Source organism: Lissotriton helveticus, chromosome 12, assembly GCF_964261635.1.
Source record: "Lissotriton helveticus chromosome 12, aLisHel1.1, whole genome shotgun sequence".
Taxonomy (NCBI): Eukaryota; Metazoa; Chordata; class Amphibia; order Caudata; family Salamandridae; genus Lissotriton; species Lissotriton helveticus.
In genome coordinates this window covers 242484022-242556110 of record NC_136073.1, presented here as the reverse complement: position 1 = coordinate 242556110, position 72089 = coordinate 242484022, and positions in this window count along the sequence as shown.

Below are 72089 nucleotides of genomic sequence, written 5' to 3'. Positions count from 1 at the left end.
AGACATCCCTGCTCTTTTCTCATACCCTACATCGGTAAGTCTATACTCTTGGATAATCCCTTTAAGTGCTGCAAATACCTTCTTCTTCCTACCCTTATATGGAGTACTACTATGAATATCAAATGTTTCTTCCAAATGTAGATTAAAATCTCCACAAAATATAATATTGGAGGGCCATTGTGCCAGTTCTACATTTAGAAGATCGAGCGCAGCAGAGTCATCCAGTATAGATGCATAGATTGAACATACAGTAATACTCAATCCTCCATATTTAAGTTCGGCAATCACCCAACGTCCAGATAAATCTTCTTTAACTCTTTTTACTTCCCCCGTTCCATGTCTCTTAAGAATTGCGACCCCTCTCGTTGTAGAATTCTGGCGAGAGCACCCTACCAGTTCCAAACCAAGATCTCTTAAGTTCCCTCTGCTAGACCAAGCGATATGGGTTTCCTGAATGCATACTACATCCACCCACATAGTTTTAAGCATCTGAGCCATTATGCCCCTTTTTCTTTTATCGTTCAACCCACATACATTGATAGAGTATATTGAAAATTTAGCCATTGTAAAGTGTTTTTAAATGAGCTTTTCCTAGACAGAAATATATGAGCAGCAATTGACAAAATTCGGTATCGACCATAAATAAGTCTTAAACAGAAAACAAATACATCTTCCAGCTGTATGTCCTTGCACCCCAAAGAAAAAAAAAAAACTTCTTCCCACCCACAACCCCCGCTCTTCCCTCCCTCCCACCCCTCCCTTCCCCCCGCACCCCCCCATCAGAAGCGTAAGGGCTGTTGCCCTCATTGATGGTAAGTGAGTAAGCACAGTGAGTTCCGCCCGGGTCTGACCAGCCTGACAAATAAAGAATATAATACACCTAGTGATATAAAGACAAAAGAAAAGTAGCATAAGACACTGCTAGGGGGTCAGCCCATTCAAACTAAATACATTATTATCGATAACCTCCATCCTATAAAGATTATTGCATAGTTTCTAAGTATTGTTGTGCTTTTATCTCTGACACAAAAAATAAGGTTCTTCCCTTATGAACCACTTTAAGCTTAGCTGGATTCAATAAGAAGGTTTGACCCCCCTTGGCTTGCATTGGTGCCATAAGCTGTTTGAGTCTCCAGCGTTGTTGAATCGTTGCAGCACAAAAATCTGGTCTAAAAAAGAATTCATGCCCCAAGCCTTTTCTAGGTTTAGATGGCCTTGCCAAGTCATATAAGATCTCTCGGAGAAGATAGTTCTGCACACAGATGAGGATAGCTCTTGGATATTTATTCCTCCCCTCCTGATCCGGTTTTTGCACAAATGGGAACCGATGGGCTCGTATAATTTCTTTATCCCAGTCCCATCGAGTAAGTTCTTGAAAGGCATCTGAAAACATCTCTACTACAAATCGGCGAATATCCTTCCCTTCTGATTTTTCCCCAACTCCCAAAATACGTAAATTGTTACGTCGTGCCCGATTTTCTAAATCGGTTAATTTCCAGTCTACATCTTGCCTAGTACTGTCCAAGTCCTTAATTGAGTTCTTTTGTAGCGTTAGCTCATCCTCTACCGCAGATATGCGTGTTTCAGTCTCTTGCACTCTCAAATTAGTATCTGTACCAGACTTGGCCAATCGTCGAACGACATTCTGGAGTTTGCGTATGGCTCCCTGAGTCCGAAGTCCCTCAGCCTTTGTTTCCTCTCTGTGAGTCATAATCATACGATACATTGAGGTCTGTAGCTTATATATAGATTTTAGTGTAACCTCTTCAGTTTCCTCTAATAGCTCTAGAGTTTCAGGATCAGTTTCATTATTTGCAGCTACCCCATCCCATTGAGGTTGATTCATGGCACTTATATTCTCATGAGATTTCTCCTCTATGACCTTGCGGACAGTATTTGATATTCCTTCATTTATTGAAAAATCCGAGCCGAGCATATCATCCTCTAAGATTTGATTACAATCATCCGCCCAGTCTTTTTCAAGAAAATGCCCCTCGGTTAGCATCACCTCTTCAAGATCTCCTTCCGATGTGGCTGATAAGTCAGACATTGAAAAAAATTGGCCCCCTGATTCTATAGATTCTGCATTTTGTTGTACTTGTTGCTCAATCAGCCTAGGTGAGACTCTAGCTCCCTCCACAGCGAGGCGGAGTTCAGATAATACGTCGTCATGATTCACTCCCCCGCTCATTCCAGCTCCTTCTCCCTCTAAGACTAAAACAGCAGAGGGTTCAGCTGGTTCGACTGGTTGGCTTACGTCATTTTTTTAGAGTTAGAACGTGCCAGAGCCTTAGAAGGAGTCGGTTCGGTTGTAGCATTTTTATTTAGGTTAGTTATAGCCTTTTTTTTAAACAAATCAGGTATAATAGGCTCTTTAGTAACACCATTATTTTGTAAGTTACGATTATCTGACTCTCCCACTGTAACTGTCATTGATTTCTCAACCAGCCCCGGGGTGGTATTTGCAGAATTTCCAGAATTTGCCAAATTAGTAGTGTTTTTTTTTGTTACTCTGCCTTTAGGAGCCATGTTTAGCCTCTCAAAACAGTATGTCTCGGGCTTATGTCTCGCGTAGTTTGAGATGTTTGCGCTACTTCGCACTACGTGAGTTGCACGTAGCACAGTGCAAACACGAGAAGCGTAATGTAGCGGTCATTTTTTGCTTGCTCGCGGTCCTCAACGTCAAGTTGGTGACCGCAAGCGAGCAAAATGACATCCCAGCGAGACTTTTTCCTCATTCGTGATCAGCAACATCAAGTTGCCAATCGCGAGCGTGGAAAATAAACCTCCCGGCGAGATTCTCAAGGCGGGGAGGTCAGGTTTCTCATTGCGAGTGGTCACGTATATCGCGACAGCTCACGATGAGAAACTACCAGTCCGCATTGAGAAAGTTGCAGCTCAAATAGAAATCTACTCGAGCTGCAGAAAACGACCGCTTGCACTGTGCAAGATGCGGTTTGCACTGATTGCACAGTGCAGACAAGCATCCGACACTGTGCAATCAGTGCGAACAGCATTTTGCACGGTGCACTATGCAGTTTGCGTAACTATGCACAGCTTGCGTAATGTGAAGTGCACTTCGCGTGGCTACGCGAAGCACTACTATGCGAACTACGCCCAGGTTTAAGCTGGATCCTGTAACTCAGGCATACAGGAGGAGAGCACCCCATCAATCTCCTCGTGTTATATGGGCACCACCTGGGGTCCCCCCCAAATCTGCACTGAGGCGTGATGGCAGTCCGCACTCGGGCCAGGTTGTAGCAGAGGGGGAGAATTCCAGAGAGAGGCCGCGTCAGGATGATGACTATATCCACTAGGCCTTAAAGCTGTTTGGTGTGCAAATTTCCCAAGGAAGCGCCAGCAAACTAAAAGGAGAGGCCCCTGAGGGAGGTTGGAGGTAGCTAGCAGGCCGCTAGTAGTGGGCACTCACCAGCCGGAGCTTGCACAGTGTATCACAGGTGCTTGGTAAGGCCCAATGGCGTCTCAGGCCTTGGCAGGAGCGTCTGGTCTGCATAGACCGACCCCAAAGCAGGTGATAAACAGTGTGGAGTAGAGTGAATGGGTGCCGGATCCGAGGTGGCAGGCAAGAGGAGGCCCTGCAACTCGAGAAATACGAGAGAAGAGTGCCCCAACAAACCTCTTTGTGTTGTATAGACAAGGCCCGCAGCCCCCCCCAGATCTGTGCTCAAGCACGATGGCAGGTCTAGGTTGCAGCAGGTGGGGGGGAAACCAGAGGGAAGCCAGGTCAGGATGTAGACTAAGCTCACCAAAGCTCAAAACTGTAGAGGGTGCCAATTGCCCACGTGAGCAGCAGTAAATGAAGGGGAACAGCCTCTGGGTGAGGTTGGAAGTAGCAGTCATGCCATTAACAATCAATCAGGGGTTTGTGTAGCATGCTATTCACCTGTGAGGGTCTCAAGGCAGGCACTCACCAGTTGAAGCTCATGAAGTGGATCAAGGCGCATGGTAGATCCTGACGGCCCAGAGGGAGAGCCTGGGTCGCATAAGCCAGACTGTATAGTTGTCCAACAGGGACTCACTGGCATCTTTGGATCACAGGCCCAGGTCACCAGAGCACTGCATCCGGCAGGCCCACGCCACGACCCATCCTCAGGCTCACCCGCAGTCCCTGTTGTCATGGGGTCCCTGAGGGCAGCATCAGGCCACGGCAGGCCAACGGTACAGCGTTGCTATCAGGAGGCCCCTGCATGTTTAATAACACATCTCAGCATAGGGGAAGCTTTCCACATATAGCTGTAGTGGTGATGTGGCATAGAGATGGCAGATGGTGGCTGAATCGCAGTGGAAGGGCATGATTCTCTGGAGGTTCAATGCCATGCTGCCATCTCGGTCGCCGACTTGGCCATGCCCCCCTGCACAACGCATCCTTGATGCAGAACCTTGAAATGCTCCGGAACCAGGATTTATAGTACTTTGTTCAGCTGCCCTAACTTGGCCCCATGTATCCAGCCCTTGCTCCATTGCAGTCGGCCTGAACTTGTGTCTTTTTCCCGGTACAGCATGACCAGATAACCACAGTTGCCATTTTGCACTTTTAAGCTGTATTTCTATCTAAAACTTGCATTTCTATTTCTGTTTATCAGAGTTTTATTATTTTGGTGTCAAATAATGTATTAAATGTAACTCTAGTTTTCTAAATTGGTGTGGGATTTTTCTTGTGTTGTGTTTTCACTTTGTCATTGTTTGTGAGCTGCATAAATAATTTACACATGCCTCTAAGTTAATGCTGACTGCTTTTGTGGCAAGCTACCATAGGGTTGAACACAGATTAGTTGGGGGTTTGCTTGTGTTTCAGCCTGACAAGAATTGTGGTTTCTGCTTGAGTAGGGTTTTCAAATCCCCACCCCCAACCAGTAACCCAATGAATTACAGCTTCTCAATGGAATTGACTTTGTACATTTGTTTTATTTAATTCTGTGTTGACTTCAACTCCATCGGAAAAAAGTTCAAATAGGTCAATGTTGATTTAGGCTCTCCTTCCATGTTTTTCAGTTCTCATATTTCCTGCAAATCTCTTTAATTATTTTGGCACAGAATGATGGGATTCTCTGTCTGTCTCTGAACTTCAAGTTCGGCATCATCAAAAAAGCCTAATTTCTGCTGCTGTCCTCCTCAATCCTACAGAATCTGTTTCCTCATCCTCTACTGACTTATTTAAGTGAGCTAGTTGTAACAAGGTCTCTAACTATTCTTGCTTAATTTTTGCTGACTAGAATGGAATTTAATGTGGGGTACTGGTACAAATCATATGCCAGGACCCCAAAGTCTTTCCATAATTTCTTTCCATTTTTAAGCTTCTGACACTCAGTAGTGGCTGCTACCGGACAGGGTGATAGGGCGGGGGGGCAGGGAGGGACGGAAAAATAGCGCTTACCTAGGAACAGCCGGCCACTGCCTCTCCTCCATCCTCTTCATCTTCCTTCTTCCTGTCTCCTGTACCGGCAGCTGGAAGCAGCAGGAAGCACCCGGACTCCCAGGCTCCCCTAAGCCAATCACAACACTGCCATGCAGCATTGTGATTGGTCTGGACACCATGGTTTGGCACTCAGATGGGGACTGGGAGGCTTTGCATGTTCCCCACTAGGCTGTGTATTACAGCCTGGTGGGGTAAATGCAAAGTGCGCATGACGGTTTGGCTCACCCAAGATGGCCGGCCAAACAGTCATGTGCACTTAGAGAGTGCCACCACTCCTCCCCCCTGCATTGGCCAGCCCTGCCCCAAATGAAGAAGAGCCACTGACTGCAACAGGAAAAATAAAATGATAATAACAATACATTATTATCATTTTGTTTTTTCTTTTGTGCAGTGGGGTGGCGCTCCTTCACCTTAGCAGAGGATCCGCCACTGCTGGCACTCTCCAATTGGCAAACATCTGTATCGTGATATCATACCATATACCAATTCTTTTTTTTCCTCAAGAACAGGGATATCACCTGAGAAAGACCTCAGTCTCAAATATTGATCATTTTGAGTAGGCAGCTATACAGGTTTATTGGACGCTCTGAGGTATCTCATTAAAGGTGTTAATTTAAACTTTAGAACAATTGATCCTTGCAGAAAGAAGTGTTAGCTTCCACAGAAGTATCAACGTTGTTGACTATCAGTGAATGGAGAAATATTTGTTGTAGTAGTTGAATACTTTACCTCTGCTTCAGGGGTGCTATTTTCATTTGCAGTCATTTTTGTGCATAAATAACTAGGGGTCTGGTATGCTATTTTTGGCTTTCATTTCGGACATGATTTTTGAGCAATATCTGTGATGCAGCCTGAGAATATCTTAGCACTTTGATGGAAGTGTTAATCAGTCACATCGCAAAAATTACAATCCCTAAGATTGTAGAATCCCTGCTTAATACATTTTTATTAGATATTTTTATCTTTATGAATCATGCTGAATTCCTGCAAATGCAGGAATAGTGGCATGCGCGTGACAGCAGTCCTTCATCTCTCAATTTGCAAAATCGAACATGCTACAATGGCTGCCCCTACATCTCAGGGGCTGCAATTTAAAAAACTTGCGTTACGTCAGTGGACATCTGGGGAGCGTGCAGCAACCCTTTGGACGAATGTCTGATTTCCCGATTCCAGCAGCTATCATTCACAAAGAGCTGTCCTTCATAGCCCACTTCTTGTTTGCAAAAGGTTGCCACTCACTTTGAGGTGTTAGTGTCCTGTCCTTGGATTTGTGACTGCAACAACGATTACAAACCATTCAGACAATTCATTGCAAATCCCTTTCGTACATTGCACATCTTTTTTGCATTTATGTCTATTTACCACTTTCTCTGGCGTACTTCGCTTTTGCTGTCAGTTTTTTCGCTCTCTTATCTTCTCTTTCACTGTGTCTCCAGTGCTTAGTTTGAGCAGGTGGTTTCCGGTGCTCAGCACCAGCACTTAATCATCAACACCGGCACTTTTCATGAGCACCAGTTAAGGACAAGTATATTTATATTAGGCACTGGGAGATTAAGTCATTTGCCCAGAGTCACAGGATGTTGAGCCAACGCTGATACTCGAAAATAGTTACCCTACTCTGAAGTCGGCAGCTCTGGCCATTCTACCACATTCTCTCCCCACTTTCATGGTTACTAGTTGGTTCTGATTTAGGCAGCTCTAACAGGAGAAATGGACTAGTGCAAGCTGCCTCCTGACGAGAGCCCCAGCTTTTATTTTTTTTACAAATTAACCGCTGTGTCTCACTACTCTCAACACCAGAGCGTAAAGAGAATTTCTTTTCAAATCGAAACTTCCCCTTAGAGCATCACTTATCTCTTGAATAATTTGCTAACTTTTCCAAAAGATTCAAGACCTGTGGTTGTTTATACAGAGCTTGAATATCTCTGAAAGAGACGACAGAAACAACCAAGCCCGGAAATCTCATCTAGAGAATTAATGGATAAGGTCAGGGACACTGGATTTAGGCAATTCTGTTGCTGTGGCTTTTTCTGTATCATTATAGATTTGCAGCATTTGCCACATTATCCATTATCTGCTGCATAACGTGCTAGAATTTAGTTTAAAAAATAATAATTTCAAGCTCAAACGGATCAAACGTTACTAAAAATAGCATCGTTTTTAAGCGCTTGGAGGGCCCTTTACAGAGGTTAACCGGTGATCTTGTATTTGTGTATTAATGTATTTCGTTGTGAAACTGGTATTGAGATGAAATATTTGCCCAGACAGACAGTATTGCATGTGTAAAAATACAAAATATTGAAGTAATAATATAAAAAATTTGCCGCATTATGCCATATAATTTACCTTTTTTTGAAACATAATTTAGTCAACCATGTCAAATAATTTGGTGTTGCCCTGCTCCATATATTTCCAATTGGTCCTGGATAAGATTAACCAGAAAGAAAGATTTTACCTGTTAACAGGTTGGATTGCAAACTAAAATAGCTGCTCTACAGAAAAGAGGGAAATTGTATTCTTCTTTTGAAAATCTGGTATTTTTCATTCCACTGCAAGATTCATCTCTTTAAATGGGTCTTTGATTATATCACCCCAATTTTAAGAAACTGTCCCTGCTACAGATTGAAGTCAGGCTAAAATTCAAATTCTGTCTCTTAACCTACAAAACGATTCATATAAATACATATCAAAATTGATCCAATTTATTCACCAGCACAGGCTGACAACGTGGGCTCAATGGTTAAAAGCTATTCTTGTTAGTATTCCCAACATATAAAACCTCCTGAGTGTCATATCTGTCATTCAATAATTCTGCAACAATCTATGGAGCGCCCAGTCAAATCCCATAACGACTAAGTCCTCTCTTTCTTTGAGGAACCCTCAGACGACTCATCTGTTCAGTCCCTTTTTAGAGTAAGATTGGAATATGTTCAACAACGTCCTACCTTTATACACTGATATTAAATGTCTATCTCACTGTTAAATGTGGATCCTACTGTTTTTTAAAGCACTTTATTACCAAGTTGGTGCAGTGAGGCATAAAAAAACATTAAAGACATAAATACATCTCACAAAAGCTGCAGAATGAATCCTTTAGGAACTACCTAGGGTTGCATTCATGATGATGTGTCCACCTCTTTGCAAGGGGCAGAATACACCTTCACAGTAGGTTCTGAAACATTTCACATTTTAAGAGCATGCTAGCCTCAATTTAGAATGGGTACACATGCTGGGAAAGGGCTACACCCAGGTATATGTGCTGCGCTCCCGGATTCTGATCAGTCTGCGGTGTATATTAGAGGAGCAGGTGCTTACTGCATCCTCTATTATGCATTGTTGGTCATCTACCACTTGGACACAGTAAGAGGGACCTTCACAGGTTAGGAGGCTTCCACCCTTTCCATAAATCACTCAAGTGAGCATAAATAACATTAACAGCCATTTCAAGGGCCATTTAGGTGTCATAGCATTGAATTGCATTTCAACCTCTCAATTAGGGGAGGTCAAAATAATATTTTGTTGTCTGCTGCTCATTGCTTACGTGAGATGCTGAGGTCAGGGTGGTTTAGGTGGAATTGGAACCCACACTAGGGGGTCAATTAGGATGGAAGACGGATTGCCCCCACCGGCCTGGCGGAGGCAATCCGTCCGCCATCCTCACAGAAAAGACCCCCGCCACATTAGGATGGCTGGGGGGTCCGCGGCGGATGGCAAGACCGTCCGCCGCTTTTCCGCCGGTCGCCTTCGCGACCGGCGGAAAAAGTGCTTACATATGGTGGCGGTGTCTGCGAGACACGGCCAACCATATTATGATGCCGGCGGTCATATGCCTTTCCATGGCGGCATTGCTCCCGTGGAAAGGCATGTGGTCTTTGCTATGGGGGCCCGTTGCAGGCCCCCAGGGTGATGGGGGGGGTGGGGGGTGCACATGGGGGGTACCTATGGTACCCCCCTGCGTTTCAAAGTACAACATGGCAGGCACCGCACGGTGCCTGTCATGTTGTGCTTTGAAACGCACAACATGCATTTTCAGCATTGCGGTGGCCGGTGCTTTCAGCACCGCCCGCCGCAATGTTAAAAATGCGGGATGCACCTGCCACTGTGGCGGGTGCATCCTAATTCGACACACTGGACCTCCGCCCCTGTGGCGGACGGTCCCTTCCTACAACAGGATGGCGGACAGACTTTGTCCGTCCGCCATCCTAATCGATCCCTAGGTTTGGATCTCCCTGCATTCTTTGTGAATAGTGGAAGGCGTTCTCGGATGGTGTAGGAAAGAGTGCACCAGTAGTGCGTATTCACTCAAATTCATTTAGAATTGCACATGTGCACAATTACATTTTTTCTCTTCTGAGCCTGATATGGATGTAAACCTGCTAATCTAGACTTTTAGAGATCATTTCTGATGTTCTAGAGAGGAAAGCACAATTAATGCTCAATTTGCACTTAGTTAAGTAGGACCCCAAATCACATCTCCTAGAATGACATTATTGCAGTCAGCAAGTGAACACTTGCATATCTAGCTATGAAGGTGGATTGAGATTTCAGCCAATTAGGGCTGAAACCAGGGCTAAAGTCAGGCCGGGCAGAGGGGCTATCCATTGAAGTAGGTTTGACGAGCACACAAAAGAGTTTAGTGCAGAGAAATGCCCACTTTCTAGAAGTGCCATTTCTAAGCTATGACAAATCCATCTTTACCACAAGAGAGAATGTGCCATTGTGACTTCAATGACAGTACAGAACATGAGGTTGCTCCACTGTAATCCACAAGTGCAGCTTAAAGCAACCTTAGTCATTTCCCCATGTTAACCTTTGGCGAGAGCAGACATCATAGGTAGTGAAAACACACATGGGGGCTCTTCACTACCTGGACAGGGAATACCCATGTGTGGCTACCCTGCCTTTCACCTATCACTTGCTCCGCCCCCCAGGGTTCACCCCAGGGGTGCTCTAGTGTTGGTGAAATGCATTGGCCAATCAGTTAAAAAAGCCAACCTAAGCATAAGTACAAATGTGCACACACAGGCTGTGAAGGCAGGCTTAAGACATGTTTGAAAACACCATGAGGCTACTCCCTGCTGAAAGCTAAAACTGTAGTTTAAAAGTCAATCAGTGGGAGGAGCTTCGCGCGCATCCAAGATGGCCGCGTGAGCTTAGGGCTCCCGAGACCCTCGTAGCCCCCCGAATATATCCTGTCATTTATCCTGACTACTGTGGAGTGCTTTTTGCACAGGAACCGAAGGAGACGAGAAAGCTGAAAACCGCGTCTCGAATGTTCCCCGGAAACTGGAGTTACAGGATCGCAAAGTTTGAGGCCTGTTCCCCTCAGACGAACGGTGATTTTGTTGGCACTGTGTCCGAGTGGTAATGCAACAACATCGGCTTTTGGCACCGGAAGTGACTGGCTTGGCTCCGCTTCTCCTCTTGGTTTCACTTTCAATTTCACCTGAGACGCACTTGGGTCCACTCTAGATCATCTTAGATCGTATCGGCGACAAATGTGCCTTGCCCTGACATAGCTGCAACAGACGGCTGCCCTCTGGATTGGCGTTTGAGGAGTTTTGGCTGATTACTGCGCCACACCGATTACTGAATATTACGTAGCCACGAGAGGCCAACTTCCATAAGATTTGACAACGAAGGGCGTGTTGCTGGTCTGAATATTGGGAGTTTCGATCGCTATTTCCCATGAGCTGGACAGTGAACGTTGAATTGTCTCACAATGGTGACCAAGCCGGAGGGAGAGAAGCGACAATCGAAAGCCGTCAGAGGGGGAAGGTATACCCAATCTAATAACATGGACCGATATGCTCAGTCGAAAGGGTCGCCGAGTGGACTGGGCAAATCTCAAGAAGGACTTAAAGACACCTCTGTCCTGGAACCGGAGCTGACGTTGCAAGATGTTATGACCGCCATTGATGGTGTCAAGTCCACTCTCGGACTAAAGCTGGAGACTCTTGCGCATAAGTTGGACACTGTATCTATTGAAGTGAATCTGATTCGGGCAGACCTCACGAAAAGTAGTGAGAGGGTGAAATCTCTGGACATAAAGACTGCCAGTCTTACGACTGATGTCACGGAATTGCAAAGAGAAGTCTGGAATTTGAGGGCCTCGAATGACCTGGCTCTCCGTAGACTGGAGGATTTCGAAGGGCGAGCCCGGAGGAACAATGTGCGTATTATTGATGTACCAGAAAAAGCAGAGGGGCAGTCTGCGGACCTATTTGTTGAAGTGCTGGTACTAAAGCATCTTCTGCCCAAGGGTCTTGGAATTTTTTTTTACTGTTGAAAGAGCGCATAGGATTCCCGACGGTAGGCCTCGTGTTGGTGGGCCGCCTCGACCTTTGATAGCGAGAATCTTTAATTTCAGGGACAGAGATGCGATCCTCCAGGCCTCTAGATCTAAAGGTCCTTTGCAATACGAAAACTCATCCATCAGTTTTTTTCCGGACTTCACACAAGCAGTCCAAAAGCAGAGAATGAGCTTCATGGGGGTTAAACGGAAGCTTCGCGACAATGGGCTCAAATACACAATGATGTACCCTGCCAAGTTGAGAATTGAACATGGCGAGAAGGTCTATTTTTTTGATAAGCCCGAAATCGCGGCGGACTGGTTGGACACGCTAGTTGCTCAAGAGGATCCTGGCAGACAGAGTGGAGATGAAGGAGGGGGTGCGCAGGAACAAGAATAAGTACTGTTGCCGTGAGAACTCTGAAACTTGGGGAACGGATTACGGTTCTACTCTTTATAATAGCATGTTCTGCCACAGTAATTTGGGAGGGTTAACGGGCTGTCCGGGGGTCACTTTCTTCCTCATATTTAGCTTTTTTGTAGTGTAGTTTAGATGTTGGGGCGACAGGCACACTGCGAGTTGGGGTGGCTCGATAGTCGTGAGCAGGGTTGCAGGGTGGGGGGTGGCATAACAGTTAGTTTACTGGGGGGGGTGGGGGTGAATGTTGTTTTTTTGTTTTGTTTTTGTGTTTTTTGTGTTTTTCCAAGGCATTGTATACCAGAATTGCATCATGACGATGCGAGGACTGGAGGAGGGTTGGGACTTTTTCATGTTTTTGATGGGGGGTAGAGGGATGAGAGTATTGAGTTGGAATGTGAATGGGCTGGGGGATCAAATTAAACGCAGTGTGGTTCTACAATTCCTCAAGAGACACTCTCCGGATGTAATTCTACTTCAGGAGACTCATTTGGTGGGAAATGCTTGTAATGAGATGCATAGAAAAGGCTACCGTCTGGTGGCACATGCCGGATTTACTTCGGGGTCAAGGGGAGTTGGGATCCTTCTTAGAAAATCTCTTCCGTTTGTAGTTGACTCCGTCACAGCAGATGATCGGGGTCGATATGTAGCAGTATCAGGACGGTGGGAGGGATACACTCTCTCCCTTGTTTCGATTTATATCCCCCCCGGGTTTACAAACCACTACCTATGCTGAACTGGGGAAACTTGTTTTAGATCTCCCAAGAGGGTTGCTGATTCTGGCTGGGGATTTTAATGCTGTAGTCTCTGGCACCATGGACAGATCCCCGGCCCGTGACACGGGATGGGCACATAGATGGCTTCCTGATTTTCCAGAGGCTTTGGGCTTGATAGATAGCTGGAGATTGTTCCATCCAAATCAGCAACAGTATACTTTCCACTCCGGTGCTCATGGTAGTCTCTCGCACATTGATTATAGTTTAGTACCGGCTGCCCAGGCATCGTATATTGTTGAGGTGAAACATCTTGCTAGAGGAATTTCGGATCACTCGCCGCTCTGGATCAGATTTGAAATGTCCCTGGGTACTAGTGGTAGGATCACCCCTATAAATCCCTGGTATTTGAATAATCCTAAGGTTCGCAAGGAACTTTTGAGAGCGTTGGAACACTATTTCCAAGATAATGAGGGTTCGGTTTCTTCGTCGGTCTCGTTGTGGGAGGCCTTCAAAACAGTGATTCGAGGTCAAGCCTTGTCCCTGATTTCGAGAGTTAAAAAACAGACAGAGGAAGAGGTGGTGGGGGTTGAATCGGACATAGCTAATATTGAATTGGAACTGGAGCAGGGGACTACCCGTGCTAAACTACATGCCTTGCAACTTAAACAGCTTGAGTACAGGGCGTTGGTCACTGATAGTGCGAAGGCCCTGAGTCGAGAACAACAGTGGCGTTTATATGATGTAGGTGATAAAGCTGGTAAGCGGATTGCTTGGCTGGACAGGAGGGATGGTGCAAATCGGGTGGTTCCTGAGATTGAGAATGCGGGAGGTGATCGTATAACTGATCCACAAGGGATAGTGGATGGTTTTGCGGATTACTTCAGTAATGTGTATACCTCTGTCTCGGATAGACCGGAGGCAGACTCGTGCCAGTTGCTTAGGGATATCCAGCTTCCCTGTTTGGCTGAGGAGGACCGCGATTTCATGGATAGTAAGCTTACGGTGGATGAGATTGCTTTGGCGGTGCGCTCCCTGAATTCTGGGAAAGCAATGGGTCCCAATTGTCTTCCGATCGAGTTATATAAGCTTCGGACGGACAGGATTGCCCCGTATCTGAGAGATATGTTTTTGGAAGCTCGAGAGCATGGGGTCCTACCCCTAGATCAGAGAGTGGCCTCGATAGTCGTTATACCCAAGGATGGGAAGCCAAAATCTTGTTGTGCCTTGTACAGGCCGATTTCGTTGCTGAATTCGGAACCTAAGATATTGGCTAAAGTGTTGTCCAATAGGTTGATCAAGGTTATTAGTGAACTGGTACATCCCGATCAGTCTGGCTTTATTCCTCATAGGAACACGGCTTTAAATCTACGCAGATTGCACAGATTTTTTGCTAGGGCGCATACCTTATGAGAACCCACCATACTAGCATCACTTGACGCTACGATGGCTTTTGATACGGTGGAGTGGCCATATTTGTGGGCTGTTTTAGCTAAATTCGGTTTTGGTCCTGAGTTCGTTAGCTGGGTGCGGCTCCTGTATACTGAACCTCTGGCCCAAGTTGTTGTGAACAATCGGGTCTCGGCGCCATTTTGTCTTGGGTGTGGCACTAGACAGGGATGTCCGCTATCCCCCCTTCTGTTCTCGCTGGCTCTAGAGCCCCTGGCGGCTTGGATCCGTTGGGAGCCCTCGATAAAGGGTATCCTTTGGTCCCCGCAGTTCGAAGATCGGATTTCTTTATATGCCGACGACATATTACTTTATCTGACTTCGCCCTAAAAGTCCCTTAATGTTGTCTGTGATGTTTTAACCTCCTATGGTAGGAACTCGGGATTGAAAATAAATTGGACGAAGTCCTATCTTTACGTGTTGTGAGGCGAGGTCCCCGTCCTGCCTCGTAATTGTCCTATACAGAGAGCTAGGGACGGATTTAAATATCTTGGGATATATATTTCACTCAATCCCGCAATTCAATATGATAAAAACCTTCTTCCTCTACTTGCCCGCTTGAAAAGCGACGTGGCAGGCTGGAAGAAACTCCCACTGTTGCTGTTAGGACGTGCGGCCCTGTTTAAAATGATGTCTTTGGCCCTGTTCCTCTATGCCCTTCAAAACACTCTGGATATGGTACCAGCTAGTTACTTTCGGGAGGTGGAGGGATTGCAGCGTAATTTGCTTTGGGACGGTCGATCACGTATAGCGCTGGCTAAGCTGATGCTCCCATGGTACGACGGGGGAATTGCCCTCCCCGATATTAAAAGATACTACTGGGCGTCTCAATTGGGAGCTATAAATCATGGAACCTATGGGTCCAATGCGGATCCGGGCTATGCAATGGATAGATGGCTGCTCCCTGGTGGTAATTACAACAGAGCGCTGTATACTAGATCTGTGGAGAAAAGTTTAACGGGCCCGACAAGAGTGGCAGTACGTATATGGCACGATGTTACCTGTTCATTGGGATGGAAAAACCGTTTGACTCTGGCTACCCCTTTATTTGGTTCGGATAGGCTGGGCCGGTTGTGGAACACGAAGGGTTTTGATAGATGGGACTTGATAGGGATTTCTACTGTGGGCGATGTTTGGGCGCAGGGAAGAATGAAGTCATTTGTGGAACTACAGACTGAATATGATTTGAATGAGACGGAATATTTTCGCTATGCGCAGGTGCGGCATGCACTGAAGTCGATATCCCCCGAGGGGGAGATTATACCAAAATCATCCCCGTTAGAAGACCGAATACTAGATGAGCATCTATCAGAAAGGACCATCTCACTCATTTATAAAAAATTGATAAATCACAGAGCTGATCTATTGGTGGAATTAAGGAACAAATGGACGCAGGAGGGTGTTGAAATAGACGATGAAGACTGGCAATCCGCGGTTTCTTCCCCTAAGGAAGTCGCGATCCCGGCGAGATTGAGACTCGTCCAATTAAAAATTTTGCATAGGGTCTATGTCACCGGTCCTCGACTGATTATAATGGGGTTCTCGGAAGATGGCTTGTGTAAGCGTGGATGTGGTCAGGTGGGAACGCTTTTCCATATACTGTGGGATTGTCGATATATGGTGCAGTACTGGAACAGGGTACATACTGTTATGCATGAAGTGACGGGTGTGCAGCTCTTACCAGAAGCTAGGAGATGTTTATTAAATATTTGGGAGCCCACAGACCTAAATGCTGCACAAATTCGATTGGTCACTCTTGGGGTCATGATTGCAAAGCGGAATATTGCACAGCTATGGGGGTCTGCTAGGCCACCTACGATGGACGGATGGAAAGAAAGTATGGATTGGTGTATGTTCCGTGAAAAAAACTGTCTACCTAGCTAGGGGTCGCCCTCGAAAGTGGAACAGTATTTTGGGGCCTTGGAACCAATATAGGGGACATATTTGTACACCACCTGCAATTGTTGAACTTGACGCTCCTCTTTCCCCATGATCCTTGACTATGAATCTACCTGTCATTTGTACCCCGTGCTCCCTTCCACCCCATCGCCAATATTTTTACACTATATATTGCATTTGTGAGCGAGCCTCTTCTATCATATGCACTGCTGTATTTTGTTGAAGCCTTGTTTTAATAAAAAGAAATATAAAACAAAATTCAATCAGCAATTCCCCCATGTTGACCGATGGGAAGAGCAGACCTCCTAGTTAGGGAGAACGCACATGGGGATTATTCACTATCTGGGCAGGGACCACATGTGTACCTCTCCTGCCTTTTCCCTGCTACTTGCCCAGCCCATCAAGGCTTCTCTAGGGGTGTCCTACTTGTAGTGAACGCCCCACTCAGCATTAGCTAATGGTTTAGAAATGCCAACCTGAGCTTAACTATATAGACAATACAAGGGAACCCAGGGTGCAGTAAGCTAGGGACCTTGGGTAGATACTAGTTAACAGAGACAATGGTCCCTAGACAGAAGTTGAATCAATACACAATAAATATAGACTAGATAGTGCTATATTTTCTTTGTCCAGCCGGACAGTTTAATTTCTAGTAATCAGAAGTATAAAAATTACGATACAATGTGGTACAAGTGGGACACCAGCCGATGTCCGACTTCCACACTAGGGAAACAAGAACAAAACAAGGTTGTAGGCAAAATAAGGTCATCTGGTTATCATAAATCATAAGCAGATAATCCAACAGAAACACATATGCATGCAAACAGTCATTATTACACTATGCATTTAGTGTTTTGGGTCGACGATGTTTCGAACCATGTCTAGTAAAGGTTCATCCTCAGGATATTAAATAGTTTGCCTAAAGAAAAACAATGCAGCTGTAGCCCACGAGTCAGGCAAGCAAGCTGCTTGAGCAGCGCGTAGCACAGCACGCAGTACTTGGACCCCCATTGTGGACCTGTACCTCGCCTAATTCTGATGGCACCAACAAGGACTTTTCAGCCTTGATTGCGTATCCACCTTTCCATACTAGATTTGACGACAGGGATTATCTATACCCGGATCGCCAGACTTGCGTTCTCATGCACTATCAGTAAAGAACGCCAGCTTGCTTGCCTGACTCGTGGGCTACAGCTGCATTGTTTTTCTTTAGGCAAACTATTTAATGTCCTGAGGAAGGGCATGCATGCTTTCACACTGCATTACAGTGGGAAAGTGCCCAGAGTCCTAAGGCCACGAAAAGAGAATCAGCAAAAACCAGGAGGAAAAAAGCTTAACGTTTTAGGGAAATACCCTAAGAAGGGCCTTGTCCAACACCAGGGGTTAAAGCTGCAGTCCCTAGCTTGCTCCTTGCAACCTCAGACACTGCCTTTGTAACCCCTGGCTTGAGAGATTCCCAAAGGCATGGCTCATAAGAGCTCTGTTTACCTTTTGTCGCTTGTCCAAAACTGGAGCGTTTAGATTCATTTGATCCTCATAGTCTTCAGAAGGGATTTTTAAGGGGCACACAAGGGGGTAAAAGATAAAACTGATGGGGTCACCTACAACATACAATACAAATATATATCTTATTTTTAGATGCATAAAATAATGCAAAAGGTATATAACGCAGGGTTAAAATGTAGATCTATGTTTATACCACACACACCCATCGTAGAAACCTGTTGCATCATTTTATCAATCTTGCATTTAGTGTTTAATCGTTCATTTATTGTTACTTCAGTTTTGCCATTATGTCAGAGGTCGTGGCAAAACCCTCTCTAACATCATCAGGGTGATGTCACTTCCTGTGATGTCATCAGTGGCTGTACATTTGCATGATGTGACTTCCGCTACACTTGACATTTTGGTGAACTAGCGCCAATGGTGGTTGGTTTCCTCTTTCGTCTTCACCCTTAAACTTATTGGGCCTCAATGAAGGATCCTGCTTCCCTTTACATGTGGAAGTCTGGGGACACCCATACAATATATTTTAAGTAAGCGACATGTAGGGAAACATGCACCCTCAAGCTCACCTAACCCTGAAAGACACAGATAGATTAAAACAGCTTGTTCAAGAACAGGACTTACCCATAATGCAGTGTACAGCCCTAGGAATGACCTAATAATAAAAAGGCACTATGCAGGAAACTTGAAAGGCGATCTGTATTCTAATTTATAATTGGAGAGATCACTCAATCGAATATTGCCTTCATTGCAAACATGTCTGTGTAACCCCTAGATTCAAATCCCAGAGAGGCCACCTAACCTCGCATCCTGAAAGTGGTAAAATTAACACACTTCATCAACTCCCAGAGACAATTCGATTTGTAGAGCATTCCAAATAAGTGTTCTAATCTCTAATTAATTATTAATCTTGGTCCCTTAGAGAGAATGCTTCAGTTCACTGTACAGGTCAGCTAAACACATTGCAAACTCCCCTTCTGAGATTGAATCACTTTACCATAGCAAATTTACATCAGGCTCTAAACTGGATGTTTCAAATTTGCAAACCCTGTTGGGTGAACGCTAACCTGGAGGGCACCTGCCAACCAGGGAAGGTGTCAGGGGGTACAGTGGTGAGATCCTCTGCGGGTTGTTTAACAAACATCTGCCAATTCCATTTTCAGGCGCATTTTGATGTATTTAACACTACTGGAGACATACACGGACACTCTTCTATCTCTCGTTGTCTTCATCTTGTCTTTGACCCTGTACAGCTCTCAGCTGCTGTTTGGCTACGTTTGCGCTGTAGAAATACCACATACATAGAAAAAGCACATACAGTGCTCTGGTATTTCAATGAGGCAGTACTGCAAGCAAGAAGTACTACACCACGTGCACTATTTGCTGAGCAGGGTATTTCCACAGCTGTGCGTGCTTTTCCCCTAGAAGTGAGGCAAAACATTCTGTATCAGCTTTGCACACCCAGTCATGGGAGAGGTGTGGAGCTCAGCTCGTCATGAGCCACGGTTCTCGTGTGCTCATGACGAGCTGAGCTCATCATGACCGTTAGAACACTCAGGTGCGGGGCTAATTCCCCTCCTGTGCTGGGCGTTCTAAAGATCGGGTGCCAGCTCGTCATGAGCACACGAGAAAGGTGGTGGGGCGCTGTGTGCGCCCCCTCCCCCCAGCAGAGCGTGGGGAATCGGCCCCGCAGCCAAGGGGTTAATCTTCCCGTCGGCCCCCAGCGCCTAGAGACCCTTATGGGTGATTGTTCGCGCTTTACAAATGTGGATTATTATTATTATTAGTTATCACATATTTTGCCTCTTTCCCACCGATTTTTGCAAACCTACGCGTGTACCCGAATCAACAACAGCAGAGGAATTGGATTTTGACCCATGGACTTTGTTTTAACTGATACATCTGGAATAGCAGCTCCTAGCCCCAGATACACCCGCCCCATTCAGGGCCACGCTCCGCCCTTTCCACTACAAGAACAATGAGGCAATCTCGATTGCTGGCCATGAGAGCAATTCAGAGATTGGAATTGTTAAATTAAGAGCAGCGAAATTACTCATGCTAAAAGATATCGAAAGGAAAAGCAGCAATCGTTCACTGGTTTGCTTCAGTAAACAAAATTGAGAGTTGTAGTCAGAGATTGTGTTTTATTTGCATCTTATTGTACTCTTGCAGCCACGACGCCATGCAGTATATGGATTTTTAGGGGGTAGCACGTGCCCCTTAAGTGGACCTAGGATATGGAATTATGGATGCCAGGTGCACACTGAAACCTTCAGAGTAATTGAGTTTGTGGTTACATCAATACACATTAGCAGACCATTTGCGCTCTCACAATCCAATTGTCTAGTTAACCTGGGGTCTGATTAATAGAGATACATTTATGACACTCCCATAAGAGGGGGGAACAGGGCGGCCACTAGTCAGTAAGGGTCGCAAGCTCTCCCATGCCGGTGGTGCGAATGATACTTCAGAAACAGTAGTTTGTGCCTACCGCTTGGATCCTGCGACGCGAATGTAGAGCGGGGGTGTTGCGGGGGTCGTGGGGCTTATTTTCTTTCCAGTTTTCGTGTTTTCTGCATTTGGTATTCCTGCTGCATTTCCTCGGCACCTCAGCGGCACAGTGAGGAGGAATTGCGGGTGAGACTCTGGGCATAGTGTAGGCGGAGGCAGCAGCACGGCTCAGCTGGAGCCGCCGCGCTGCCGAGAGGACTGGCTTTCTACGGCGAGGCACTGACAGGACTCGGATACATAGTGCCGTTCCGGATAATTCAAAAGAAAGGAGCTGCAGGAAGTGTATCCTGGAGACTGCCTAGAGGGAGCAGGGACATGCCGCCAGAACAACTCTTATGACCCCGGTAAGAAGACACGAGCGGGACTCACCAGACGACGGTGACTCTGGAAAGGGGGCTGAGAACTCTAGGTATAACACAACCACTACAGCAAATAAGTAAAACAAGGATAAAAGAGGGAGGGAAAACGCCACAGTAAGTAATGGCAATACAGTAAATAGGTATACATTAAGGAGCGGAGGGGTTTGGGGAAAGGAGGATCTGGTTACCCTAAGCACCGGGAATACTATACCTAGAATTCAGGTGGTTTCTCCACCCACGCAACTTGAAAGTCTTGCTGATAAATCACCTGTATCACACCTGAGCAAAGGGCTTGCAGGAAAATCAGGACATAATCAAAATAAACAAACGAAGAAGAGAAAGACCAGGAAAATTAAAATTACCCCCTCTTCGCTCTTATTTCAAGGTACAGGCGCAAAGGCCCCCTATCTTAGCAGAAGATCATCCCAGCTCATATCAACCCCTCAAGATTATACCACTTAGGCAAGGGGAAGAAAGTATGGCTACTGACACCAAGGAATCAACGGCAAACCAGATCTTAACAGAAAATCAATTTGACCCCTTAGCAGGCATGGAAGACTGTTCAGCCTCGATCTCAGATAATATAGGCCCCACTGCTAAACAGAGCACTACGGCCACAATGTCTTCTCCGGAGCATCAAACGCAGTTCATCCTGGGAGATCCAGTAATGGCGATTGCCCAACCTAGTACCCCCAGTTTAGAAACTACAATTTCGGCATTGCTATTTGAAATAAGGGAGAGATTTGCTACTTCTGAAACCAACCAACAAAAAATACAAGGGCACTGTGAATCTATGGAAGAAATAATCAATAGTTTGTTTGATAGAATTGGAGTTATTGAAACTGCATATAAAGAGGTTTCCATTAAGGTGGCTGATAACCAAGAAGAGATTTTGAAGTTAAAGAAAAGCAAACAAGAGTTAAGAGACATGTTAGAAGCCCTTGAAAATAATGCAAGGAGGAATAACATTAGAATTTTAAATCTTCCAGAGGGTCTGGAAGGTGGGGATATCAAGGCCTTTGTAATTTCTCTGCTAAAGGAGCATAATATGGATCTTGAACAAACCACATTAGAAGAGGACATACAAAGAGTTTGTCGAGACCCTTTAGTGCTCCGTGTAGGTAGGAAAACATCTAGAAGGATCCTTGTGAATTTCAAAACTTACTCATTAAAAGAAAGCATTCTCACTGGGGCATTAAAAGCTGGATCATACAGGAAAAATGACTGATCTTTTCGTATTAGGTCTGATAATTCTTGTACAACTCTCGATAGGCAGTGGGAGCTTGGTAAATGCATTCAGGAATTAAGAGATCTTGGTGCCACTGCAAATATCCGGTTCCGGGCATCCCTAAGGGTCAGGAGGAATAATAAGATGCATAATTTCCGAGTTCTAAATTAAATGAATTTTTTTTAGAGCAGATTAAAGCACAAACGATTTAACAGTTATATTAACTCTACCATCGGGACGTGGGAGAGTTCATAATGAGGTGTCTATAGTATACCTCTAATTGCTAGGGAGGGTTCCCCAGGGAGGGTGGGGAGGGTCACGGGCACAAAATGCAAGTATAGGAAATAAAAAAAAAAGATTCACAAAGGGTGGGGGAAAATTTTAAAAAGTCCTCTAATGTCATTTTTTTTTATTTTGCAGTTAGTTTTTTGTGTTATGGCTGCCTTTGCCTTATAATTGGCTGAGTTACCCAGAATATGGTAGGAAAGTAATCTCATTCATTGGTACGTCCAAATAATCCTTGATGTCTGAAAATCTTAACATGGAATGTTAACGGGCTCAGGGTGATGCCAAGAAGGAGAAGGATACTGGAGTATCTGAACTTCAGTGATTCAGATGTTATTTTTATTCAAGAATCCCATCTTTTAAAAGAAGAATGGTTGGACCAACCATGGATAGAGTATTGCATATGCACCACTCAAGCAGTCACAGTAAAAGGGATGGCAATCTTGTTTAAAAAATCTTTCCAATGTATTTTAAGTGAAACTTTGGTAGATTCATCATGTAAGGGTAATTACAAAGATAAAGGTCCAGGGAATTTGGCTTGCATTTGTTGGATATTATGGTCCAAACCTGGATGATTCCAGTCCCCTAAACACATTATTCTTACATTTAATTGAGTTAAACGAACCTATCATCATGGGGGGGAGGGATTTTAATGTAGTCCTTGTCCTAGCTCAGGACACATCTTCTAAGAGGGTGGCTGTTACTGTCCCTAAAATGAGAGCGGCCCTAAGGCATATAATCCAGCACTTGGGCCTTGTTGATATTTGGACGCTTAAGGGCGTAAAGACGGGGCAGAACCAGGTAAATACACTTTTTACAATAAATCAAGGATAGACTTTTTTTTGGTAGTGGCTGCCATCAGTAATCATATCAAGAGTGTCCCCCATATTCCGTAGCATCTATCTGACCATTCAATAGTTTTACTCCAATTTCTGGTTAAAGATAAGGCAGCTGAACGGCACTGGACTTTGAATCGATCTTTACTTCTAGATGCTTCAATAATTGATCAATTGAAAAACTCAATAAATGAGTTTTTCTTTTTTAATCTTGACTCAGCCCCCTTAAATAAGCGATGGGACACGTACAAAGCCTATCTTAGAGGCATATTAGTTAGTATTAATGCATCACATAATAAAATGGTCAAGAATTAGATGAAATCTTTAGAAGATTCAATTAAAACTATACAAGGAAATTTAGGGAGCACCTTAAAACCATCAAACAATTTAGGTCTAGAAACGGAGTTAGCAAAATCAAAAGCTAATTTAGCCGATTATTTGGAAATTAAAGTAAAACAAAAATGGAAAGCAAGAAAACTTGCTAATTACAAATACTGGGAAGGATGTGGCAAACTTTTTGCCTGGAAGGTTAAAGCTAACCAGGCAAGAAACGCTATTAAAGAACTTAAAATGTCAATCTACCGGCATTATATACAGATAATATAGACTATGAGTGGGCGGAAGTCGCGTAACCAATCTCCGTGCCTCTCCACATATTTCAGTTATGCGCCTCCCCCCGCCTCCCGCCCGCCGTATTAAATGATATTTAAAAGCCTAAAATTAAATATAAATAAAACTTACCTTATTGCAGGCGTATCCTTGCCTATCTCGCCTTCTTCTTGGAACTGCGCATGCGCGGGAGCCTGCACATTGCCATTCCTGGTGAGGAATGCGCATGCGCTGGCTCCCGTGCATACGCAGTTCCCAGATGAAGCCGCAATGGGCAAGGATACACCCGCAATAAGGTAAGTTTTATTTAAATTTAATTTTAGGCCTTTTTAATATGGCAGGCGGGAGGCGGGTGGCCAACTTCCGTTCCTCCCCCGAATGTGCGGAGATTTGCCTCGTTTCTCTGCCTTCTTTGCACAAGGCAGAAGGGGCAAATCTCCGCACAGTCTGTGTTCGGAAACTGAGAAGTCCGCCCACCCCTAACATAGACCCGGATACGGATCATATAACAGCTTTTTTCGGGATTTGGATATCCCATTCCTCAGTGATGAAGTTAGAGATGAATTATCTGCCCCCTTCATAATACACGAAGTCTATAGTGCAACAAAAAGCTTAAAAATAGGCAAGGCTGTAGGGCCTGATACCCTCCCAAATGAAATTTATTCACATTTGAAAGAAGAGCTGGCTCCTATCTTGCTTAATCTTTTTAACTCGGCCTATATATCAAAAGAAGAGCTTCATCCATCCTGGGACCTAGCTACAATTATTATCCTGCTTAAACCCAATAAATGTATTGTATAGGCCGATCTCCCTGCTTAACAGTGATTATAAATTGTATACACAGATAATTACTAAAAGTTTGGATCGGATGTCAGCCTTTTGATTCACAGTGACCAGAAGGGCTTTAAGAAGGGGAGGCACCTACATGACTTGACCCACAAACTAATTGGCACAATTGACCTAGCAATGGAAAGCACCAGTCCCCTAACTGTGATGACATGTGACGCTGCTATAGTGTTTGACAGGGTCAGCTGGCCCTTCCTCCAAGAGGTGATTCAGCGTTTTAATCTGGGCCATACTTTTGTTTCTGCAATCAAGGCTCTCTATAAAAACCCACCCGCTCGAGTCTTAGTGAATGGCAACTTATCTAAACAAGTTAAAATAGGTAGGGGCACCGGACAAGGTTGTTCCCTCTCTCCCCTAATATTTAACTTGTATATTGAGCCACTCGCCATTAAACTAAGGGCATGTAGGAATATTTTACCATTTTCCTGCAATGGGTTAGAAAAGAAAATCGGGCTTTATGCAGATGACCTGACGCTCTTTACCAGCCAGCTACATTTGTCAATTGCGCCCATATGGGAAATACTAGAGAGCTTTGGCAAACAATCTTGTTATGCTGTTAATCCAGTAAAGATAGAGATTATGCAATGCAATACAAACTTTAGGAGTGACTTAGTTAGACAAAATATCATGTACCTAGGGATTGAAGTGGTCCAGAAACTGGAGTCATTAGCAAAAGCAAATTTTGACAAGGTCACCTCTAAAGTTAAGAAACAATTACAACTGTGGGAATCTTTACCTTTATGTTTCCTAGGCAAGTCTAACTTTCTAAAAATGTCAATCCTTCCTAAATATACCTTCCTGTTTAACTCAATTCCCTTAGAGTTTTAGAAGGAGTGGATAACGAAAGTGCAAGGACTCTTTTCCAGTTTTATTTGGGGGAAATAAGACCTAGAACAGCCTAGCAAAAGTTCAGGGAAAAAAGGAAAATGGGGGCATAGCAAGCCCAGACCTCCTCCAATATCAGAGAGCCTTTCATCTAAAAATCTTCAGGCAACTGTTAAAAGATACCTCCGATCTTTCACCACTTTTCCAAGCACTCCCTTTCGGCCCTCTGGACCAATCCAGTGTTTTTCTTTTTAAATTCGGAGACCTGAAATTTAAAAAAAAGTGAGATTAAAAACTCTACAAGCGGCATGCAAAGTATGGTTGCAAATCAGGGATATACTACAAATCCCGTACTACAGCTACTACGCCCCAATCTGGAGATCACCTGGAACACCAGCCTGCCTACAAGACTCTCTTGCAGTTCCAATAAAAGAAAAAGGAATTCATACATGGGGCCAATTGTTAGAGGGTGTGGACCTAATTTCTTGGCACAAAATGCAGGAGATCTCAGAAGGTTCCGTCTCCAAATTTAAGTACTATCAACTGCTAAATTGGGTCAAAACTTTAAGAAAAAGTGGAAGGGGAAATACATTTTATGAATCGAAAATAGTCCTATGCCCACTGGGTCAAAAGGAAGTTTCAGTATGGTACTGGATGTTGATACAGCCTCAGGAAGAACCACAAGACTGGTTTAGAGTGACTTGGAGGAAGGAGCTGCCGGAATACTATCTTGATACATTATGGCAAGTATCTTTATCTTTCCTATGGTATAGTGTGAAGTCTGCACCTCTAAGAAAAAAACAGTATTTACCATCCATAAGGGATATTGGACCCCCGAAGGCTCTCAAAAATGGGTTTACAAGCTGTGAAGAAGTGCTTAAAATGTGGAGAAATAAATGCAGACGAAGCACACATGTTTTGGCGGTGTCCTTTCATTCAAGTCTTCTGGCAGAAAGTGGGCGCACCGCTGTCAGGTAGTGTGGGGCATGAAATTAAGGTGAGTTTATCACTGGTCATTTTTGGGGTGATTCCGGATGAAGACTCCACAAATATTTTATCTAAACAATATAAAACCCTTATTTTTATGTTAATTCCTCTGGTGCGTAGAGAGTTGTGCATTAAATGGATTTCACCTGTTTCTCCTCTTGAATGTGAGTGGCTCAAATCAATACATAGAATAGCAAAAATGGATAGGGCAACCTATAGAACAAAATTGTGAAGTTTGTGGGATAATTGGTGTAAGACTATACCTCCTTAACAGGAAACTTTTTTAGCATCCTATTTTAGTTTCTCATTTTTGTCTTTTCTTTCTTTTCGTTTACTATTTCCTTAAAGGCATATTATTTAGGTGTATAACTAGTCCTATTATTAAGACTCAGTATTACAGGTTGTGTGGGATTGCCCAGGAGTGGTCAAGATGGATTGGCAGTTATGGAAAGGTAAATCCGTAAGTATCTGTAGATTTGGAGTAAAAGGAAAGGTGGACCTGGCCAAGTGGGGGCCCGAGATGTAACACATCTCCTCCTTAAAGGAGTGATCGGACACCCCACAAATTGCATGCCTGAAAAAAAGCAGGAATCCCATTTTATCCCCAAACATGAACTGTTTTGACAAATCAGGACAAAAAAAACAGAGGTACATTTACACTTTTGTGTAATTTAAACTACAAGTTAGTAATATGTTTATGACTGCAGAGAATCTGCAGTTGGGGCGGGAAACTCAGCCTATAAAAAGATAGGACAGGCCTATCTTTTCATGTGTGGAGTTCTCCACCCCGCCTGTGGACTATCCACAATTGTAAACTTACTATTAGCTTGTGGATTCTTAATGCCCAAAAATACGTAAAAGTGACACAAAAGTGGTAGTTTGTCTTTGTGAATCAGGCCCTACATGTTTAGTTTTTACCAGGTACACAGCACAATTTCCTTTCAGATAGATCTTTGTTATACTAATACCACATACACAGAGGGTCACATTTACTTTAATGATTTTAGCATACCCACAATAAAATATGTTCCAAAACTATCACCGGTACATCTTTTTAACTGGAAGCATCTGTTTCTTCTCTGAGCCCTTGGCCAGTTCCCCTGAGCTGGGACTTGAAACAGAAACTGGCTGTAAGAGAATAGGTGAGAGCCCTGGTTTTTGATCACACCAAGTACAATTTCAAAGCACATCGCAGCTATGTACTTCTGCAGATCAGAATTACTGAGACAATCTGATTTATTTATGCTGACTCATCTTTATTTCCTCAGGCATAGTCCCCTGCCATTGAAGGGGGCACTGCAACATTGCTTAAAAGTCAAAAACAACAACAAATCACGTTCAAACAACATCACACAGCATACAGGACACCACATTTACATCAGAACTCACATAACTGCCAGGAAGAAAGACTGAAAATTAAAAAGAACCGCAAAGTCACCTGGCATGACCCCACAGAAGCTTCGTCTGTGGGCGCACCTCACCTCTATCCTAGTCCACAATAATACTGAAGTTTCAACATGAGCCTTCACATATATAAACTCTATAGTTTAGCCTTATAGCCTGCTGCTGAGGGCTGTACCGGATGTTAAAGGCCCTGATCCCGAATTTATATCGAGGAGGAGGGCCTTTAACGCTCAGTACAGCCCGAGGCAGAAGGGCTATAAGGCTATTAGAATATCTCACCCATTAAGGATAGAATGTTCAAAATGTAAAAGTAAAAATCATAAAGGCAAACATTGGAATATTGGAGCAAGAATCTTATACCAACCGTTATAAGCCCGGAGCTACTCAAGTGTCTTCAATGGAGCTCTCAACATTCAAATGTTCTAATATCGACTACAGTATGTCATCTAGGTAAGTAGATGTGGAGTTAAAATTAGTCTATACTTCCCTTTACATTTTTACAGTCATGATATGTTAATAGTTTATACTGTGAAATGGATGCAGGTTGATATTATTGACCTTGAGGTTGTGACACATAGCCACCTATATTCTGGCACCAGTCTAGTAAGGAGATATCTGTAGAACGTGGGTAAAGATAGTTCAAATAATTCGAGTTCCTGAACAGAAGGTATACTGTGTGTAATGGCCTATTAGGCATCGTACCACTGCCAGAGATAGGCTTGAAAGGACCAGTGCATGAGCCAAGTTGTTTTGGTCCTTTAGGCTGTGATGGTACCAAAACAGAAGGCCATTCACACTCGTCTTTTCAAGTAAGCTCACCTGGCAGTGCCAGAGTGCCCTAGAGGAGGGCTGTCCAACAAAAGTATTCCACTAGATTATGTACTAGGAAATATTGTGGGTCCAAAATATTGAGATTTAAATATCAGGAGCCAAAATATTGTGAGGTTAAAAATGTAGAGGTAAATATAGGTTTTCTATACTTAACTTCTTAAATATGCATCTTGACAATCTATCTATCTATCTATCTATCTATCTATCTATCTATCTATCTATCTATCTATCTATCTATCTATCTATCTATCTATCTATCTGTCTGTCTATCTATCTTTACGGTTATATATAAGTAAAGCCGATATGTTTCTGTGCAAGTAAATTAAGCTGCTTGGAGAATTTGCAATTTATTTTTGAGATGAGGGAAATAAAATTACAATGCAAAAGTAAAAATTAAAATAATTATTGGTGTGGACTGAAGAGGTTTGAAAAACATCCAGGAAAGCTAAGCTTTAAAACTGAAGCCTAACATATGTAATTACTGGTCATACAAGCACATATTAAGTATTTTCTTGGATGATTGGACTTCCTTCCAGGAAGCTTACCTTTTGTTAGAAATTGAGTTTCTGGTTGGCAGAGTTAAGCAACTTGTCCAAGCAGGTATCACAGTCCTTGTAAGGGTCATTCAGATAAACACCATAAATTAACCTGTGGTCACCCTCTCGGAGCTTGGCACAGAGCATACAGGCTTAATTTAAGAGGCAATATGTAAAGTATTTGTGCAACACTTCAAACAGTGACACAGTTAGGCCTGGGCGGTGAACTCAGTTTGCGGAGTTTTCTGCACTCCACGCCCCGCAGAGCTCATGGAGTGCAGAAAACTCCACTCCACATAGTACAGCAGAGTTTTTTCCCCTCTCGTGCACGTGAACGGTAAGTTGGCGAACGCGAGCTGCCACTTGGCACTGCACTCCGCCACTTGCGGAACACCACAGAGTTTTTTTGTCACTTCGTGGAGTTCCGCGTAGCGAAACTCCATGAACCACGCCCAGGCCTGGACACAGTAAAAACACACGTCAAAAGACTACACACCAAGTTGGTAAAATAGTTTGTATTTTTATAAACAAAACAAGGCCAAAATGACAAAAGTCCAATAAATACAACCGGAGTTATACATTTTGAAAGAATAAATGAAAATGTAGTGCTTGCAAGCATGTAGTACCAACCAGGGCTATCTGGTCGCGCTAGACCGGTTCAAATCTCAAAGTTCATGCTGACTGCAATGGAGTGCAGGTCAGATACAGGGATCAGCCCACTGAGTAAGGGCAATGTAGGGAACAGGGAAGGTGAAGTGTTGTCATCAAACCCCAATGATAGAGGCGATGCGTCCGTTATGAGCTGCAAAAATTTGAGAATGCATTGGGAATGGAGGAAATCCGGTGAGCAACTGATGAAGTGATGTACTTGACCTTTGCAGCTGAAAAGATGTATTATCATTGATGGAGATGCACCAGTTACAATCGTGCTACATCATCCATGCATGGGTTCTGGCAGTTGTAGCACTTCATATCCACTTCAAAGAGCCTAGGACTGGTTTGGCACTTCTTGGCAGGGCAGGACTTACCGCAAACAAAGTCCAGGAGCAGTTGCATATTGATGTCCCTGAAACTTAGAATATGGGGGCAGGCCTGCATGCCCTTAGAGTCACCCTGGTTTCAAGTGAGATGGGTCCACTGGGGTGGCAGAGTGGGCTAAAGAACGGTGATGGATTAAACCCAGATCTCTTGACTGGCTGTGAGTGTTTGATTGGTTCAGATGCTCCGTCCATTACCACCCCCTTTTGTACCGCTTTTGCCCGCCATAAGTGTGGCAGGGTATGCTCAGACATGAGTCCCTTGCTCACTTTGCCACTGGATTCAAGCTAGCTGGGGAGAAGACGGCTGTAATGACAGAAACCGGTCCTTGGAAGCTTGTTTCCGGTCCAGGGAAGGCATGGCTTGGCAGTTCGGGCTGGACTTTTCCCATGAGGCACAGGGTCAGACTGATTTGCATATAGCCATGTCTGAACTGGGGTGGCAGAGTGGGCTAAAGAACGGTGATGGATTAAACCCAGATATTTTGACTAGGTGTGAGAGTTTGATTGGTTCAGATGCTCTGTCCATTACCACCCCCTTTTGTAACGCTTTTGGCCGCCATAAGTGTGGCAGGGTATGCTCAGACGTGAGTCCCTTGCTCACTTTGCCACTGGATTCAAGCAAGCCGGGCGGAAGACGGCTGTAATGCCAGAAACCGGTCCTCGGAAGCTTGTTTCCGGTCCAGGGAAGGCATGGCTTGGAAGTTCGGGCTGGACTGTTCCCATGAGGCACAGGGTCAGACTGATTTGCATATAGCTATGTCTGAACTGGGGTGGCAGAGTGGGCTAAAGAAGGTTGACGGATTAAACCCAGATCTTTTGACTGGTTGTGAGTGTTTGATTGGTTCAGATGCTCCGTCCATTACCACCCCCTTTTGTACCGCTTTTGGCCGCCATAAGTGTGGCAGGGTATGCTCAGACGTGAGTCCCTTGCTCACTTTGCCACTGGATTCAAGCAAGCCGGGCTGAAGACGGCTGTAATGCCAGAAACCGGTCCTTAGAAGCTTGTTTCCGGTCCCGGGAAGGCATGGCTTGGCAGTTCGGGCTGGACTGTTCCCATGAGGCACAGGGTCAGACTGATTTGCATATAGCCATGTCTGAACTGGGGTGGCAGAGTGGGCTAAAGAACGGTGATGGATTAAACCCAGATCTCTTGACTGGGTGTGAGTGTTTGATTGGTTCAGATGCTCCGTCCATTACCACCCCCTTTTGTACCGCTTTTGGCCGCCATAAGTGTGGCAGGGTATGCTCAGACATGAGTCCCTTGCTCACTTTGCCACTTAATTCAAGCTAGCTGGGCAGAAGACGGCTGTAATGCCAGAAACCGGTCCTTGGAAGCTTGTTTCCGGTCCAGGGAAGGCATGGCTTGGCAGTTCGGGCTGGACTGTTCCCATGAGGCACATGGTCAGACTGATTTGCATATAGCCATATCTGAACTGGGGTGGCAGAGTGGGCTAAAGAACGGTGATGGATTAAACCCAGATCTTTTGACTGGGTGTGAGTGTTTGATTGGTTCAGATGCTCCGTCCATTGCCACCCCCTTTTGTACCGCTTTTGGCCGCCATAAGTGTGGCAGGGTTTGCTCAGACGTGAGTCCCTTGCTCACTTTGCCACTGGAATCAAGCAAGCCGGGCTGAAGATAGCTGTAATGCCAGAAACCGGTCCTCGGAAGCTTGTTTCTGGTCCAGGGAAGGCATGGCTTGGAATTTTGGGCTGGACTGTTCCCATGAGGCACAGGGTCAGACTGATTTGCATATAGCCATGTCTGAACTGGGGTGGCAGAGTGGGATAAAGAACGGTGATGGATTAAACCTAGATCTTTTGACTGGGTGTGAGTGTTTGATTGGTTCAGATGCTCTGTCCATTACCACCCTCTTTTGTACCGCTTTTGGCTGCCATAAGTGTGGCAGGGTATGCTCAGACGTGAGTCCCTTGCTCACTTTGACACTGGATTCAAGCAAGCCGGGCTGAAGACGGCTGTAATGCCAGAAACCGGTCCTCGGAACCTTGTTTCCGGTCCAGGGAAGGCATGGCTTGGCAGTTCGGGCTGGACTGTTCCCATGAGGCACAGGGCCAGACTGTTTTGCATATAGCCATGTCTGAACTGGGGTGGCAGAGTGGGCTAAAGAACGGTGATGGATTAAACCCAGATCTTTTGACTGGGTGTGAGTGTTTGATTGGTTCAGATGCTCCGTCCATTACCACCCCCTTTTGTACCGCTTTTGGCCGCCATAAGTGTGGCAGGGTATGCTCAGACGTGAGTCCCTTGCTCACTTTGCCACTGGATTCAAACAAGCCGGGCTGAAGACCGCTGTAATGCCAGAAACCGGTCCTCGGAAGCTTGTTTCCGGTCCAGGGAAGGCATGGCTTGGCAGTTCGGGCTGGACTGTTCCCATGAGGCACAGGGTCAGACTGATTTGCATATAGCCATGTCTTAACTGGGGTGGCAGAGTGGGCTAAAGAACGGTGATGGATTAAACCCAGATCTTTTGACTGGGCGTGAGTGTTTGATTGGTTCAGGTGCTCCGTCCAGTACCACCCCCTTTAGTACCGCTTTTGGCCGCCATAAGTGTGGCTGGGTATGCTCAGACGTGAGTCCCTTGCTCACTTTGCCACTGGATTCAATCAAGCCGGGCTGAAGACGGCTGTAATGCCGGAAACCGGTCCTCGGAACCTTGTTTCCGGTCCAGGGAAGGCATGGCTTGGCAGTTCGGGCTGGACTGTTCCCATGAGGCACAGGGTCAGACTGATTTGCATATAGCGATGTCTGAACTGGGGTGGCAGAGTGGGCTAATGAACGGTGATGGATTAAACCCAGATCTTTTGACTGAGTGTGAGTGTTTGATTGGTTCAGATGCTCCGTCCATTACCACCCCCTTTTGTACCGCTTTTGGCCACCATAAGTGTGTCAGGGTATGCTCAGAAGTGAGTCCCTTGCTCACTTTGCTACTGTATTCAAGCAAGCCGGGCTGAAGACGGCTGTAATGCCAGAAACCGGTCCTCGGAAGCTTGTTTTCGGTCCAGGGAAGGCATGGCTTGGCAGTTCGGGCTGGAATGTTCCCATGAGGCACAGGGCCAGACTGATTTGAATATAGCCATGTCTGAACTGGGGTGGCAGAGTGGGCTAAAGAACGGTGATGGATTAAACCCAGATCTCTTGACTGGCTGTGAGTGTTTGATTGGTTCAGATGCTCCGTCCATTACCACCCCCTTTTGTACCGCTTTTGGCCGCCATAAGTGTGGCAGGGTATGCTCAGACATGAGTCCCTTGCTCACTTTGCCACTGGATTCAAGCTAGCTGGGCAGAAGACGGCTGTAATGACAGAAACCGGTCCTTGGAAGCTTGTTTCCGGTCCAGGGAAGGCATGGCTTGGCAGTTCGGGCTGGACTTTTCCCATGAGGCACAGGGTCAGACTGATTTGCATATAGCCATGTCTGAACTGGGGTGGCAGAGTGGGCTAAAGAACGGTGATGGATTAAACCCAGATATTTTGACTAGGTGTGAGAGTTTGATTGGTTCAGATGCTCTGTCCATTACTACCCCCTTTTGTACCGCTTTTGGCCGCCATAAGTGTGGCAGGGTATGCTCAGACGTGAGTCCCTTGCTCACTTTGCAACTGGATTCAAGCAAGCCGGGCGGAAGACGGCTGAAATGCCAAAAACCGGTCCTCGAAAGCTTGTTTCCGGTCCAGGGAAGGCATGGCTTGGAAGTTCGGGCTGGACTGTTCCCATGAGGCACAGGGTCAGACTGATTTGCATATAGCTATGTCTGAACTGGGGTGACAGAGTGGGCTAAAGAAGGTTGATGGATTAAACCCAGATCTTTTGACTGGGTGTGAGTGTTTGATTGGTTCAGATGCTCCATCCATTACCACCCCCTTTTGTACCGCTTTTGGCCGCCATAAGTGTGGCAGGGTATGCTCAGACGTGATTCCCTTGCTCACTTTGCCACTGGATTCAAGCAAGCCGGGCTGAAGACGGCTGTAATGCCAGAAACCGGTCCTTGGAAGCTTGTTTCCGGTCCCGGGAAGGCATGGCTTGGCAGTTCGGGCTGGACTGTTCCCATGAGGCACAGGGTCAGACTGATTTGCATGTAGCCATGTCTGAACTGGGGTGGCAGAGTGGGCTAAAGAACGGTGATGGATTAAACCCAGATCTCTTGACTGGGTGTGAGTGTTTGATTGGTTCAGATGCTCCGTCCATTACCACCCCCTTTTGTACCGCTTTTGGCCGCCATAAGTGTGGCAGGGTATGCTCAGACATGAGTCCCTTGCTCACTTTGCCACTTAATTCAAGCTAGCTGGGCAGAAGACGGCTGTCATGCCAGAAACCGGTCCTTGGAAGCTTGTTTCCGGTCCAGGGAAGGCATGGCTTGGCAGTTCGGGCTGGACTGTTCCCATGAGGCACATGGTCAGACTGATTTGCATATAGCCATATCTGAACTGGGGTGGCAGAGTGGGCTAAAGAACGGTGATGGATTAAACCCAGATCTTTTGACTGGGTGTGAGTGTTTGATTGGTTCAGATGCTCCGTCCATTGCCACCCCCTTTTGTACCGCTTTTGACCGCCATAAGTGTGGCAGGGTTTGCTCAGACGTGAGTCCCTTGCTCACTTTGCCACTGGATTCAAGCAAGCCGGGCTGAAGATAGCTGTAATGCCAGAAACCGGTCCTCGGAAGCTTGTTTCCGGTCCAGGGAAGGCATGGCTTGGAATTTCGGGCTGGACTGTTCCCATGAGGCACAGGGTCAGACTGATTTGCATATAGCCATGTCTGAACTGGGGTGGCAGAGTGGGATAAAGAACCGAGATGGATTAAACCTAGATCTTTTGACTGGGTGTGAGTGTTTGATTGGTTCAGATGCTCTGTCCATTACCACCCCCTTTTGTACCGCTTTTGGCTGCCATAAGTGTGGCAGGGTATGCTCAGACGTGAGTCCCTTGCTCACTTTGACACTGGATTCAAGCAAGCCGGGCTGAAGACGGCTGTAATGCCAGAAACCGGTCCTCGGAACCTTGTTTCCGGTCCAGGGAAGGCATGGCTTGGCAGTTCGGGCTGGACTGTTCCCATGAGGCACAGGGCCAGACTGTTTTGCATATAGCCATGTCTGAACTGGGGTGGCAGAGTGGGCTAAAGAACGGTGATGGATTAAACCCAGATCTTTTGACTGGGTGTGAGTGTTTGATTGGTTCAGATGCTCCGTCCATTACCACCCCCTTTTGTACCGCTTTTGGCCGCCATAAGTGTGGCAGGGTATGCTCAGACGTGAGTCCCTTGCTCACTTTGCCACTGGATTCAAACAAGCCGGGCTGAAGACCGCTGTAATGCCAGAAACCGGTCCTCGGAAGCTTGTTTCCGGTCCAGGGAAGGCATGGCTTGGCAGTTCGGGCTGGACTGTTCCCATGAGGCACAGGGTCAGACTGATTTGCATATAGCCATGTCTTAACTGGGGTGGCAGAGTGGGCTAAAGAACGGTGATGGATTAAACCCAGATCTTTTGACTGGGCGTGAGTGTTTGATTGGTTCAGGTGCTCCGTCCAGTACCACCCCCTTTAGTACCGCTTTTGGCCGCCATAAGTGTGGCTGGGTATGCTCAGATGTAAGTCCCTTGCTCACTTTGCCACTGGATTCCAGCAAGCCGGGCTGAAGACGGCTGTAATGCCAGAAACCAGTCCTCGGAAGCTTGTTTCTGGTCCAGGGAAGGCATGGCTTGGCAGTTCGGGCTGGACTGTTCCCATGAGGCACAGGGTCAGACTGATTTGCATATAGCCATGTCTGAACTGGGGTGGCAGAGTGGGCTAAAGAACAGTGATGGATTAAACCCAGATCTTTTGACTGGGTGTGAGTGTTTGATTGGTTTAGATGCTCCGTCCATTACCACCCCCTTTTGTACCGCTTTTGGCCGCCATAAGTGTGGCAGGGTATGCTCAGACGTGAGTCCCTTGCTCACTTTGCCACTGGATTCAAGCAAGCCGGGCTGAAGACGGCTGTAATGCCAGAAACCGGTCCTCGGAAGCTTTTTTCCGGTCCAGGGAAGGCATGGCTTGGCAGTTCGGACTGGACTGTTCCCATGAGGCACAGGGTCAGACTGATTTGCATATAGCCATGTTTGAACTGGGCTGGCAGAGTGGGCTAAAGAACGGTGATGGATTAAACCCAGATCTTTTGACTGGGTGTGAGTGTTTGATTGGTACAGATGCTCCGTCCATTACCACCCCCTTTTGTACCGGTCTGTAGGAAAGAGCCAACCTTTGAATTTTTTGAAGGGGAGATGGCCATTTGTGGATTTTATATTTGCGGGAATGAATTCCATAGATTGTCTGCTTGAACAGAGAAATATGTTCCACCCATGTTTTTCATCTTGTATGCTGGGATTTTGAGGTGGAGGGACGGTTGTATGTATTTGGTAATTTTCTTCCTGATAGAAAATGGTCCTTTGCCATGTATTGCTTTGTGGGTGATATAAAGCAGCTTGAAGGTGGAGTTTGTGGCAGCAGGTAATCAATGTAGGGCCCTTCAAAGCAGAGCAGATGTGTGCTTGTGATTTTTCATGTAGGAGTAGCCTGGCAGCAGAGTTCTGAATTCTTTGTAGTTGTTTAATGGGTGATAAAGGTGATCCATGGTATAGGCCATATGTGTAATCAAGTGTAGATAGTACAAGAAAGATAGCGGCTTAGACCTTGTGTGGAAATCCAAGGTGGGGGAATATGAGTTGCAGACTTTTCATAGTAATACAGCTTGGTCTTGCCACCATATCCACTTAGGTATTCATTGACAGCATGGAGCCCTTGGTAATTCTGAGATTTTGTACCACCATGGATACTTTAGGTGGGGGTCTCAGATCATCAGGCCAGGAATGGGTCATACTTGTTCTAATTACCACGGATGAGTATTTCAGTTTTGGACACATTCAATATGAGGTAGCTACATATCATCCACTGATCAACAGCTTGGAGGCAAGTGAAGATTTTGGAGTTTACAATATCTTTCGGGCTTTCCACTTTAAAAGGTATTCATGTATCATCTGCATAGTTGTAGCAAGTGAACGTAAAATCAATAGATAGTTGCTGGTAATGACTTCATGTAGTTGTTAAAAACCATGGGTGACACAAGAGAGTTTTGAGGGACTCCTGCTTTTATGATGTAGGGTTTAGATTAGAATAGACTATGAATGACATTTTTCTATTTCGTAGGTAGGATGTGATCCAGTTGAGAGTGGTGCCCTCCATGCCAGCTTCATGCATTCTTTGGATTAGAGTGTCATGATCAACTGTGTCAATGGCAGCTGAAAGGTCCAAAAGAATTAGTGCAGCAACCTCATTGAGGTCTACTCTGTCGTTCAGATCATCCCAGATGGCAATTAGAGAAAATTCTGTGCCTCTTCCTGAGCCCTAAAATCAGTCCCAGGATGCTTGTTTCCGGTCTAGGGAGGACCTGGCTTGGCAGTTCGGGTTGCACTGGTCCCATGAGGAACAGGGCAAAGACTGATTTGCATATGGCTGGGTCTAAACTGGGATGGCATGGTGAGCAAAAGAATGATGGATTAAACCCAGATCTTTGTGACTTTTGTCACCCTAAGTGGGAAGGGTATGCCCAGAAATATATATAGCCATTATTAAAGAAATTAAATATATATGTATATATATATATAAATATATATATATAAATATATATATATAAAACCCCTCCTGTTACCGCCAATAAGTCCCACACAGTGGGTTTGGGGAGAGGTTTTTGGTGGCCTTGCCCCCGCATAGCAACCCCGCATTAGATTTTAGAAAACCCAGAGAAAGATGGCGGTCCTAGGGGATTCATGCAGATCCCCCGCATTACTTAAAATTAAAGCCATGGAGAGATGGCGGACCTTGGGGCTGAGGGGGTCTCCTTTGAAAAAATTGCGATAAGATTCGTCAAGCAGAGCCAAATCACTGCCATCTCCATGAGGAAGAAAATGCTTTGATATTATCCGAATTGGGCTTTTGCACTTCCTTCCTTTGCCCACTGCTGTGCTTTACCAGGTTTCTCCATTCCCGGCAGCAGTCGCCGGTCTACAGTGTTGGGGCCTCCTTCATGGAGTTTTGTTTTGTGGATATGTAATAAGGGCATGACCCGCTCACTTTCGTTCCAGAAAATGGATTTACAGTGGAAATAGGGATGACGGAGGTGAGATGAGGGAGGCATTCACCTGCCTTTGGAAATTCTGGACTCTCTGCGTATAATACGATATAGAGGAGCAGCAATAAGGAGTGTGAAAACATATACCACCACCATGTAGTGCACATGGCTATTTAACAATTTTCAAGGAATGAACTGTATTGAAAAATATGAACTTTCAATTGTGGTGTTGTGATGCTCCTCAGCTTTATTACAAATGTGCACCACAGTACAAAGTGCAAGGAACAACAATGATGCATTCTGTTATCCGTAGGAGTATGTCAAGCCATGTGACAACACCGATTTAAAGACAGGGGAGCATATTTGCAATAAGTGGCGCATCCCAGCATATCAGCAGGGATGCGCCACTTATTGTGCACCATGCCTCCGCCACCATGGATACGCCGCATTTACAATGCGGCCCACCATGGATGCGCCGCATTTACAATGCGGCGCACCATGGGGCAAAAACGGCACAGATGCGTGACGCATCTGTGCCGTAAAAGTGACGCATTGCTGGAGTTTCATCGCAAGCGCGACACAGCTCCAGCAATGCTCTGGGGGGCCCTATCTTGTTAATGCTGCGTCAATCCTTACGCCTGCTTCAAGCAGGCGAAGGGTTTTGACGCAGCATGGGCCCCAAAGTGACTGAGTGAAATCTTGTAGATTTCACTCAGCCACTTTTAGAAGGCGTTCCTGCGCCGGAACGCCCCTCCCTGCGCAGGAACGCCTCCTTCTGGCGCAGGGCTTTACAACGTGACGCATCTCCCAGATGAGTCACGTTGTAAATACCCCACACCATATCGCATCTTTTGCGCCGCCACTGCATCACAAAAGTGATGCAACGGCGGCGTAAAAGACACACAGGGGGCTTGTAAATCTGCCCCAGGGACTGAATGCAATCCAACTCACCTGTGAAAAAGACATTTCTGCCGAAACGCGCCAGAACTTCATATCGCTGCCATCTCCATGAGGAATAAAATGCTTTGATATTATCCGGAATTGGGCTTCTGCACTTCATTCCTTTGTGCACTGCTGTGCTTTAACTGGTCTCTCTATTCCCATCAGCAGAAGCCGCCCTGCTGGGAATGGGGGCCCCCTTCACGGAGTCTTGTCTTGTGGATATATATATATATATATATATATATATATATATATATATATATATTACCTACTGGCGGTCGCCAGTAGGTATATATAGTTAGGATTTTTTCCCTATGGGTTTTTTGAAAATTCTATGTCTAATAACTTTGGCGTTTGTGGACGGAATTGGCTGAAATTTTCAGGAAAATGGCACATTTTGTTTCTGAGCAGCCCCTGAAAATTTGGGGGGGTTTCGTCAAGGGGGGGCCGAGAAAAAAGGGGGGTCCCAAAACGTGTTTTTAACATTGATTTTTCCATAGGGCGGTTAGCCTCACTTTTAGCCCGAACGGCTGAATAGATTTGCACGAAACTTGGCAAAATTGTAGGGACTGGTAGCCCGATGTGCCTTTTGTAGGTCTCAATATATGTGCTCCAGTGGATTTTGAGAAATTAACGTTTAAAAAAAGATATATATCTGTAGCAGCGGACCGGGCAGCGCTCCAGGACGCGTACCTTTCGCGCAACGGAGCTTTGTGAAGCGAAGCTGATTGGTTCTCTGGCGTCTGTCAACATTCCAAAAAGTCCGTAGCTGCCGCCATCTTGTCTCTCGGTAGGATCGAGAGACAAGAGGAGGCCAAAACAAAGGGGCAAATAACCATAAGGGGGCATAGTAGATCCTCCCTGACCCCCTAGGTTTAATGTGGAGGCTTTAAAACGGCCCCGCGGGGCAAAAAAAAATAATTTTTTTTTTGTTTTTTTGCGTGGGTAGCGCCCGGTCCGGGAACCGGGAAGCTTTCTGGGCAGCGTACTGCAATGAAAAATGAATGATAGACTTTTATTTTTTAAGGATTGTTTATTGTGTTTAATAATGTATTAAACTTTCTAACGCGGCGCGTCATATGACGCATTACGCGACAACGCAGGTCCAGAATATAGTGAAAATGTCTCCACCAACCAGCGGACGGCACACAACCCCTTTCAGCAGGCTAAATAGTTCTGTTAAATGACAACAGAAGGGACAGGCAACAAGAACCATCAGTCAAAGAGGGGAGGGCAAGTTCTTCTCTACCGGGTCACGTTGGAGCGCTACCGGAACTGATCGAATTGGTAGTCTACAGTGTTTCTGGATGTTTCAGACTGAAGCTGGCGTTAGCATGAGAGCACCACCATTTCGTAGCTCCGTCGTGGCCATTCCACGAGCAATCATGCTAGGCGCTCCCCACCAGAAGCCTGCGGGAGTCGGGGGCCCCCCAAGACTTTTGTAGAATCTTCAAGGATGAGGGGACGCTTTCGAGAATGGAGCCCAAGCTCTAGCAGACAAGCGTCCGAGTTCCAAGGTGTCGCAGGCCCATTTTAGTGGACCACGCCCAAATCTGAAGAGATGGCCGCCATTTTGAGAGTCCTGTGGCAGCCGCCTATCGCTGCGCCGCAAGAGCGGGAGCAACTCAAGTACATGGTGAGCGAGACGCTGTAGTCGAAAGAGCGGGCGGTAAACAGCTGAATAGCGGAAGAGGCACAGTGTAGCAAAAGCGGGCTGAATGGCAAATGAAACGGAAAAGGGGTGCCCCACTACAGCGTGTCTTTAGGTGAAACGGTTTGTGGGACAAGGTGAAGAATGGAAGAGTCACCAAAAGGAAAAAAGTTCCGCTTGACCCCGGGAGCCGGCCACCTATGTCGGGGGCGATCTCAGGCCACACCAGGGCAACACGACTTGGGGAGGGGGCCGGAGCCAAGCGCCCCCTCCGAGTCCGCGACATGACACCGTCCCTCGGGGGCCTCCGTCAAGCGGTTCAGGGTGGCACCGCATCACAACAGCCCCCACTTACTTTAAGAATAGTGAAGATGAAGCAATTGCAAATAGGCTTCAGACAATGTTACAAGCACTCCTCAAAACTTTGAACTTTCAGAGTGCATGAGTTGGGACAGCGAGGGGTGATTTGGTTTCTCGGATTTGGTTTCTCGTACTGTTTTTCTGGTCTCTCACCACTGGCATAGTTTAACGTTTTCTTGTTTCTAGGACATTAATAGGTTTTATCATTACGTTATGTTATCGTTTCTTTGTTTGTTGTTTAATAAAAGTTCATGTTCATCAGTGGCCTACTGATTTTCGTTTTCCTATTTTTTTCTTTCCAGGTTGTTTCATGGTAAAGTTTCTGTTAACAGGATACAGTGATCACTTCGTTATTATTGCATATGTCCTTTTCACTAGGGGTGCTCTCTGGTCGGGCCAGATGACGTATCTCTAGTAAATGGTCCGGGTGAAAAAGGTGCATCAATCAGTGGGGAGTAGATAGGCATGACAGATTACAACGGGGGAGAAAGGTCCGCATTACGTACCCTTTCACTACTTGCAAAGATTTTCCTACGTTTATATGCAAACAGGGAATACCTCCAAAAATAACTAATTCCCAAACAGTCAATGTTCGGACAATCAATCAATCAATGAGGAATGAAATAGGTACGACGTGTTAAAGGCTTGCGTTACCTACCCTTCACTATCTGCAAAGGGAGAGAGAATATTCCTATTCTTCCTCGTTTGCAGGTAGAGAAGATCCTTAAGAGAATTAACTTCGAACAATTCAATGCTCGATTGAAACAATCAACAAGGGGTACTGTGAACACAAATGAACGCCGCTTATGTACATACGCATTGCTATTTTCAACAGGTTGTTCCTAATGTTTCTATTTTAGCGAGGTCAAAAAGAGATCCCATTAGTGGCCTACTGATTTTGCTCGATTCCTTTTGTTTTTTTACACGATTTTTCGCTATCTGCAAAGACTAAACAGAGTATTGCGACTCTGTGCTTGTTTGTAAATAGAGAATGAACCAAAGAGAACAATCAATCAAATGGAGAGAGAAGCAGGCACGACGTATTACAAAGGGGGCAAAGGGCTGCGTTAACTACCCTTCACTATCTGCAAAGAGAGAGTACTCCTAATAGAAATGAGGGGTGGGGGGCAGTATTCAAAGCAGATCAGTGTGCATAAACACGAAAATGTTTTTACTTACCACGTACTTGACATTCGACAGCTTATGATATTTGCTATTAAAAAACCATTGAAATTCACTGAAAAAACCATAGGTTATAGACTATATATAGTTAGGAATTAGCATTTACAAAACCTTGAAAATTCACTGAAAAAACCATAGGTTATACACCATATATAGTTAGGAATTAGCATTTAAAAAACCTTATTTTACTCACACAAAACCATTGAAATTCCATATATAGTTAGTTGCACTAACTATATATCGCGCACCCGCAATCCACTGCTGATCATGTCACATATTACATCATTCATGACATGGTCAGTGACATCACTGATGACATCACTGATGACATCTCAAATGACATCACTGATGACATCACTGATGACATCTCATTTGACATCATTCTTGTGCTAATACGATAAACCTCTTCAGACTCTAATATAACCTTAGATACACTCAGTGTAAACAGACACTCACACACTGCCACTCATCCATGGAGTTACTCACACACCCAGTCAGTCATGCAAAGAAACAATCTCACCTCCATTTCTTCAACTATACAGTTAAACACACCTTACTTATTGAAACATATACTAACACATATTTACTCTCTTATACAATCCCTGATACAAGTTCACAATGATCGATACAACCACTCACTCATTCAGTGGCTCTCATGCACAGTTATTTATATATGCCAACTCTCACATGTACTGTGTTTTACATATGTACTTACTATGACATGTAGCATTGAGATATCCATTCACTCATCAATACACTCATGCACACAGTCAACTGCCCATGTAGCTGTTTCCACATGCACTCTTGAACTCATACACCTAGTGAATAAACTGCTCACACATCTATGCATAGAGTCACACACCTTCCAGCCACCCCCACACAAACTCAATCTCCCATAGAAATACTTGGGCAACCAATTAATAACACATATAGCCTCTCGTATAGCTAATGATCAACACATGCAGCAGTTTACAGAACAACAGACATAATGATGCACAAATTAAGACAGTTTAGTCACTAACCCATGCATTCAGTGAGACACATTTAATCACTCACTCATACAGTCAGTCATGCACCTACTAAATCCTTCATCCAGACACTTATACATCCACTCAAGACATATTTTAACTTTACAGAAAAATACAGTCACTGCATGTTGTCATCAGTGATGTCATTTGAGATGTCATCAGTGATGTCATCAGTGATGTCACTGACCATGTCATGAATGATGTAATATGTGACATGATCAGCAGTGGATTGCGGGTGCGCGATATATAGTTAGTGCAACTAACTATATATGGAATTTCAATGGTTTTGTGTGAGTAAAATAAGGTTTTTTAAATGCTAATTCCTAACTATATATGGTGTATAACCTATGGTTTTTTCAGTGAATATATATATATATATATATATATATATATATATATATATATATATATATATATATATATATATATATATGGCTTTTTTAAGTCTTCTGGAAAAACTGCTGTTGTTAAGAAGTTATGGATACGTGTTCTGTCTAGGGAGGCAGCAGAGGTTGTTTAAAGGATGTTTTTGAGTATTTGTGGTAGGCATGGATCAGAGGGGCAGCTGGCTGACCAGTTTGCTTTACCATAATGCACAAATTAAATTTCTTATAGCTGCGTAAAGGAATGCAGACTTTGTATGATCTTACCCTTAGAAGGGATTGTTGGAAACGGGTTAGCGCAATTGGTTTTCTTTTTGTTTATATAGGAATCCAAAATGTCTGCTTTTGATGTGTAATGATTTGCCATTACATTGGTTTTTAGCTGTCACAAAAGGGTTTCGTAAAATTAGGAACCTGAAACCCTGTCCATGTAACAATTTCCCATAGTAAGATACTATGCACTTTATATATATATATTTTTAAATATTCTTTTTTATTAAACAAGTGTGACAGTACAGTGAGGTGGACGCGAGGCCACACAGCAATCAGATACAACAGAGGTACAGCATTTGTAGATTGCAGCTTAAAAATTGAACACATTTTCTTGCAGCATTAATTCCTGTTAAGATCAATATCCACTCTATTCTTACGCAATTCCTCTGTCGGGGAAACACATAATCCGCCTCTCGATACATTCCATTTAGCCCATTTCTGATCCCATTTCTTGGGACAGCCCCTGCGTTTAAATACATCCTTCTCCACGATCATCACACTGTCCATTTTGTTTGCCCATCTACGGTATGTGGGCAAGTCCCCAGACCCCAATGTCTGAGCTATGTTTCTCTTGGCAAAGGTGAATCCCAGTGAGGCCAATGTACATTGAGTCTGGGTTAGATCGGTGGCCTCCCATATGTTTAATAAGCAGAGTCGTGGGGAGTTAGGGATGTCCTTCCTGACCACCTTTTTAAGTGTAGAGAGAATTCTTTCCCAATATGAGCGGATGTTGGGACAATCCAAGAGCGTATGAAAAAAATGTACCTTCATCAGCGCACCTCCTAAGGCATCCAGAGACAGGTCTTCGCCCCATTTTAATCAGTGTGTGTGCAGAGAGATAGGTTCTGTGCAGGATTTTTAATTGGACTAATCTTAGCCTCATTGGAATAGTGACTTCTCTGGGGAAAGAAAGTGCCTCCTGCCAGTCGTCATCCCCAAGATACCCAATATCTGTTTCCCACAACTGCCGGAGACATATTAACAGGTCCAGCTTGTTGTTTATTAGTTTACGATAAGTAAGTGATATTGCTTTACATGACATGGGTTCCGTTAGAAGTCTATCCTCCTGGGGGGATGCTTCGGGCAAAGCTTCACCACTTGTTACAATGGTAAATATAGCATGGCGTATTTGTAAGTAGCGGAATGTCTCCGACACAGCCAGTTGATATTCTGCTTGTAAGTCTCTAAATGGAATTTTCCCGTTTCGCTCCCAAAGGTGACCAACTGTAGAAATACCAATTGCGTCCCATTTGTCGAAGCCCAGGCACTTACTCAGCCTGCCGAGATGCTCAGACTCCCATAGAGGAGTAGTCAGTGTTATTTTGTGTGCCAATTCAGTGTTTTGGTGGCCAGGTGCCAAATTGCTACTGTTTGGGCCGTAGGACCTGTAAGGCAGTGGCATTTGAGGCTAGAGTAAAGTGCTCTCCTATAGCCACCTGGGCTCATTATCCATTTGTCCGTACGATATGCCGGTTCGAACGGTGAGGCATAGACCCATTGATTAACAACTGCAAGCTGGGAGGCCCAATAATATTGTTTGAGGTTGGCCAATGCAATTCCTCCATTGTACCACCCTCTGGTCAGTTTGTATGTCACGATGCGTGGGTTTTTCCTGTCCTAACCTCGCTCTCAATGCTGGGGAAGTATGTAGCTGGGACTGTAAAAGGAGTGTTCTGCAATACGTATAAAAATCAGGGCAATGATAACATTTTATCATTGCGCAGCCCTGCCCAGGAGAGTCAAGGGTAGGGACCGCCAGTGGTGCACATCGTTATGGAGTCTAATCAGTCGGACCTTAAGATTGACTTCATAGAATTGAGTGGGTTGTGGGGTTATATATATATACCTAGGTATCGAAATCCCTCAGCTGCAACTGTAACGTTGGTATGTTTGGGCATTCACGGTAAGGGACCGTGAAGCATATATAGTACCATTGTTGTCCAATTGATAGTACACCCGGAGTGTGAGATAAAAATTGCGAAAATATGAAGGATCCTGTGCATCAAGGCTGATGGAGCCGCTATATACAATAGGACGCCATCGGCATAGAGAGAGATTCTGTCTTCAGTGTGGTTAGTCCAGTTCAGCCCCCTGATCATGGGGTCACTCCTGACCCAAGTCGCTAATGGTTCCAATAGCAGAGCAAATATGAGAGACGACAGGGGGCAACCTTGTCTAGTTCCCCTCTCTAATCGGAATTGTCCGGGATGTGTGTTGGTTGACGACTATTTGGGCAGTCGGTTCTGTATAAAGTAATTTTACCCATTTTATAAAACTGGGGCCAAAACCCATTCCCTCAAGGAGAGCAAAGAGATAAGACCATTCAATGATATTGAATGCCATTTTTGCATCTAATGACAGCAGGGCAGCAGCCTCTTGGATAGTGCTAAATCTCCCCATTATCCCATGCAGTCTCCTAGGGTTGAGGGCCGTATTCCGGCCAGGCATAAAGCCTGATTGACTCGGGTGTACAAGTGAGCAAATGACAGGGAATAACCGGTTGGCCAACACCTTGGCTAGTATTTTTGCTTTGGCTGTTAACAGTGAGATTGGGCAATAAGAGTCGCACCTCGTTGTTGGTTTACCTTGTTTCTGTATAATGACCATGGAGGCCAGCATCAAGTCACTAGGTAGGGACCCGGTCTGGTAGCTTTCTAGGTACATAGCAAGGAGAGTAGGCGTTATCTTAGAGGTCATGAGTTTAAACAGCTCTATAGGGAGCCCATTAGGTCCCATGGCTTTCCCCGATTTCATCCCACGTATGGCAAGTTCCTCATCTGTTAGATCACTCTCCAAAGATTCACGATCCTCCGGAGTGAGAGTAGTAACTGGAATGGTTGCCAGAAGGTCCCTGGAGTTAGTAAAGGTCGTGGTGGCGTTGGAGGAATATATGGAGGCAAAGTGAGATGCTATGGTCTCAGCGATTGTTGAGGGTCACTCAACAACTCTCCCCTTCCCCCTTCGATGAGAGGCACCCACCTCTGTGCGGCCGCCGGCCTCTCCAGCCATGCAAGCAATTTCCCTGTTTTATCGCACATCTCATATGTTTTGTGTGAAATGGCTTTCTGTTTTGATCTAGCTGCCTCCGTTGCGAGCAGCTGGTATTCTTGTCTTTTTATACTAAGAGTGTGTATAGCTAGGTCATCGTCTGTGGTTGCTACCATATCTTCTAGCTCCCAAATCTCATGTTCCAAGGCCTCTAGACTCGCTCTTAGCTCTTTCTTATGTCCTGCCATTAATGAGAGTGCCTGACCTTTAATGACTGCTCCAAAAGCCACCCTCAGGACCTCGGTGAAGCAGTGGTCCACCCCTTTTAGAATTTCACTCTTGACATGTGGAACCTTCAGACACCATGGATTTATGGTACGTCTATTCTCATGAGGCAGAGCTAACTGGGTGAGGACAGGAGAATGGTCAGAGATGCCACGCGTGAGGGACCTGGCTTCGGTGAAATTAGAAAGATCGTCGACATGTGTAAGTAGATGATCTATTCTAGACTGACTACCGTGGGCCCATGAGTGAAATGTAAAAGTTGCACGCTAGGGGAGTTAAAGTGGCGCCAGAGATCAACTAGACCGAAGGCTAAGAGGAAATCCTTCATTTGTGAGGTGTCATGTGGTTCTTGTCGAGGAGGTCATCGGCCAACCCAACCATCTACTGTCAGGTTAAAGTTGCCTTCCAGCACCGATGTGCCCACGGGGAGATTGAGGAAGAATTTGCCCAGATCTGCCAGTGTGTTTTTTTTCAGTGCAGAGGGAACAACAAATCGAGAGTATATTGAGAGGCCTCCCTTCCCATGTCCCGTACTTTATATTGTTTGTGTGATTTTTACAGGACATTAAGTCACCGTTTTATCATTCCCTTCGTAAGAGATAACCAATTTGCACAAGTAAAACCAGCTTCATCCCACATGGTCTGTTTAACCACATGAATGCTACAGCAATTCATCCTCTGTGCTGCAGATCCCAGAGTCCCATTGTTCATGACGAGCTCAGCTCGTCATGAGCACACAAGCAGTGTACTGCATGACGAGCTGAGCTCGTCATGAGCATGGAAGGGGTTAAGGATCCCAAAATTTCTCTCTGGTGCCCTTAGACTTAACAAACGTTTATTAGTTACTAGGGGGTCCCCACTTATTGAGCTGTTAAACATCTTGTTTTTAGTGATTGTACTTTTTAAAATATTTTTATGGATGTATTTTACCCTTTTATATATAGTTATCAATGTATATGGTTTTAATGGCTATGTCAACTTTAGATGGTTTTGAATCACTTAATAACGTATTAGTGCACTGATCTACCAGCTTGTCAGAAAATTATTACGAAACAAGATGGTTTCCTTCTGTGCATTTCCAATTTCTGTGAGAATTTTATACAATTCTTTATTTGCACATTTTGCTTTGACAATTTAGTTTGAATATTAGCTTTTTTTGATTGTTGACTTTTACATTCTGTATGTTTGTGTGGATGTAGTTTGTCTTGATGGTTGTTTGTTTTGAATCAGGCGCAATTGAATCAGGCACATTGAAGCTTTAAGATTTGTTGTTTTATTTTTTTTAGTTCAACATTCATCCAAGGGGCTTGTTTTCTTTTGTCACGGTTTGCTGTTTTCAGTGCTATTAAGATATCAAAAGCTTCTTGGAGTTACTCATAGAGTTTTTAAATGACTTTATTGTGTCCAAGTCTGTGTTGGATGTCAGTTGTGCTTCTAGGTCTTCAAAATTGAGTTTGTTCCAAGGTTGATATGTTGTTGCAGGTACGGTGGGCTTAGGTGTGGTGGTTGTGGTGTCTCGTGTTGGAAGGGTACCAGGTGGTGATCTGAGCATGTGACTGGAGTTATCCCTTGGAAGGTAACTAGGTCTGCTTTGGGAAAAATGACATTATGATCTGTTCAGCGATATGTGTGGATTTGAGGATGATCTGATGGAAGTTGAGTGTGTCTATGCCAGTGATGACAGTTCTGGGGTGGGGCATATTAGGTTTGTCAAACCATATGTTTAGGTCACCAACGATGCATAGGTTTCAACATGTAATGTAATGTAATGTAATGTAATTTTATTTTTGTAAAGCGCGACTTACACTCCACGGAGCATCTTGGCGCTGACCACTCATGTCTAGAGGTGTTTGACCAGGGAGCTAGTGGGGCACTGGTGGTACAATGTCTGGTGTCTCTGGGGATTAATTTTAGACTAGGGTTAAACAGGCTGTGTCTGTGAGTTTGAAAATCCATGTCTTTAGCGCCTTTCGGAAAAGGGTCTCTGACGGGATCTGACGCAATTGGAGTGGTAGTTTATTCCAGGCCCTGGCTCCCAGTACTCCAAGGGATTTTCCTCCTTTCGTAGCCAGTCTAAATTTGGGGATCACCAGCAAGTTCAGGTTGGAGGATCTGAGTGGGCGAGAGAGCACATATCTTCCAAACCTTTTAGACAGGTAGGTGGGGCCCAGCTGGTGGTAGGACCTAAAGGTGATTACTAAGATTTTGAATAGCACCCTTTTGTGAATGGGCAGCCAATGCAGGATGTTAAGTGCTGCTGATGCTGACGACTTCCTGGGCCATCTCAGCATGAGGCGGGCGGTGGCATTCTGGACCATCTGTAGTCTATGCAGAACTGCTTTACTGGAGCCTGCATATAGACTATTACAGTAGTCCAGACGTGATGTAATAAGAGCCACCGCCACCGTCTTTCTGGCTGTCAACGGGAGAAGGTTGAATAATCTTCTGAGGCCTTTGATTAAGCTAAAGCAGGACCCTGCTACAGCACCTGCTTGTTGCCTAAATGACAGGGCTTCGTCAAACCAAATCCCGAGGTTGCGGGCCGTAGTGATGGTGTTTGGAGGGGCTTCTGCATCCTGTGGCCACCATACTTTGGGGAAAAAAAGGTTTTGTTGTCCGAAAGGTAAAATCTCGGTCTTGCCCGAGTTACATTTAAGATGGTGATTTCTCATCCAGTCGAATGTGGCGGTAAGACAATCTCTCAGATTTTCCTCTGCCTTTGTTGTGTTGCTGTCTAGCACGAGGATAAGCTGAGTATCATCAGCATAAGATATAGTGCTGATGTGGAAGGATGTAATAAGCTCTATCAGGGGGGTCATGTACAGATTAAATAGTACTGGGCTCTGACTAGAGCCCTGTGGTACCCCTGTTTTTATTACTTTCTCCTCTGAGCGGTAATTCCCTAGCACCGTTACTTGCTTCCTATGGCTGAGAAAGTTTTCCAGCCATTCAAGGGCAATTCCTGCTATTCCTGATTCTGCTAGGCGGCCAATTAATACGGGGTGTGAGACCGTATCAAAGGCCGCCGATAAATCAAGCCGCACCAGAACAGCCTTTTTTCCTTGGTCCATGGCAGTCTTCAGGGTCTCCACAGTGTACAGTAGTGCTGACTCCGTGGAGTGTTTAGCCCTGAACCCCACCTGGTTGGGATGCAGGATGTCATTTTTCTCCAGATACTTAGTCAGTTGCTTATTCACTGCTGCTTCCGTAAGTTTGAGGAGAATTGGGAGCAGCGATATGGGACGGAGGTTTGAAAGCATGGTGGGATCTGCTAGGGGTTTCTTTTGCAGAGTTTTGACCGCGGTTAGTTTCCAGTCAGGTGGAATGACAGCAGTGGCCAAGGATGAATTTATGATGGCATTTATGCTCGGGTTTACTGTGTCCACTAAAGCATGTAGCAGCAAGGGAGGGCAGGGATCAAATGGGGAACCGGATTTGCTGGATAGAATGGCCTGGCGGGTTTCATCCAGACTAACCTGAGTGAATTTGGTAAACGGGGTTTTCTTAATGTCAAATCTTATGGACTCTACAATGGGGAGAACTGGTGGATCTGGGAAGTCTTTAGTGAGGTCAGATATTTTCTGTTCAAAGTAGTTAGCAATTGAATTACATAATGGAAGCGAAGGGGGGATCTCTTGTCTAAGGATCTTAGGATTCATGAAGTCGTTAACGATTTTAAAGATTTCTTTTTGTTTGTTATCGGAAGAGTTAATGTCTTCTAAAAAGTAGTTTTTTTGGCACTTTTAATCATTGCATGGTACTGTCTTCTAGAAGTTTTATAGATGATGAGTTCTTCGTTTCCGTATGCACGACGCCATTTCCTTTCCATGAGTCTAACCTCCTTTTGTTTTTCTTTTAGGGGGAGGGAAAACCAGGGAACGACCTTTTATTCCGCTTTTTGCTCACTTTGTTAGAATCCTCTGGCCCACAGAATCTTGTGACCCCTCTCTCTTGGCACTCCCCCTACTCCAGTTCCCACTGTTTGTACTTTAGGCCTCAAAGTCAGCAGTGACCTTTCCATTCATTCGCAAGTTAGTGCTGTCATCTCATCCTGTTTCTTATCCCTCCGCCTCATTCGTAAGATATCCCGATTCTTCTCCACTGATGCCCTCAAATCCATCATCTCAGCCCTCATTACCTCCCGTCTCGATTACGGGAATGCCCTCTACTCTGGCATCCCCGGCTACGAAATGCGCCGGCTTCAGGCCATACAGAACCAGGCCGCCCGGCTCATCTTTCAACTTCCCAAATTCTCTCACATCACGCCTGTCCTCAAGTCCCTTCACTGGCTCCCTGTACGCCTTCGTTCTTCCTTCAAATTAGCTTGCCTAGCTTTTCTGGCCTTCACCCACTCTGCCCCTTTGTTTATTGTTTCTTTGATCACTCCCTACACCCCTTCTCGCACTCTTCGTTCGTCCTCTCAACTTCTTCTTCAAGTCCCCCGCTTCTGTAAAGCTCGCATTGGCGGCACCCGTTTCTCGGTGCTGGCCCCCCAGTATTGGAATAGTCTTCCATTCTCTATCCGATCAATTCCCACCTACCCGGCTTTCCGAAAAGCACTAAAAACCTTTCTTTTTCTTCAGGCCTTCCCTGGTTAGTCCCATTGTTTGCAGTGTCGAACCCGTTCCCTCTTTCCCTTCTCCTCCCTCCCCTCCCCCCCTACCCTCCCTCCCCCTCCTTCCCCCTCTCCCCCTTACCCCCCAGCGCCAGGAAGCCGCTTGGCCACAGTGCGCTTAATTAAGTTTCTTTTTCATTTCATTTCATTTCATTTCATTTCATTTCATTTACAGAAGCTGTTATAATCGGTCTCCAGTCAGAGGAGGTTTACTATCCTTGGCGATTAGGTACAAGTTGGGAGTATACCTAATCTTTTTCCAGTCTTTCTTTGTGTAGACTTCAGGTTTCATATGGTCCGTTTTGACCCGTTTCTTTTCTACAATCAGTTTAAAGGGGACCAGCGAATGGTCAGTCCAGGTCTGGATGCGGGGGGAATCAACTATCATAGATTTAGTATTGGTACAGATACAGTCTAAGATATGGCCCGCTTTATGGGTGGGTTCTTCAGTCAGTATTGTGAGTCCCAAGACACTAGTTAGATCCCTCAGCCATACTGTGTTTGGGTCTTCTGCCTCATCAAGGTGGAGATTTAGGTCGCCTAATAAAGTAAAATTAGCAAATTTGAGAGTGAGGTTGCTGAGTGCATCCCCAAGACTTTCCAGGAAGTCGTTCTGTGATCCTGGTGGGCGATAAATTAAAGCTCCTGAAAAGGTAGTCTCCTCATTTATCTGGATGCAGAAGCCCATGCTTTCTGCCCCCTTAATGTCCGAGAGTTCAAACATGGTACATTTAATAGAATCCCGGTAAATGATGGCGAGACCACCCCCTCTCTGTTCCTGTCTATCCACCCTCTGAATAAGATAGCCTTGGTTACACCAGGCTTTAAGCCATGTTTCTGTCACGAAAAGCATATCAAGATGGGTTTCCGTGATTAAGTCGTGAATATGCGCCCCATTCTTGCACACAGATCTGGCATTGATCAGTCCTCCCTGAAGGAGGATGTGTTTTCCCGTGTTAGGTTGCCACGGCTCTGGGGTGAGATAAGTTCTACATTTGCAACAGCAGATTGGTCCTAGCCAGTTATCAACATTTATAAATTTGTGACAGTGTTTAGTCTGGTAATTTAGGGAGAGAATCTCTTCCCTGGTAAAAGTCAATATTTTTGCTGTGGTGGATGAGGTTTGGACAGCGTGGCTAGCCCTTGTCCCGGCTGAGGCACGGACGGGCACAGACGGGCTTGCCTTAGGCCCGCCTTCGGCGCGCAAACGGCGCGCCCGCTGCGCTCGTCCGCTGCGCGTCCGGAAAAGGCACATATTTATGGGGATAGATTAGCGCCTGGCGGTGGGCATGTCCTAAAAAAGGGGCGTGTCCGTGGTTCGCGCCGGTAATGGCGGAAATGAGTTTTGTTATTTGCGTTCCCGCGGCAGCGCTTATATCTGCTGCGCGGGTGATGAGAGGAGCGTGAGTGTGGGTAAGGAAGTCTCAGCTTTTAAAATTACACACAAGTAAAGTGACACTCAAATATTAAAAATGCGGCAAACAAGCTCCCGGCTTCCGCCTCAGGAGACACAAGGATCCTAAGTGTCGCTCGTATTCAGCGTCACTTAAGTAGAGAAGTGGCGGTGGGCGTGTCCTAAAAAAGGGGCGTGGCCGTGGTTCGCGCCGGTAATGGCGGAAATGAGTTTTGTTATTTGCGTTCCCGCGGCAGCGCTAATATCCGCTGCGCGGGTGATGAGAGGAGCGTGAGTGTGGGTAAGGAAGTCTCAGCTTTTAAAATTACACACAAGTAAAGTGACACTCAAATATAAAAAATGCGGCAAACAAACTCCCGGCTTCCGTCTCAGGAGACACAAAGATCATATTATAAGGAGGTTATAAACTCTGACAAAAAATATGACTGGAAATGTTCCATTGATAGGTGATGGTCTGTAAAGAAGGAGAGAGTTACAAGAGAAAGTTCATGTAGAGTTGCACCTGGCTAGGAGGGCCTTAAAGCCAAGTAAAGGAGCATAAAGAAACATACTCAGCTTTGGTGAAATGTGTTGTTTCCTTAAATATAACAGTTAGTCTACCTCGTCTTTTGCCTACACGAACATGTTTGATAGCTTTGAGGAACATCTTGATGTAATACTGGAGCAATGTCGTCCATCAACCATGATTTGTTTATGAAGAATAAGTCAGGTTGTGTTACTGTGAGTACGTCGAACATGTGGTGCTTGTTTTTATAAAGGGATGAAGCATTTATTAGTATGCAGTGTAAAGATTATCTTTTGGAGGTGGTGTGAATTTGTTTTCTGGAAGAGTGAGTAGTGCCCTTTGAACGTGCAGTAGACATACAGGTGAAGGTGTTTTCTGTGTTCAGGACAGCAATAGTGATGTTTTCCTATATAGGTATCCCCAACAACAGGCTTAGAAGGCGTTTTATTGGGTCTGTGTATGTAAGCAGTAGAGATACTGGTCAAGAGTGAGGTGGGTGGTGTGTGGAGGTTTTTTTGTACTGGAGTCTTGCTGTGTAATAGAAAAGGAATTGCGAGGTGGTGTGTTGTTTTTGTCTTTTGGGTATTTTGAGGGTGGAAGGTGTATGGGTGTAGCGGTGAAGCATGAGGGTCATGTTTTAATGTTCTATGTTGTGCAATGGAGGAAAGATAGTTGTATGAGTGTTGTGGTGTATTAGCAGAGTTCTTGTTTGGTGTTTGTATTGATTGAAAATTGTGTGGTAAAGTTGGTTAAGAATGTGTATTATTTGTGTTGGCATGAGGATCAGAGTGGGCGTGTGTTTGTATTTTGTGAGGGAATGTAGTAGTTGATTGTGAGTGAATGAGATTTATATGCGCTTCTTTGTTTTTGTATAGTAGTCATATTTGATAGTAATGTAGTGAGGTCAGGTGTAGGCTTCAAATGGAAAGAACTGGTGGGTAGTGGATCTTGAAGGGTCGAAGGGAGGTGATATGGGTTGGAGTAGAGTGTGTGTTGTGTGTGAGAGGGGGTGAGCAGGAGTTATGAATGTTGGTAGTAGACTCGGTAGGTAGAAGAGGTAGTCTTTGTGGTAAAGGTAAGTGCAGGGAGTATTTAGTTATGTGTTTTATCTAAACCAATAAGGGGGTGTTGTGGCTGGATGGTATGAGAGAGGGTTCAGTAAAGGGGTGATTTGGTTCTCTACAAGTGCCTTGCTTTAAATCACCGTAAGCCCTGACAATACCTTTAATTTGGACCATGGTTATGGCACTATACAGAAACCTGTAGACTTTTCAGTAATGGGTAACTGGATTTGACAGGGGAAAGTGCCAAGTGTGCAGGGAACTTGCTTTAAAAACTTGCAGGGTTTTAATCAAAATGAATGAAGATGGTATTTTAATGTGGTCTTTAGCACATTTGAAAGTACTTTGATACCAATAATCATACTCTAGAGCTTTCTATGATGCATCCTCCTGTTACACCACTTCCTGAGGGGCTACCTATGGCAACGTTTGTTGGCATAATAGTGCCCCTTCCCCATGGAAAAATGATACATTGGCCTTTCTGATCATAAGTAGGGGTGGGCAGTGTTACTAGGGTAGTTAGTTGTAGCATTATCACATACAATTATCCAAATATTCAACAATATTATGCAGAACTAGGCAAGAAGAGTAATTCTACATTTAGCTTTATTTTTGTAGTGCAAAAATGCTCCCTTGCATCAAAAATTGAGGTGAGAATGCATTTTATCATAAGAAATAGCACTAAAGGCAAGAGAACATGAATAGCGAGCAGCTGCTTTTGCATCTAGTTCAAGTTCAAAATAACTTTATTCGGATTTCAAAAATCCATAAAAACACAGTAAGATGACAGTTGTATACCAATAATAATAAAATCCATATCAAAATAGATTAGACAGTTTATAATAATGCATCATTAACAGTTCATCAATTGGTTTGGCAAGGTATTCATACAGGGATAAAAATGTCAGAGGTTGGACATCATCTTACGAGACCGGGTGGCAATTTTCAAAAAAGTGCTAGTGCGAAAAACCAATTCTTCATTATTTAAAGAAAGCAGCCACTGGTAGGCTTTGTCCAGGGAAACAGGTCTCTGCTTCTTTTTTAAAAAAAGGGGTTAAAAACCACTTCACATATTTTAAATAATAATTACAAAGGAACAAGAAATGCAAATCAGTTTGTTCACTCACTCCGTCACAAGGGCATGGGGTGTGATCAAGGTTAGGCTGATAGCCAAAAGGGAAACATAGCAAAAATGGTGCAGTGCCCGCTCTTAAACGAAATAAAAGGCTCCTTTCCCAAGAAGTCATAGGTAAAGTGAGATATATTGGCAAAGGATGCCTGTACAATTCTATGCTCATATAACTTAATACAGAGGATTCCTTCGATTCCATACTAATCCTTCCTGTGTTATATAATGTGTAGAGTGCGTTTTTTAACTAATTTTTATGCAATTGTTCGGCTGTGCTCGCGTTTAAAAAGAGGCTACCTTTGTTAATACTGCAGAGGCTCTGATAGACCCCCGACAGCCAAGGAATATCTATTCCTCTCTCACATTTAACACAGTCGCTGATGATTTCTCTAGTTAGAGACGCGGATTGGTTCCTCCAGACTGATAACCAAAAAAGAGCAGGGCGAGCATTGATAAAATCATTAATATAATTTAGGTTAAGTTCCCTATGGCAAATATATTGAGAGGTAGAAATTGGAACACCCAGCAGCTTTCTGCAAAACCTGTTTTCTTCCTGCTGGATGCAGTGGCTTTTCGCCATACCCCAGATCTCAGCCCCATACGTAGCTACTGGGACACATTGAAGTTTAAATTTTTTTAAAATAGCTACGGGGAGACTGAGGACGGAGTTGATGGCCTTTGAGAACTTGCTCCTGGAGTGAGCCAAATGCTCAGTCCAGGAGCCGTTCGCAGCAAAGACCATCCCAAGATAGCGAAAGGTACCAGTGGACGTCAATTTATCATTACCTACAGTTATAGAATTGAGCTGGCGCTTTCCAGGCCCGCAGGACATAATAAAAGATTTTTAAAATTAACACGTAGAGCTAGACTGCCCATATAAATTACAAAGGTCTTAACTAAAATACGCAGAGAATTTGGAGTGCGGCCTATGAGAACTGCATCATCTGCGTATAATAGTACCGGTAATAGTTTCCCATTAATTCTGGGGACATCTGGGGTCGAGGGTTTCAGGGAATTACTCAGTCGATTAATATAGATAATGAAAAGCAGGGGTGCCAAAACACACCCCTGTCTAACTCCCCTGCCCACCCTGATGGCTCCCGAGACCTCACCCCCTCTGCCGATCCTAACCTGGGCTTTAAGTTCTTTGTGGAGATGGGCCAGAAAATGTACCAATGACTCATCCAGTCCATAGGCCAATAAAATGGACCAGAGCTTGGACCTGTTAACTAAATCGAAAGCAGATGATAGGTCCATAAAGGCCAAATAGACTGGAGAGGATCGGGCGATGGTATATTTCCTAATGACCACGTTAAGATTTAACCACTGTTCAGTGGTCCCGACCTTGCAACTAAAACCCAGTTGGCATGGCTCTAAAATGCAACTGTCTTCTGCCCACTTTAGGATCTTATTATATAAGACTCTGCCCAGTATCTTTAAGGTGTTATCAAACAAGGAAATAGGCCTGTAATTAATAGGTTCAGATCTATCTCCCTTTTTGAAAATTGGGACAATAGTACTCATGGCCGAGGTACTCGGCAACGGGGCATAGAGTAGATTATTGAAAACATTCAGAAGGAGTGGGGCCCAGAACTCTGGTTTCCATTTAATTAAATCTATGGGCAGCCCATCTGGGCCAGGAGCCTTATTGCCAAGGCTATGCTCGATTGCCTCTTCCACCTCTGACAAGGTAATTTGCAAGCTAGATAGTTGGCCGGGTTCATACTGATCTGATCCTTGTAAGGGCGTGGCATACATTTTAGAGAAATCCCACGACTTGCTCGAGATAGTACAGCTAATGGGTGTTAGTAGCTGACCCATGGAGCACAAGTCCCTAACAGCGGACCAGAATATATTACCCTTTTTTATACCGGCTGCCTCAGATAAGGCTTCCCAACGATTATTAAGGAGGGCACCCTTCCGCTCACTTATCGCTATATTATACCTCCGCCGAGCTATTCTCACATCAGCAGTACATCTTGGATTAGATGTTAAGGTCTTGCGTAAATTCCAGTTAGCCTCCGAACACTCATGATTGAACCACCTCGGATCTTTTTCTACCTGGCGGATTGGTTCTGACAAAAGGATTTTAATTGCCAAACAAAGTTTGATAAAATCCTCAATCACCCTTGGGTGTGGTTCATCAATCGATAAGCATGAGATAATTAGATGCATGTTCTCCTCTGCTAATGTCTGGAACAATTTACCACTGTCATCACTCCTCCATTTTAATCTTAGATTATATCAGTTAAAGGTGCATCTAAATATGCACTTGTAGTGGGAGTTTCCTCCAACCTACTCCCAACATTTAGCACTATTTGCTGAGTGCAAAATCCACCTTTACATCCAAAATAGATATGGCAACAAATAGCGATAAATGCAGCAGAACACAAAAAGCGTGCTTGATCGGCCACTCGTGCTCGCTAAATGTGCCCTTGCGGTAGGATTTTATACCCCTAATTATTCTTAATTATGCCAGCAGGCGTGATTACACTATTATCGGCAATTCCTCATCAAAGAGTAACCCGTATGTCCCAAAATTACTACGATCACTCCGGTGTAATTGAAATTTCATCCAGGCCTAATACTAAGTGAAGGGATGATAACTTATACAGGAAATAACAATCTGAGATTGAAGTTCCTTAATCACCACTGGTCTAGCTCAAGAAAATACTAGTAGGCCACCTAAGGTTCTCTAAAATGGTTGCGAAATATATATATATTTTTTTTAATTCTTTTTATTAAAGACATTGAATTGATAAACAGTATGCATTAAAGATGAAATAAATAAGGAGTGCATTAAATATCACATTTACAACACATATACAGTAGACGTACATCAGGGAATAGATCATTCACGGTGATGGTGGATCGTCAAGGTCGGAAGTTTGTGGGGGGTTACAATTATTACCTCGGTAAGCATTTCAGTTAATCCAAATCAATACCCACTTTTTATGGAATCCCGCGCTATATATACCGTTTTTCTCTGAACATGCACCAGTCCAAGTCCCTCTCCCGGGCATTTACCTTTGGTGGATTGTTGGCACCCCACATTTGTGTGATGTTTCTCTTTGCAATCATCAGACCTAAAGTGACCCAGAGTTTACTTTTCCTATTTAAGTCTGTAGGCTTCCACACATTCAGGAGGCATCTTTTCTCTTCGGGGTGAATAGGCAGTTCGAGTACCTCACTCTGGATATCATGTATTTTGCGTGAATATTGCTGAATGAATTCACATTCCCAAAGTTTGTGCCTGAAAGTGCCTTCCCACTCACATTGTCTTCTACAATCTCCATTTTCCGTTTTCCCCTTTAGGACAAGACAGGGCCCTGTAATGTAAACGCTATGTAGTATTTTAAGTTGGGTGAACTGCAGTCTGGCAGAGATTGCTACCCACCTTGGGGAGGTGACTGCTTCCACCCATTCTTCGTCATCTAATTCCAGGCCGTTTCTCTCCCACTTCGACCGAGTTAGCTGGAGGGGATCTATGGTGTTGTTTAGCAGTTTCTTATAAGTTAGTGATATGACTTTCGTCTGTAAATGGCTGTCAAGCAGCCTGTCTTCTAGGGGGGAGGATTCCGGAGGAAAGGAGCCTTTTGGTATGTGCTACTGTAATACGTGATGGACCTGCGGGTATCTGAAGTATTCAGAATTGGCTAATTCGTATTTTTGTTGTAGGGAGGCGAACATAATCAAATCGCCTTTAACCCACAAGTCCCCAATTTTTGAGATCCTGATTAGATCCCATTTGTCGAATCCTTTGGACGTCCACAGATTGCCTAGTTTCTCAGTGTCCCATAATGGAGTTGCCTTCATAAGTTTTTGCTCCCACCCAAGACTTCTATTCGCTGCACGCCAGACTTGAACTGAGTGCTTGGTCGCCCCTGTTATCGGGGACCGCTGAGTTTTTTAATATAGCACCCTGTTGTAGTTCCCTACCGGAAGCAGCCACCTGTCCACAGTAAATCCCGGATCATCAGGGCGACTGTAGGTGCCTTGAAAGATGGCGGCCAGATGGGGGCCCAATAGTATTTTTTGAGGTCCGGGAGACTGATCCCTCCATCAAACCAGTTTAGGGTGAGTTTTGTAAATGCTATACAAGATTTTTCATTCCACAAGAATTCCCTCTGCAGGCTCTCTATCTCCCTAAAATAATGTACCAGAACCATGTCAGGGTAGTTTTGTAATGCGTAGAGGAAACGTGGCAGTGACATAATTTTGAAGAGTGCTGCTCGGCCCAGCAGCGATAGTGGGAGCGCCCTCCAGCTTACAATATCACATTTTAACCTTTGTATGGGTGGGAGTAGGTTGCAACTGAATCTGAGGTTGTGATCCGAAGTGATAAAAATACCTAAATATTTAAACCCAACTGTAATGACTTGTATTGGGCAACCCTGGAGCAGGAGAGGCGGGGCCCCACTGAGAACAAATGGAAGAGATTTAATCCAGTTAATAGAATACCCAGAGTATCTGCCAAAAACTGCAAAAATGTCTAGAATCACACTTAATGGCATTCAGGAGGAGGATAAAAATAGCAGAATATTGTCTGCAAACAGGGAGATGCGGTCCCCCCATACTGCCGACCATCGCTGTCCTTGTATCACTGGGTCCCCACGAATCCATGCCACCAGGGGCTCCAAGGCAAGGGCAAAGAGGAGAAGAGACAGCGGACAGCCCTGGGGGTCCCACGACTCAAAGCAAAGACATCAAATTTTTTATTGTTGACTACCACTTGAGCCAGGGGTTCCGATTAAAGGAGTCTAACCCATTGGATACATTTAGGACCCAACCCCATTTTCTTTAAGACTGCGAAGAGGTATGGCCACTCAATTGTATCGAATGCCATAGTGGCATCTAGGGAGACTATTATTGCAGCTTCTTGGATTGTATCTATTCTCCCCATCGCTCCATGCACTCTACGCATGTTCAGTGCCATATTGTGGTGAGGCATAAACCTTGATTGGTCCGGATGCACCAGTCCACTGATTACGTTGACCAGACGAGTTGCAAGAAGCTTGGCTAGGATGTTGGGCTCTGCATTAGGTAAGGAGATGGGCCTATAACAGGCACAATCCTGCTTGGGTTTCCCTACTTTATGAATGGTGACCAGTGTCGCAATCCTCCGGTCCAGCAGAAGTGTCCCCAGCCTATTGCTATCGTCAAACATAGCACGGAGGTATGGGGCTAACTTATCTGGACTTAGTTTATAAAGCTCGATGGGAAGGCCATTTGGGCCTGAGGCCTTTCCGGATTGGAGACTCCTTATAGCTTGTGCTATCTCATCATTAGTTAAGTCACTCTCCAGTAGACTTAGGTCCTCCGCCTACAAGGTGGGGAGTGTGATATCTTGGAGTAGCGATTGTGAATTGCTCTCAGTGTACCCGGCTCTAGTGCTATAAATTGCGCTATAATGGGCAGCTAATTGATCAACTATTCTTGGGGGTCAGTGATGGTCCGTCTGTCCTCACCTTCTAATTATGGCACCACTCTGTTCGCTAGTTCTTTCTTATGCAGCCAAGCAATTAGCTTCCCTGCCTTATCACCGAGGTCCTATATCCGGCCAGCTTTTTCTCTTTCCATAGCTTCGGCTCTGTCCGTAGCAATCGCTTTGTACTCATCCCTTTTAAGTTTCAGGGCATATAACTCCTCCAATGTGACCTCTTCACTCAGTTCATTCTCCATCCGGAGAACTTCATTTTCTATGTCGACTAATTTCTTTAATCTCTCCTTTCGTGCCCCTGCATCAGGGAAAGTGCTTGTCCCCTTATGACCGATTTAAATCTGGGGGGATTCGACAGACCCTTCGTTGTCTTGGAAGTAATGCCTTAGGAATACTTTTCGGGTGGCTGGGTTGTGGAGATACCATGGATTAATAGGAGCAGCTCTGTCCACCCTCGTCTGACCCACCACTACCTGAACCCACATCGGGGAATGGTCGGAGATGCCGCTGGCCATTTGTTTGATGTCCTGTATGTTTACAACTTGATAGATTACACATATTCTTTTTCATCTACCAGATTTTGGGCATGCGAGAAAAGCAATCGTATATATACCCCTGGCATTTATTTAATGAAAAAAGGTAGCAGCCTTTAATATCACCCGACCCCTTGTCTCGTGGACTACGGCTCGGAGGTTCTTTTGGCATTTTCTTTACCATACACTAGTGTGGGTGTAAGTGGAGATGGAATAAAAACGTGCCCGACGCACAAAGCATTGAGCGCCCCAATCCATTTAAAGCCACACTCCCAAGGAGGGTGTGGCCCTAAGTCTGACGTCATCTGCTTTAGTCCAGGATGGCTCTTTATAAATGACAGAGAGAGAGAAGAGGACGTGAAAAGGGAACAGATGATGTGTACAGGTGTCAAAGAATCAATTCACCAGCAAGTCACAATTTACAGCTCAGATTACTGAAAGCAGGGGGTCATCAGGGCTGAATGCTTGGGCCGTGGAACAATGATTACAAGAAGCAGGGGGTCCCTGTTCCTAAAAGCTCAACCTCTGAGACCTCCTCCCAGGCCGGGCATTTTTATCTGTTCCTGAGGAGGGCAAAGGGCTGCTTCAGAGTAAGTAGCATCCCTGGAGCTCAGCATCAGCAGCACAAAATAGCATCCGTAGAAGTGATGTGAGCCAGGATACCAATCAGTCACCTGCTGCTAAGAAACCTGGTGATTAAACATCAGTCGCCCTGAAGCACACATGAATCCAATACAAATGATAGCAGTCTGCTGCTTTTCAATTTTACACCATAAACATACAATTCAAGTTTAACACGGGCACGACCATCACCCCCCAGGGGTGGGCATATATATTTTTTGTAAATACATGTAATACTTGTGTGATGTTCATATATGCCCTGGTAGTATACTATGCGACAATTGCATGTCAGCGTATTCCTAGCTTACAAAACTCAAGCAAGATACTAACCAGACACTGGTAAGCGCAGAAAATGTCACTGGGCCATGTCAAGCAGCAGTTCTACAAGTAGTGACACAATTATTGTTCAAACCATTTCCCACTGAGGAAGATGTTGCAAAATAGTGATACAACGAAATGAAAACATATTTAATAAAATTAGCATAATCTGAAATAAGAGAAATTCAAGAGATTTCGCCCATGTGATAAACGTTTCGCCAGGGTCTAATTAACCCTATATCCAGGTCTTGGGTTTGCAGCTAACTGCAACCATCTCAAGTTGCAAGCCAACACTAATAAAAATAAGTTACAGGATTTTGTTGTTGAACACTTGACAAACGCCTGCCATAGCAAAGTCTTTTCACTAACCCATGATTCAGTGGTCCATGCCAACCTTTTCAAAATGCTTTAAAAATGTGTGCAGGACTCAGGACTGGCCATAGAGCGGTTCTGGTCCTTCATCAAAAAGTCATAGTCAACAAGGTTTTTTTTTTTTTTTTTTTTTTTTTTTTTTATCCTCATTTGCCGTCTTGCCGCCCATTCTTCTTACTAATCCACCTCTGGGCTGTTTTTATCTCTTAGGCTGGATTAGAGTAATGGGGCATAGACAACACATATTTTTGGGCCTAGCCCTCCTCTAAACTATCCTTCTTGACCACCTGACCCAACATGTGTGTCCTCCACCATCTCTATTAATCGTCCTGGGATGGTTCATATACCAGCGAGACAGGCACGGGCTTAATCATTGGACTTAAACATAAATATAACTTTAACCAAACTTTAGCAGGAAGGGTATCCAAAATCCTCTATTTCTTTTAGATCGATCTAGCATATCAAGTTTAGCTGTGTACCTCATAGCTAAAATCCAGTCTAATAAAGTGGGACTAAGTGGTGAGACCCATAATTTACATATCTCTCGACGTGCCAGCAACATAGCATAAAAAATAAGTCTAACATTGTTATTCAAAAATCTATTTTGTAAATCATATCTCCCAGTAATAATTAATTCAGGGCTTACCTCAATAGATTGGTTCAGAGATTTGGAGAGAGAATTACTCACGTCAATCCAGAATTCCTTGATATTTGGGCAGGACACAAACATGTGTAAGTCATCAACATTTGGAGCTTTACATTTTGGACATCCAACAATCCCTCCATCTTTAAATTTAGAAAGCCTATACGGAGACCAGTATGCCCTGTGAATGGTAAATAAAAGGTTTCGCCTTAGGTTTGCAGGTTTAACAATTCTATATAGCATGCACATAGTTACTTGCCATTGATCTTCTGTCGCGATCCTTGGCAAGCTGTCCTTCCACAAGGTTTCTGGTAGATCAAATGTTCCATCTTCCATATCTAGTATTCGCCAATACCAGAAAGCTACCTCCTTCTTGAAGGCCACTGTCTCCAACTTTAACTCGAAGTCATTTTCCACTCCAATCTCTGATTCCAAATGATTTGCCCAGCTTTGAATCTGTAGGTATTTATATTTTGAAAAAACTGGGCCCCACTTTTGCTGGCAAATACCCCAAGAAATTAAATTGCCGTCTTGGAACAAATGTTTCCACCTTTGCAAATCAGGTTCCTTTTTCAAGTTTAAAGCTAGCGCATCTCTTGTCCAGGAAGGGGCTCCAGGAGAATCCCATATTGGGCCATTATAACTGAAATACGGGAGCTTTAATGATTTCCTGATCTTATACCATATCTCAGCCAAGTCTCTCAGAGTCTTGAGTCTCACCTTTTTAAAAAACTTAGGGTCTGCAAACTTATACAAAAAACCAAACTCATAATATCCTGATCTCTTCAGCATTATCTCAAAAAGTCCTCCGATCTGAGAATTAACAAGGGTACCCAACAACATCCTACAGTTTTTTAAACAAAAAGCCCATGCATATATTCGTATGTCCGGAGCCGCCAATCCTCCTTTTTCTGCTTTCCTCCTTATTTTCTTCCATGAGATTCGGGAGGTCTTTGACGCCCAGATAAATGATGTTATCATACTTTGTATCTTGGCCAGCCATTCCTTTTTAAAGCCCAACGGGATAGCCTCAAACAAAAAAGTAATTTTAGGTACAATCACCATCTTTACAAGATTAGATCTACCATATATTGACAGGGGTAGATTCATCCAGCCTTTTAACGTATCGCCCACCTCTTTCTTAACTCTGTCAAAATTAGTTTTTGCCAAGTCTTCAATTTTCTGAGTAATCCTAACTCCCAGGTACCTCATTTCTTTTGTTGTTCTTACCCCTTCGGTATTAAGATTCCAAGTCATTATTTCAGTTTTATCCTGATTTAACTGATATCCAGAAATTTTACCAAACTCCTTTGTTGTCTTCACTAAATTTTCCAAAGATCCGACTAAATTAGTAGAATAAACAATAATATCGTCCGCATATAACCCAAGTTTCTTAGACCAGTTCATCACAGCAAAGGGGGGTATCCCTGCTAAAGCTCTAATTTTGCATGCAAGAGGCTCTATATATATATTGAAGAGCAGAGGTGATAGGGGGCATCCTTGTCGGGTGCCCCGCATAACTCTAATAGGAAACATAAGAGTTCCATTTACCAGTACTCTTGATGTTGGTGCACAATACAAAGAGAAGATGGATTGTGTAAACTTATCGCCTAAGTTGAGATAGTGCAAAAGAGTTTTTAAATATGCAAAGTTTACTCGATCAAAAGCCTTGGCAGCGTCTAACGCGATCACTGCCAAGGGATATTCATATTTGGAGGCTAAATCTATCATACCTATCAATGAAAAGGTGAGATCTTTTAAGTATCTCTTCTTAATAAAACCTCTTTGATCTTCATGAATCAATTTATGGATGATTTTACCAAGCCTATCAGCTAAAATTTTGGAGAAGAATTTGTAATCACAGTTTAACAGTGAAATCGGCCTATACGCATCCATACTTTTTGGAGATTTCCCTGGTTTAAGTATTAAGACAATAGTTGCCTCGTTCCATGAGCTTGGGATTGCCACTTCCCCTCTAAAAATTTTATTGTACAAATGACACAAAGTGGGGACCACCGTATCCTCTAAAGCTTTGTATACTTCTACAGGTAGGCCGTCTGGCCCCGGGGCTGTCCCTCTTTTACCTTCCTTAATAACTTACCTCAACTCTTCTTGAGTTATTTCTTTATTTAGATCCAACATATCCTCAGCTGCAAGTGGTTGTATTAGAGGCAGCCAGGTCTCAATCTCCCCCTTATCTGGACAAAGGTCTTCTGTATAAACATCTGCAAAATATTGCTGAAACGCTTCTACAATCTGTTTGTTTTCTGAAATAATTTGATCCGTGCCTGGTTTCTTAATCTCCCTAATTTGATTCCGTGTAACATCCTTCTTGGCTTTCCACGCTAGTAACTTGCCACATCCCTCTCCATATGAGAAATGTGCCAACTGACTAACTTCCCATCTCTCTTTAACTCTTTGGGTGAGTGTTGCAGTAAGTTGGGCCTTTAAATCCAAAAGTTTTTTCTCGCATGAACCATCTGAGATAGTAGATGCTTGGGAGATTCGAGTAAATTCACACTCTCGAATCTGTTTTTCTAGATTAGAGACTTGACTATAATACAATCTGCGTTTTTTTGCACCTAGAGCTCCCATTCTACCTCTCATAAATGCTTTGCATGTTTCCCACACTATATCTTCTCTAGCTGATCCCACATTTATCTCTAGAAAAATTTGTATCTCTTCTTTAAGATTTCCTAAAACATCTACATCAGCTAAAATTGTGCGATCTAGTCTCCAGACCGAGCTCGTCTCTTCCAATTCCAAACTTAGATTTAAACTAACAGCAGAGTGATCTGATAGATGTGCCCCTATATGGTCTACCTTAATAACTCGCTCTTTCAACCTGATGTCTATCAGAAAAAAGTCAATCCTTGAATTGTGTTTATATTTTTTATTATAAAACGTGTAGCCTGGCTGCTGTGCTGCTTTAAGTCGCCAAATATCACACAATCCTAGCTGAACCATCACTGACTTTACCTTAGCCGTCATTTTACTATTCACTATCGCCCTAGCGTTGCCAGTTCTGTCCAGCTTGCCATCTAAGACTGTATTAAAATCTCCCGCCATGACAATTTTACCTGAGAATTCCAATAATTCCAATTCAATTTTCTCTAAGATTGTAGGATCATCTATATTTGGACCATAATACCCAACTACCACTAACACTTCATCCGAGACTCGTAGCTTACAAATCACCCATCTTCCTCTACTGTCTACTAAACTATTTTCGACTACTATATCAGAACCTTTTCTAATCAAAACAACCACTCCCTTTGTAACCAAGTCTTGGGATGTAAAAATGGCATTCCCAATCCAATTTTGAGTACTAAATATCTCATTACATTCCTTTTGTGTTAAGTGTGTTTCTTGCAAGATAATAACCTGTGCTGGTGAATCCTCTAAGTATTTCAAAATTAGTAATCTTCTTGATTTGACTCGAAGCCCATTAACATTCCAAGTGAGGAACCTTAGCTCCTTTTTATTCACCCTGCTCATCATACTTATTATGTACTGCCCAGATTTCCCTTCTAATTAGAACACAGCAAGATAGCTCATGAGGAATATTTTTTTTTCTTTTTCTCCCTAAACCCTTTCCCTCCCCTCCCCTCGCTCTCAATTCCCTCCCCGGAAAACCCGACCATTACTCCCATGGCCTAGGCCAGTGGATGTCTCAGTGGTGATGTCACTTATTCGTTTTTTACATATACCTTGGTCAGTAATTTATTCTATGCTACTTGAGTAACATCCAGAAAGGCATCTACTTCATCAACTGTGCGAAATGTGTACATCTTGTTATGCCACATGACTTTTAGAAAGGCGGGGAATTTTAACTGGGCTGTAGCTCCTATCTCCCTTAAGGGTGTCAATCGCTTTCCCATCTCCCATTGCCTGTTCGCTGTAGCTGGTGACAAATCCGACCTGATGTCTACTGATATTCCATCTATCAGAATAGACTTTTTCTTTAAAGCAAGTTGCAAATTTTTTCCTTTAGTGAGTATGTTGCAAAGTTAATCAGAATTTTTCTTGGCTTTACACGGTCTGGGTTCAGCTTAAAGGGGTCACGATGTACTCGTTGAATATCCTGAGCCAACATCTCCTCAGTTTCAACTAGTGATAACTCCTTCTTTAGCATCTGTACAACAAAAGTCTTTATATCTGCCCCCTCTTTCCCCTCTGGAAGTTTAAGAATTTTGAGGTTGTTGCGTCTTTGCATATTTTCCAATCTCTCTACCCTTTCATCTAATTCTCTATCCTTAGAATATAATGTCTCTATCTCTTTGCGGTTATCCAAAACTCTTCCCTGCATCATTTTCATCTCAGATTCCATCTGTCCCGCACGTATAGTTAATTTATCGATCTTGTCCTCTAACAGAGTGCATGTAGCACTAATACGCTCTTGATTCTTTTTTGAGGCTTCAAAACCTAAATGAATATCCTGCTCCAATTTCTTTAACAGTTCCATAACAGACAGATCTGCTGAGGCAAATCCCACTTGCTGAATTGGACCAGTTTCTTCATCCGCTGTTTCATCTTTCTTTGTAAATATGCCCTCTCGCGCATTTTCTCCCCATTCAGCAGAGACAGATTTTGGACTTTCAATTAAAAAGTCTGATGTAGTCGATTTGAATACCTGGTTGATAGATGACTCTGATGACTCTACGTCAAGACTAATAGCATTTTCTACCTCCATCTCTGTGTCCAAAACCTGAAAGGGATTAGGCGTTAAGAGAGTTGACCAATCCTGTTCAACTTTATCGGCTACCTCCTCAGTCCCAAGATGAGACTGAAAAGTGGACCCAGGTTTTAACACCAAAACTTTAGGGACAGGCTTAAAGTAAGAATTAAGCGAAGGATTTATTGAGGTCCTAAATCCAGCTTTTTCTTTTTTTTGCCTCTTTTTTCTCTCTTTCTTTGCAGGAGAAGCCTTAGATTTATATAAAGTGGGTTTAGAAAATGGTTCACCTCTTCTCCCCTCACTTTCAGCGACCTTCTCACACACTACTGAAAGAGAGGATGAACCCCCTTGTGTTTTATCAAAGTCTTTCACCCCCACCAGTCTGCCCTGTTTCTCTGATCTGTTGCTCCTCAGCTGATATCTTGTTATATTTCTGCCCTCTTTCACCCCCCTGCTTACTTGCTCCTCACCGACGGGCTTAACGTTCAGTTTGGCTCCTTCAGTACGGATACTGCCACTCTGCTGTGGGGGGCTGATTGTAAGAGCCTCCACACCTCTTCCCCTGCCTCCACTCGTCGGTGTCCCAATCTTTGCAAGCACTCGCCGCGCTCTGCTGACTCCCAGTGCAGCTCTTCCCCAGCTCCCAGCCGGCGAATGGCGCAACTCCGCCCCCTCACTCTCGGCGGTTTGCAGCACCGAGCTCTCCGCCATCCGCTGTTGGTCCTCTGAATCCAGCCGACAAACGGCTTCCAAAATTAACCGGTAGCTCGCCGTGTTGTCCGCAGCGTCTCCGCACTCAGCCAGGTACGTGCAACCTCAAAATTCGGTGAAAAAACTGACCGCTCCTCTCAAACCGACATCACCACTTGCTCAGACACCCGCGACCCGCTTCCTAGCCGGCCGCCATGTTTACAGGGGTAGTTTTAGGGAATAGGTATGGGTTTTGGGGTACAGGGGTATTTTTAGGGTTCAGGGCTAAGTTTGGGTTTTGGGGTATAGGGGTATTTTTAGGGTTCAGGGGTAGGTTTGGGTTTTGGGGTACAGAGGTATTTTTAGGTTTCAGGGCTAGGTTTGGGTTTTGGGGTACAGGGGTATTTTATGATTCAGGGGTAGGTTTGGGTTTTGGGGTACAGGGTTATTTTTAATGTTCAGGGCTAGGTTTGGGGTTTGGGGTACAGGGGTATTTTTAGGGTTATGGGGTAGGTTTGGGTTTTGGGGTACAGAGGTATTTTTAGGTTTCAGGGCTAGGTTTGGGTTTTGGGGTACAGGGGTATTTTCTGATTCAGGGGTAGGTTTGGGTTTTGGGGTACAGGGTTAACGTTCAAGGCTAGGTTTGAGTTTTGGGGTACAGGGGTATTTTTAGGGTTCAGGGGTAGGTTTGGGTTTTGGGGTACAGGGGTATTTTAAGGGTTCAGGGCTAGGTTTGGGTTTTGGGGTACAGAGGTATTTTTAGGTTTCAGGGCTAGGTTTGGGTTTTGGGGTACAGGGGTATTTTATGATTCAGGGGTAGGTTTGGGTTTTGGGGTACAGGGTTATTTTTAACGTTCAGGGCTAGGTTTGGGTTTTGGGGTACAGGGGTATTTTTAGGGTTCAGGGGTAGGTTTGGGTTTTGGGGTACAGGGGTATTTTAAGGGTTCAGGGCTAGGTTTGGGTTTTGGGGTACATGGGTAGTTTAGGGTTCAGGGGTGTTTTTGGGGTACAGTGGTATTTTTAGGGTTCAGGTCTAGGTTTGGGTTTTGGGGTACAGGAGTATTTTTAAGGTTCAGGGGTAGGTTTGGGTTTTGAGGTACAAGGGTATGTATAAGGTTCAGAGCTAGGTTTGGGTTTTGGGGTATAGGGGTATTTTTAGGGTTTAGGGATAGGTTTGGGTTTTGGGGTGCAGGGTATATTTATAGGGTTAAGATGGGTAAGTGTTTAAGGGTGTTGGGGTATTTTAAGGAGTAAGGGTGGGTTATGATTATGGGGTGCAGGGGTATTTAAAGGGAGCAGGGTGGGATTAGCACACGATATGAGACATGGCATGAAGGGCGGAACGTACCACACGCCCCCAGCATTTGTCACGCCCTCAGCACACACCCACAGCACAACGCAGACACACCCACAAGGGACTACTTTGCTGGCACGGTTCTTTTACCTTTTAAATGTATATGGTTGGTGTCTGTATAGCCTGTGTCCTTCTGCTGCAACTGCCCTTTCCAAGGCTGTATTGGGTGTTGTGATTGGTGCTGTGGTTCCTGAAATTACCCGCCTAAAAGGTTTGGGCTCTCTCTCTATTATATTAGTATAGATAACTTTACAGCCAACACATGTTTCGTCATGTGGGTTGTCACCCTAACACTCAACCAGGGCTAGAAGATAATATACAAATTTAACTCATTTAAATAATTAAAACTTCTTTTTTGAGCAATATAAAAACAATGATAACATGTAAAGGAAAAATGCTGACACCAACAAATTCTCAAAACAAATGGCAGGACCAAATTGTGGTTAGCGATTGGTGCCCATGTACTTCAAGAAAATGGCATTATGGACTGATTCCACCAACTGTGCCAAATACTATCAATAGAATAATTATTCCTTTACTTATTTATAAGGTTTGTACACATTATCCATTGTAGGAGTAAAGATTTAAACTCCATTAATGATCTTTTCAATAATGTGCACAAGTCAAAGAGACTGTAACATTTGGAAAGAAGCCAACAGCTAAGTGGAAAGTGCTGAAGTTCCCAACATCTCAAACTGATTAGTCGCACAGATTTCTAATTCCCCTCCCACTACTTCACTTTGGATTATTTCACTCCTCTTCTTCTGCACACTTAGCAAAGGCTGCTTTTCTTTTTGTTCACAGATCCCTCTCCACTAATCATCTTAAGAAGGAGACTTCAGATATTATCCCTCATGATTTCTCTGCAACTTTAACCATCGAGGATCACTCATTTCTTCACAAGAATCTTTTCTTGCTTAGCATCTTGAAGCTTCTTCTTTTCTGACCCAGTGTCTATATCTCCTATTGTGGTTCCTGATGGTAAATGACCATTCTCCTTCTACCCGTCTTATGACTTTTGAGTCCCGGGGGTTGAAGATTTTATTCTACCTTGGTAATCTTATTTCTTCCTCTCCATTTTACTATCACTTCCTTGATAATAGCCCAATGTGAGGGCATATTATCAAGGGCCATTTCACTGCATTTTTGGCTTTAAAAGCCAAAAGAGCAGCGAAAATGACAACCTACAAGGGGATGCTAACATGTATTAGCGCATGTTAGCACCCGTTTTCCCAACGCCTCGCTTTGCATCTCTAATGAGATGCAAAGTGGCAGTCACTGGGGAGTACTCCTTGTAAATTATCGTCGATGTGCACATTGCAATATTTACAAGGAGGCCCACGCATTTTTGTAGACGTTAGTTTTTGGCGAAAACCGCGGTTTTCGCCAAGAACTAACGTCTGCAAAAATGCTGACTTACCTATACCTAACAATGGGGGTGGTTATCGCCATTTTCAATGTAACATTGCTGAAAAACCAGCAATGTTCCATGAAAAACATCGC